The 72089-nt window shown below is 36.6% G+C and overlaps 2 protein-coding genes across 3 annotated transcripts; both read left to right on the top strand.

The window, feature by feature from the left end:
• The first annotated feature begins 30110 nt into the window (after window positions 1-30110).
• Window positions 30111-36768, top strand: LOC137725871 (upstream activation factor subunit spp27-like). Of its 2 annotated transcripts, none has more exons than XM_068464698.1 (8): window positions 30111-30514; window positions 32028-32130; window positions 32231-32405; window positions 33219-33360; window positions 33891-34011; window positions 34145-34316; window positions 34897-34950; window positions 36442-36768. In XM_068464698.1, exons 1-8 carry the CDS (start codon window positions 30189-30191, stop codon window positions 36450-36452), a joined length of 1104 nt encoding a protein of 367 aa, XP_068320799.1. In that variant the 5' UTR covers window positions 30111-30188; the 3' UTR covers window positions 36453-36768. The 2 variants fall into 2 exon arrangements, with proteins under 2 accessions (XP_068320799.1, XP_068320798.1); XM_068464697.1 differs by having other exon boundaries at window positions 30112-30514; window positions 34894-34950.
• Window positions 36769-60785: 24017 nt separating this feature from the next.
• LOC137725320 (transcription factor HHO6-like) lies at window positions 60786-64272 on the top strand. The gene is made up of 5 exons (XM_068463967.1): window positions 60786-61239; window positions 61536-61795; window positions 61891-62269; window positions 62814-62890; window positions 63099-64272. Exons 1-5 carry the CDS (start codon window positions 61026-61028, stop codon window positions 63357-63359), a joined length of 1191 nt encoding a protein of 396 aa, XP_068320068.1. The 5' UTR covers window positions 60786-61025; the 3' UTR covers window positions 63360-64272.
• Window positions 64273-72089: the final 7817 nt, after the last annotated feature.

Genomic DNA, 72089 nt, shown 5'->3' with positions numbered 1-72089 from the left:
TGGCTGGAGAAGATGTAGAAGGCATCAAAGAGGACATATTTGAAACCACAATTCCCAAGGAAGTTGGATTTTATGACACGGGACAAGTCATAACTTTCGAATGGGTGTTTATTCTGGAGTTCATTTTGGAGCACACAGGTAAGCCGTCTTCCCGAATTTCAATTTTCTTTTATACTAACATGTGGTTAATGATTCAGGCACCCAATCTGGAATTTAAACTATTACCGGATCATTTCAAGTATCACCGCCCATTCAAAGATAAATTCCATGCCGTTTGATTTTATTTATGTAAAAAAAAAAAAAAAAAGATAGTAAACATGGAGAAAGGTGGAGCTTCACAAAGGTTGTTTACGTGAAGCCCCACTACGAGGCGCAAAAGCGGAAGGCGCAGAAGCGGGAGGCATAGAAGCGGGAGGCATCGGAGCGGAAGCCATCGGAGCGGGAGGCATCGGAGCTAGAGCATTCCAGGCCTCAATACTTGGCCAAGCGCTGGATGACCCAGGAAAAAGGTGCCTCTGGAGATAAGACGCAAGCCTTTGACGGTCATTGTGAATTCGACCCTCAGATTCTTGCAGCTCATCAAGCTTCCTCTTCATGCCCGACGAATAGTTATTTGCAAGCACATGCAAACTTCTATTCTCATACTTAAGCTGCTGGATCTCCTGCTTGAGACTTTCCACCTCTGCCATCAATGATTCCACCTGACGGGAGCGGGCAAGCAGGCGTTGGCCCATGTTGGACACAGAACTCGCACACTGAACACTAAGTGCGAGGGACTCTTGAACGGCCAACTCATCGGACCGTCCTGACAGCAGCCTACTATCTTTTGGAGTGAGGAGGTTCCTAGCTACTATTGTAGCTGTTGTGGCGTCCTGCATCACGGAGTCTTCACCTGTGAGAGGACCGTTAGAAGAAAAGAAAGAAGGGCGCCATACGTTACCTTGACGCGGCGCGCCCGTATCACTGCTAAGGCTCAAATCTAAGCTAAGGTTCGATGAGTTTGCCATTTTTTTTCAAAAGTGTTCAAAGAGAAGGGGTGGATGGAGTTAAAATTTCACAAAGGGCCGGAGTCGAGTTTCAGGAATGGGAAATCTTTAGAGTGTGTGTGTTGGGGTGATTGATAGCTCTATAAAAAGCCAAGACGACGCGTCCACCAATTCAAAGAGCCGGATTTTCCGGCGTAATTTAGGCGACGCTCCCTCGGCTTTTCAGAAAACGCGTTCAACTTTGTCAAAAGATTTCTGACAAAGCTGAAAACACGTGGAGGCCATCATCGCATCTACACATCTTTAGCCGACAAGCGCAAAGTTCGGCGACGCTTTCTCTGCTTTTCAGAAAACGCGTGCAGCTTTGTCAAAAGGAGCCGCATCTGCACTACCACGTGTCGTTCAGAAAGTGAAGGGGCGTCGTTCAGAAATCGAAGGGGCGCCTGCTCAGAAATCGAAGAGGCGTATTCAAAGATCGAAGAGGCGCCACTATTTCAAAGAGCCGGATTTGCGGGATCAAAACGTTTGTCGACAAGGGTAAAAAGTACCACCACTTGATATTATCTCTATATATGTCGACCTTCGTCTTTTATGGCAGGGCAAACCTGAAGAAAATGCCCAACTCTCCCTCACCTCTGAGGGCGCACTCCCAGCAAAGCCTTTCAAAATACTCAATTCTTTCTTCTTCCCCAAAGATGATACCAGATGCCTGGAGTACATATGACCCAGGAGGAAACGGCGGATTGAAGCATGTGCTGATTCATTCACCGCTTCTTCAAAGCAAAGGTATCTCATATCATCAAGGTCAAAAGCAAAAGTATCTCATATCATGCTCTTTCCCTGTCTTTTTCTTTGTCCTTGTTCTTACTCGCATGGCAAAGTAAAAGAAGCAATCAGCCGGCACTTGGAGTCAGTCTTCCGATCTGGAGCCAACTGCCTGGAATCTATTCCTGATTGCTTACCTAGCGTTGCTCTCGAGTAGTCATCTTCAACGGTTGATACACTTCCAGAGAATGGACCACTTCTGCAAAGGGGAGCGAGTAAGGCAAGTGAAAATGATACATTGAAGCATGTGGAGACAAACTTAGGCTGAGTTATCCTCCAACCCTTTTCAATACGAATTGGAAAGATTGAACAAAGAAACAGACCAAAGGAGTAAGCTCAGACCAAAGGAGGAGACCAAAAGAACCATCCTGCTGCCCAGTTCAAGAAGTAGCACAAAGGAAAATCAACGATGGGCAGAAACCAGTTCAAGAGTAAGCCTGTGGAATCACAAAGATCAAAGCCTCAATGCAATTACCAAGGAGAAGATGGAATTTACACTCTATAACCAGATTTGCGTCTCTAAACTCTTCTCTTTGTTAATTACATTATGCCATGTTTAATATGTTTAGTTGCTTTTTGTCTGTTTACTTATGTTTTGTGTGAATCTATGCTTAAAACATTGAGGACAATGTTTGATTTAAGTGTGGGGGGGTAACTAAACTAAGTATATTTAATGCAAATTCGTGGGATTTTATCACCCATAACTTCAAATGTTGTTCCTTGCTGTTTTAAGGTGTTTTTAAGTTGTTTTAGAGTGTTTTAGTATGTTTTGTTTTTATAACTCCGAAAATCACATAAAAATTTGAAAAACATGTTTTAAAAAAAAAGCCTAAAAAGAGTGTTTTGAGTTGTTTTTGTGTGTTTGTGTCTTAGGGTACCTTCCAACACAATGATAAGGATTTGGTTTATAGTTGCATGACTGTTAAAAAGAGTTATAAACATAGATGAAAGTTTGATTTACTCTTGGTATATGCTTGGTTATGGTTATAATGTATGACTTCACATGCAATCATAAAAGAAAAATTCGTTTTTTTGTAACATGCTTGAAGGAAGGAACTCAAACAAACGCTACATCCCTGTGAGACTCGAGCCATTACCTTCTTTGGAGAGTTATTTTCTGTGATTCTTTGTTTTCTAAAATTGTTGCATGATCTCATTATTCCTTGCTTGGTTGCTACTTAGAATGCAATTGTATCATGATAGAACTAAATGCTAGAACTTATATCCGTTTCATTCAAAGCATGATATTGATTGCATAACATACAATAAGATGAAGTTGTTAGTCAAGCCAAAGCCAAAAAGCCTATCCCTTTTCACATGTATTGTAGGATTACCCCTTTTGAGCCTTTTCAAGCTTATTTTCTTTGTTAACCCCTTGTTCTTAAAGGATAGTGAAGCATGACTTAGAATGAACTCCTTTTGATCAATATACTGCAGAAAATAAGTGTGGGGGACGATAATAGGGCACGGCCAAAGAATGAAATAAAGAAAAAAAAAATTGTTGAAAAGAAAGAAAAAAAAAAAAAAAAAAAAAGAGTTGAAAAATAAGTGAGAATGATCTCACAAGCATTGGTTATTGAAGGAAGGGTCCAAAAGAGTGAATTTGACCCTAGTTGTTGCATGAATCTTCCCTTGTGTTTAAAAGTTGATTTCTGCCATTAAAAGTGAGTTTAAGTGTCAATTTCATTACTTCGCTTCCTATTACTTTAAGAACCTTTGTTTTACTTTACCTTTCTTTGTTAAACCATTACCCTTAGCCCCGTTACAACCCTCAACTTCTATCTTGATGTTATGTATTCAATATGTGGAGTTTGGAATTGATATGAGCTTATGGAATCACTGGTTCTCATTCTAAGTAGTAGCATTCCATTCATGAGATCATATTCATGTCATTATCGTAAATCCAGAAAATGCTTTCTTTATTATAACATATGTGAGTGTTAGAATTCATATTTACATCAATCTTCTCACATATAACTAGTGTAGGGTGTGTAGTCAGAAAATCTGTGTGAAAAACGAGTGCATATTTTGTAAGGATTTGAGCAAATTCTCTAAAAGCATGTTACTACTTTCGAAATGTGTTTTAAATGCTTAATTGTGAACTAGTATGTGGTGACTATGATTAAGAATGTACTTAACTGTAAAGATGGCTAAAAATCTATGGGACTAATGATTTTTAACTTGTCATGTGCATTGGAAATCTGAGACGATTGTTGGAAGGTCCAACACGTGCGACTGCGGTGGGGTCACACATTATAGTACTCACCATCGCAGTTCAGCAAGTAGACGTCGAACTTTTTGTCGCCATAGCTACACACCAATTATCGAAAAGATTGAACCAATGAGACAAAATATACCTTCTCTAGTGGAATATGTTGTTAAGTCTAACAGACCAACCGTTGTCGCCATCAAATCTATCGTCGATTGTAATTAACTATCGTTGAAGTTGTCACCAAAAATTGTTGAAAACCTAAAACGCGATCCCAAGCTCGAATTACACCCATTTCAAAGTTTTTTCAACTAAAATCAAACCAAAACCTCGTAATTAAGCTCAGGAACTCACCCAACTTCAAACTTGGATAAGTAGAGGTTAAATCCCCCTCGGACTCAATGAGAACTTACTAGTCTTCCTCGCCAGATCCTGGAAATATGAAGAACAAAACATCCAAGCTTAAAACTTGAGTTTCCAGCTTTTAGGTCGAGGGAGACTTGGGCTTTGAGAATGTCCTCTTGTCTCACTTGGTACGAATTCGTAACAATTCCTGGAATATCTCGAAAGAGTTAGTTTGTCTTAGGAAATACCCCGATAAGATCAACTGCTCGAAGATATCATGATTGATTAAGATAATGACTTGCTCAAGTGAAGCGTGGTGTGGAAGCTAGGAGATTATCGGTTTAACATGAGAGAGAAAGGATTCACATGGTATTCTTGACTAGATAATCTAGGCTTTCCCAGGGTGATAGTAAGGTTTCTAATGGTTGGACTTTTTAATGGAAGGTTGTGGAAATTACTAAGATTGCATGGGTGATGATGCTTGAGGCTTGGAGTATGTTTCTGGGCTAGGTGGAACTCTCTAGGCTTATTTATTGGGTATTTCTCTCCCCTACATTATCTCTATCTTTCTGTGTTACCTACAACCCCCTTGCTTAAATGGTTTATCCCTCCTTATGTAAGTGAAGGGTTCTTCTCTAAGCTTCAAAAGAATCTCCCTTTGTGGTTAGGTATTCCCCTTCCTTTCTCCCTAGCCCTCCTATTATTCCCTTTTTGGTGTAAGGTAGCTGTACTGTTAAAACCTGCAGTCTGCTTCTTCTCGAGGCACGGTTTTCCTAGGTTGGCCTTCTGCATGCGCTACTTCTGGTAGCACACCTCATGGCTTTCGCATGTTCAAGCTGGGAAAGGAAAGTCAACATTAAATGCCTGACTTGCTAGGCTTAGCATGCATTTAATGCAGGAATCTAGTTTAGTCCCAACTAAAAGGGTTGGCTTATTAGGGAAATGGGTAAACTAGTCTAGTTTTCTCTCAATGCTGCCTATATCAAATGCAAAGGGTATAGGCTTAGATCCTTGGGACCCTAAGAAGCCCAAAGTCTTCCATAACCTCGATTCCATGTAGGCCCAATAACCTTCTATAACCATCCACACCACAATCCACTTGACAAGCCTCGAATATGTGACTTGGGCTTAGCATGAATAGTGATTAGCATGAAAAAGCTTGGCGTGATCCATAGGCATGAGCATGGCATGATTTATGTGAATATCCGACTTAATTACCGTGGCATGGCATGTTTGTAAATATATTCTTCATCGATCCGACACTTTGGCATGTTTTTGGCTTGAATGTAGGCTTTGCATAACAATTGGGCCTTGAGACTTGGTTAGATTCGCGTGTGACATTTTTGGGTTCCAACATTTGCCCACTTGATTATTTAGGCTACAAGAAACCTTGAGTGGGTTGAATAATCAACCCCAGGCCCAAGGGATTCCTTTTTTGAACATAGGCTTCTTGATGGGACTCTTCTTCTTCCCGCATGGCAACTGATAACTCTTTGCCGTTCTACTCTCTTACTTCCCATGCACGTCCAATCATATGTAGAAACTCTAGGTATTCCCCCGCCTTCACTTGGGAACCATTACAAACTACTATTCTCCCTAGGACAAGTGTTTAATTTGTCTTTCTTTTCCTGTGCTTCTTTAATTCTCCTCCCTTCTTCAAATTTTTCATGACTACTTTTCTTTCCAAATTCCTCTCTATTTTCTGCGCTAAGTTGTGCCATCCTGTTCGTGATTCTCCGTGCTCACGACAAGGTTTTCCTTAGGTGAGGAAGTTCTTCCCTTGACCTTTTTGAATTTTCCTTCTTATTTATGCCTTCTCTATTTGCACTGGTGAAGAAATTAGCCATGCGTTTCTTCCTTTTGACTATACGTTCCAAAGATTTTGGGGTTTCAGCATGGGTGCACAAGGGGTGTGGCTCTTTCCTTCGAGAAGTCGAACTCAACTCCTAGGGTAATCCTGCTACTTTGAAATCATGCGCGTTCACCTTTTGTGATATCTTTCTTGCTTTTTCATGTGTACTGCGCAATTATCATCGAGCCTAGCTTGTTTGCATGTTGGTGTGTGCTTGAGTGGGATTAATTGGTTAATTGCATTGATATGCTTGGCATGATTAGCTTGACTGCATATAGTGTTTTTTGCTTGGATATGCATGTATCATACTTTTCCTGACTAGATCTTTTAGGGCTTTGATAGCATGGCATGTGTAAGGAAAGATTCATATGTTTTGCATGATAGCATGTAGGGAAAATAATCCTATGTTAAAGTCTTAGACTTTTGCATGAAAGATTTTTAATTTTATGAACGTACCCTTGTGCTTTCCCAGAATGCAACTACTTGCTTTTCCAAGGTAGGCCTGCTTGCTTTCCCAAGGTAGATCCCTTGTGCTTCGCTTTGTGTGCTTGTACATTTCTTCCTACATGTTGCACTAGCTTGTAGTATCTATGGTTTGATGCTTGTTTTCCATAGGTGCGTTATGGCTACAGAATCACCAAAGTGTCTAACTGTGATGGATGGGTTTGATGCGAAAATTAACTTAACGCACAAATTAACCCTCTTTTGACAATTGTAGCATATAAGTAAGTAGGGATCGTTCTTAAACCGGGGATTATGAGGGATTGCTAAACACTTTAAACTGACTCAAATAAATAAAACAAAGCTTTTAAACACTTAACTCAACTCAAAAGACTCAAAACAAGTTCACAAGACTCACAATGAGCTAAAAACACTCAAAACTGCCTAAAAAACACAAATTGGGCAGATTTGACTCTAAACACAAAATTAGACGAAATTTGGTTCTAACTTGACTCAAAACTCTTGAAAACACAATCTAAAACATATTCTAACTAGTTAGACACTCTAGAATAAATGGGGATTTGGTTTTGGACGAAAATAAAACAAACAAAGCAAGAAATTTAACTAGGCAGATTTGCACGAAATTGGTAGAATTAAGTGGATGGTAGGCTAGCTAGGAGGTCTTTCTCCACACATGGCATACTTGCATACAAAACAATCTCCAGTTGCTTATTCAATGAATCATGAACCTCAACACCCCAAGTTAATTAGGTACGCTTAAATTAACTCTCAGATTTTCCTTAGGCCATTGAATTGAATGGAATTAGCGCATTGCAATCAAATTATTCCTCAAAAGTTCTCTACATGAAAGCGCATAATGGAGAAACAATCAAAGATCATTAAATTCTATGAAAATCATAAGTGTTGACGAGGCACTCGTAACTATGACAACGCATGATACTTATGCCAAGAATTTACTTAACATGATTGGGACTAACAACCTTAACTACTCATGAATATAAGTTCCCAATGATTAGGTGAAATTTCCTTATACCCTAGCATCAGATTTATGCATGCAAATTAAGTGTGCACTCTCAATTTATATACATAAACAAGTTTTAATTCAAATAGATAAGTAAATTGAATTCACCATTCATGAAATCACAATTGGAAGTAATCAAATCATAATGCAAATATAGCCATGAGATCACTGGTTCTCGCGTTTAAGTAGTAGCATTCCATTCATGAGATCATATCTAAACATGCTTATTAACTCCAGAAATTGCTTTCTTTGTAATACATATATGTGAGTGTTCATTTTCATGTTTACATCAATCTTCTCACATATGACTAGATTAGGGTGTGTAGTTAGAAAATCTGAGTGAAAAATTGAGTGCTTATCTTGTAAGGAATTGAGCAAATTCTCTAAGGCATGTTACTACATTCAAAACATGGTTTTAAATGCTTAATTGTGAACTAGTATGTGGTGACTATGATTAAGAATGTACTTAAGTGTGAAGATGACTAAAATCTGTGGGAATGATGATTTTTAACATGTCATGTGCATTGGAAATCCCTGAGGCAAATGTTGGAAGGTGTAGGTTGTGTTTTTGTTCATTTTGTCTAGTTTCGTGTTCTTTTGTTGTTTTGTTTTGCTCGAGGACTAGCAAAAGCTAAGTGTGGGGGAATTTGATAGGAGCATATTTAGGCGACTTACTTAGCTTGTTTTCGTGCATTTATATTGTTAATTCCTAGTTGTTTTAGTAGTTTATGCCATTTTCGTGTGTTTCTAGGTTCATATGGCTAAGGAAGCAAAAAGGTGCATTTTGGAGCAAAATTGGGCTTGGAATGGATAGCTTACGTTTGGAGCAAAAGGAATGGACGAAATTGAAGAGGATTCCTAATCAAATGAGGAATCTTAGTCAAAGAAGGTTCCTACCTATTCTAGGTCACAAAACTTGCAACCTTAAGCCATGCCGTGTATCCCCTTGATGTTTCCCTTCCTTGCCGTGCAAAGGAGGGCCTTCTTTCCTATTTTAAACCATTTAAACACATTCATTCATTAAACAATCTCAGCCATTCACACTTCACACCATCACAACCCTTGTGTGCCGTGCATTCCCATTCTCTCCCCAAACACAATCTTCAAACCCGTGCATAATAATTCCAACACCAACAACAAGCTTTTGCCGTGCATTTCATACCCTTTCCAGCATTCCATTTCATTATTGCAGCCATCATTCACTCTTTAATCCACATGCATTCATCATCATTCACCCTAGCTTTAATTCACATGCTTTCACATTCATTTCCAGCACCAAACATCCCTTTGCCGTGCATAACCATTCAATTCCAGCACCTCCACACACCTTGCTGCAGCTTTCCAGCCTTCCCACTTCATCATTGCAGCCACACTCTTCCATATTCCCTCTTTAATCCACATGCATTCATCATCATTCACCCTAGCTTTAATTCACATACTTTCACATTCATTTCCAGCACCAAACATCCTAAGCCGTGCATAACCCTCAAGCTTTCCCCCTTTATAAAACAGCCAGCCACACTTCCACATGCATGCCCTCTTTAATCATTCTCTCCTAGTTGTCATATTCCCTCTTTTAATCATTCATCCACCTATAAATAAGCATCCATTGCAGCCACAAAGGGGGATTCCCATTCAGACATCAAAAACTGCCCTTTGGCCGTGAGTTCCCTACTATTCCAGCATCCACACTTCCCTTGGCCGTGGCTTCCCATCCCTCCAAAACACTATCCTACCACCCCACTCCATTCCACATACAAATACCCTCCAAAACACTATCCTTAGACCTTGTGCCACAACAAAGAGGAGGAGAAGAGGCCTAAACGTTCATACAATTCAAGTTTGAGTTGTTGGAATTTTGAGGTGTTTCCTCTCCTTGATTTCAATGGTTACTTTGTTATTATCTTCTAAGTTTGTTGTAATCATGCGTGGCTAAACCCCTAATTAGTTAGGGGAAAGTTCGAAGCCATGAACATGTTTGAAATATGAATTGATTTCTTCCAATTGTGATTTGTTAAGTTGTGATTGCAATTCAATTATCTGTTTATTAAAAACTTGTTTTTGTATGTTGATTAGGGATGCATACTTAGTCTTCATGCATAAACTCGATGCTAGTTTATAAACGAGTTTCACCTAATCGTCACAAGTTTATAAACATGAGTAGTGAAGGTTGCTAGTCACAACCGCGTTAATTGAATTCTTGGCAAGAGTTTCATGCATTCATAGTTACAATTGCCTCGTCAACATTTATAATTTTCATAGAGCATAATGATCTCTCACTGTACTTCTTCTATGCATTCATGTTGAGGACCGTTGGAGAATGATTTGAATTGTCGCATGCATCATCCAATTCACTGACATAAGGAAGATTTGAAGGTTAATTAGTGCATCACGGTTAACTTGGGGTGTTGAGCATCATAGTTAGTGAAAAGCAATTGGAGAATCGATTCATATACAAATGTCTCATGTGTGGAGAATGGACCTCTAACTAATCCATCCATTATCTTGTTTTCAAGGAATTCGTTTTATAATCTTCCTAATTTCACAACTTGTTTTGTTAATTCAATTCTCGTCAAATCAAAACCCCCCCCCCCCTTTACTTTCTTGTTCTTTAGTGCTTAGAATCTGTTCAGTTTATGTTTTAAAGTGTTTTGAATCAAGCCATAATCTTAAATTCGTCCAAAATTGGGTTTAAGGTCAGAAACTGCCTAGTTAGTGTTTTTAGGCAGTTTTGAGTCTTTTGAACTTGTTTTGAGTCCCTTGAGTCTTTGTGAACGTTTTTAACTTTGTTTTTATGTTTTTGAGTCAGTTTAGAGGTTTTAGCAAGCCCTCCTAATCCCCGGTCTAGAACGATCCCTACTTATACCTATACTACAATTGTCAGAAATAGGGTTTAATTTGTGTGCGTATAATTCTCGCATCAAATTTTGGCGCCGTTGCCGGGGATTAGCAAAGTTGCTAATCCCTTGTCTTGAGTCTTGTTTAAATTGTTTAGTTTCTGTTTTGTTTTAATTTTTGCACCGTGTGTATGTGTTTTGTTTTTGTGCCGAGTCTATTAAGTTGGTTACTTGTCTTGTTTGCTCTTGTGTGTAGATACTAGTTTATGACCCGTAGCTCACAACCTGTTCGTGAGAATATCTCCGACTTTGATGGTGATTTCGAGAGGACTTTGAGAAGGAAAAAGAAATCGCAAGCGTCTAATCCTCCTAGTCCCGAACCTGAATTAGAAGAGCAAGAAGTTGAAGTTGAGGTTGAAGAAAAGGCCACTGATTGGGTTAAAGAGGAAGTACCAACCATGGCCGTGGACAATCGAACCATCAAAGAGCTCTCTGCCTCAGGTATGGACAATGTCGTTCCTTTATGCATACAATACCCTACGGCAGTTGAAGGTAAGACAGAAGAATTTGAACTTAAGTCTAGTTTATTACATCATATTCCTAAATTCCATGGGTTGTCCATGGAAGATCCTAACAAACATCTCAAGGAATTTGAAGTAGTTTGCTTAAGTATGACACCCATCAACGTGGATGGGAGTATTTTGAAGATGAGGGCCTTTCCATTCTCACTTATGGACAAGGCCAAAGATTGGTTGTTTGAATTGTCCCATGGAACTGTCAATTCTTGGGAAAGTATGAAACGTGCATTCTTAGAGAAATTCTTTCCCACTGCAAAGATCATTCTCTTGAGGAAATGAATTAGTGGCATCCAACAAAATCAAGGTGAGTCGTTTCCATCTTATTATGAACGTTTTAAATCACTTGTTGCTTCATGTCCACAGCATCAAATGAAGGAGGAGCTGCTCATTCAATATTTCTACGAGGGACTCCTTCCCATGGAACGTCAAATGCTAGATGCTTCGGCGGGTGGTGCATTAGTGGACAAGACTCTAGTGGATGCCAAAGCTCTAATTGCCAACCGAGCACAACGCTCAACAATATGAAGGTGTTAACAAAGAGAGGGGCCACGGCAACAAAGTGTGAATGAGGTAAGTGCAATTTCTGATATTCAATCACAATTGGCTAATCTTACTTCTCTCGTGTCTCAGGTTGTCAAGGGGTCAAAACCACAAGAAAACCAAGTGTGTGGCGTGTGTTCAATGCAAGGGCATCCATCCGAGACATGCCCTCAATTAATTGAGAACGGAGGGTGGGAATCTGCCAATGCCGTGGGCTATGGGAATCAAAACCAACCAAGGGGTGATCCTTTCTCCAACACATACAATTAGGGATGGCGTGACCACCCCAATTTCAGATGGAGAGATGCACCACAATATGCCCAACAAAGTGGATTCCGACAACCCCCGGGTTTCTTTCCAAGGCCAATGGCACCACAACCACCTCCTCAAGCACAATCATCCCAAACCAACTCAGGTACGTCTATAAATGACGATAAAACATATCAGTTACTAACCACAATGGTGCAGGGAATGCAGAACCAAGCAAAGGAGGTTAATGAGCTAAAGAAGCAAATGGGCCAAATGGCCGAATTTTTGGGACAATTCCGTGAAAATGGTAAGTTACCAAGCACTACGGTGGTCAATCCCAATGGTGGTTTTGAAACCGCCAATGCAATCACCTTAAGAAATGGCACGGAAGTTGGAACCACCCCACAACCACCAAAATCAAGCCAAGAAGAGGATGAAAGGTTGTTGCAAGAGGAAGAGAGGAAGGGCAAAGCCACGGCAAGGGTAGAGCAACCTTTGCCGCAACCACTTCAAGCTCCTAGGCCGTCCAACAAATGTAAGGTAGGTCCAAACTCAATTGTTTCTAATGTGATTCCACCAAACGTGCCCTTTCCTAGCAGGTTTATGCAAGCCAAGATAGAGGAGGATGAAAAAGACATCCTGGAGACGTTTAGGAAGGTGCATGTCAATATCCCGCTCCTTGATGCAATAAAGCAAATTCCGAAGTATGCGAAGTTTTTGAAAAAGATTTGTACAACAAGGAAACGGATTCAGGAGAAAGAGGTGGTACATGTAAGTGAGAATGTCTCTGCCATATTGCAAAGAAAGCTGCCACCTAAATGCAAAGATCCAGGTAATTTCACTATCCCTTGTGTAATTGGTAATAAAAGGTTCGAACATGCTATGCTAGATTTAGGTGCATCAATTAATGTCATGCCATACTCTGTTTATGCATCTATGAATCTAGGAGAGCTTAAAAATAATGGTGTCATTATTCAATTAGCTAATCGATCTAATGCATACCTGAGAGGAGTTTTGGAAGATGTTTTGGTGCAGGTGGACCATTTGATTTTTCCTGCAGATTTCTATGTGCTTGACATGGAGGATTCAACCCACTCTCCACCATCGCCACTCTTACTTGGACGACCTTTCATGAAAACAGCCCACACCAAGATTGACGTGGCCAAAGGAGCCTTAACTATGGAGTTTGGTGGTGATATGATTAATTTTAAAGTTTCTGAATCTATTAAGAATACTAATGATGTTCATTCTTGTTTTGTTATAGATGTGCATAAGGACATAGGGCCGAAAGGATCCGCACAAATCAAGAAGGATGCATCTAGAATCACCATCGAGGAAGGAATTGGATTGGAGCACAACGAGCATGCCACTACCCTAAAAACATCCAATATGACCGTGCCTTGTGCTAAAATTGGCGAGAGGGCGGCTGCCCTTGGGGCATTGCCACAACATCCTAGTAAGTCTCCAATCCCAATTTCGATTCCCATTTCAACTAATAGGTTGTTACCTTCTTTTGTGCAGGTACCCAATCAATTTCAAGGTGATGGGATCAGTTACAGGGACTTTAGGAATCCAGACGCCAGAATCAGGGAGGATCACTATCCCCTCCCATTCAGTGAGCCGTATTATGGAAGTAAGGGCATGTTATGGAGGAGATCCCATTGCATGCCGTGGGCTCTAAGTGAGAAATGAAGGTTTCGTCCGGCTGCAAGACGATAAAGCAAGCGCTACTTGGGAGGCAACCCAATACACTGAATAAAATAAAGCTGTCCATTGATCTCCGAGAAGTTACAAAAAAAAAAAAAAAAAAATGGCAGAATGATGGAGCCTTCACAAAGGTTGTTTACGTGAAGCCCCACTACGTGGCAAAACTCTCGGAGCGGGAGGCATCGAAGATAGATCATTCGAGACCTCAATACTTGGTGGAACGCTAGATGACGCAGGAAAAAAGTGCCTCTGGAGGAAAGCCGCAAGCCTTTGACGGTCACTTTGAATTCGACCTTCAGATTCTTGCAGCTCATCAAGCTTCCTCTTCATGCCCGTCGAATAATTGTTTGCAAGCACGTGCAAACTTCTATTCTCGTGCTTAAGCTGCTTGATCTCTTGCTTAAGATTTTCCACCTCCGCCATCAATGATTCAACTTGACGGGATCGAGCAAGTAGGCGTTGGCCCATGTTGGACACAGAGCCCGCACACTGAACACTGAGAGCTAGGGACTCTTGAACGGCCAACTCATCGGACCGTCCTGAAAGCAGCCTACTATCTTTAAGAGTGAGGAGGTTCCTAGCTACTATCGTAGCTGTTGTTGCATCCGTCATCACGGAGTCTTCACCTGTAAGAGGGCCATTAGAAGAAAAGAAAGACGGGCGTCATACATTACCTTGACGCGGTACACCCGTATCACTGCTGAGACTCAAATCTAAGCAAAGGTTAAATGGGTTAGCCATTTTCAATTGTTAAAAGAGAAGGGTGGATGGAGCAAAATCTCAAAGGGCCGGAGATGATTTTCACAAATGGGCAATCTTCAAAGTGTGTATGTTGGAGGTGATCGATACCTCTATAAAAAGGAAAGGCGACACGACCACCGATTCAAAAAGCTGGATTTTCCTGCGTAAAGCCGGATTTTCCTGCGTAAAGTTCGGCAATGCTCTTCAGATACAATCTCGGCTTTTCAGATAACGTGTGCAACTTTGTCAAAAGATCTCTGACAAAGTTGAAAACGCGTGGAGGTCATCATCCCAACTACACACTTTTGCCGACAAGCGTGGGTGACAGAGCCGCATCCGCACTACTACTTGCCATTCAGAAATCAAAGAGGCGTTTGTTCAGAAATCGAAGAGGCGCTTGTTCAGAAATCGAAGAGGCGCTTGCTCAGAAATCAAAGAGACGTTTGTTCAGAAATCAAAAAGGTAACACCCTCCAAACCTCAAAAGCTGGGCCGCTTATTCAAGGATCGAAGAGTCATCACTCTTTTTCAAAAAGCCTGATTTGCTGGATCAAAACTTTTGTCAACAATGGTAAAAGAACAGTACCACCACTTGCTATTGGGAAATCCCTATATATGTCGACCTTCATCTTTCATGGCAAGGCATACATCCAAAAATGCATGACTCTTCTTCTCGGCCGAGAATGTAGCTGCAACCAAACCTCTCAACATACTCAGTTTTCTTCTTCCCTTGAGAACACCTATTCAACCATTGATGTACCCCCAAAGAAGATACCAAATGCCTGGAGAACAGATGAGGCAGGAGGAACTTCTTCAAAAGCAAAAGTATCTCATATCATCAAGGGCGAAAACAAAGGTATCTCATATCATGCTATTTCCCTATCTTTTCCTTTGTCCTTGTTCTTACTCGCATGGCAAAGTGAAAGAAGCAATTAGCCGGCACTTGGAGTCAGTCTTCCGATCTGGAACCAACTACCTAGAATCTATTCCCTGGTTGCTTACCTAGCGTTGCTCTCGAGTAGTCATCTTCAACGGTTGATACACTTCCAGAGAAGGGACCACTTCTGCAAGGGGAGCAAGTAAGGCAAGTAAAAAAGATACATTGAAGCATGTGGAGACAAGCAACAACTGCATATGCTGAGTTATCCTCTAACCCTCTTCAATACGAATTGGAGAGATTGAACAAAGAAATAGATAAAAGGAGTAAGCTCAGACCTTCGGGGGAGACCAAAAGAATCCTCCAGCCCAGTTCAAGAGTAGCCTGTGGAAAATCAACGATGGTAGGAAACCAAAAGAATCCTCCAGCCCAGTTCAAGATTAAGCCTGTGGAATCACCAAGATCAACCCATGCATTCAACAAAGGAAGACCAAGAAAGCACTCCAATTCCAGATTTGCGTTCCTAAACTCTTCTCTTTGTTGTTGAATTTGTTTCTGCCATGTTAGGATGTTAGATGTTGTTTTGTTTGTTTGTTTGTTATTTGTGTGAGTCTATGCTTGAAACATTGAGGACAATGTTTGATTTAAGTGTGGGGGGGTAACTAATGTTGTTGATGCAAATTCGTGGGATTTTATCACCCATAACTTCCAATGTTGTTCTTTGCTGTTTTTAAGTGTTTTTAAGCTAATTTAGAGTGTTTTAGTATGTGTTGTTTTTATAACTCCGAAAATCACATAAAAATTTGAAAAACATGTTTTGAAAAGCCTAAAAAGAGTGTTTTGAGTCGTTTTTTTGTGTTTGTGTCTTAGGGTACCTTCCAACACAATGATAAGGATTTGGTTTGTAATTGCATGACTGTTAAAAAGAGTTATAAACATAGAGAAAAGTTTGATTTACTTTTGGTATATGCTTGGTTATGGTTATAATGTATGACTTCACATGCAATCATAAAAGAAAAATTCGTTTTTGTAACATGCTTGAAGGAAGGAACTCAAACAAACGCTACAACCCTGTGAGACTCGAGCCATTACCTTCTTTGGAGAGTTATAATCTGTGATTCTTTGTTTTCTAAAGTTGTTGCATGATCTCATTATTCCTTGCTTGGTTGCTACTTAGAATGCAATTGTATCATGATAGAACTAAATGCTAGAACTTATATCCGTTTCATTCAAAGCATGACATTGAATTGCATAACATATATTAAGATGAAGTTGTGTAGTTGCCACCATAGCCAAATAGCCTTACTTCCCATATTTCGTATATGTTGTAAGTTTTAACCCCGTTGAGCTTTGTTTAGCCTTTATTCTTTGTTAACCCACATTATCCTCACCTAGCCTAGTTTAGGACAGTCCACACCCTTGTTCTTAAAAGATAGTGAGCATGACTTAAATGAATTCCTTTTGAGTTACATTATGCAAGAAAATGAGTGTGGGGGAAGGAATGTATGTTCTTAAGTTTATATGTATGTTTTGAGATTCAAAAAAAAAAAAAAAAAAAATTAAGTGTTGAATGTTGAAGAAGGGGTCCAAAACACCAAATCTGACCCTAAATTGTCTAAATTTTCCCTTTTTGTTCAAAAGATGAGTTTTCATTCAAAAGTGAATTCTAAGTTGATTCGAATGCTTTGCTCACTATTTCTTTAAGAACCTTTGTTTTCCATATCCCCTCTTTGTTAGCCAAACACCCCAAGCCCCATTACAACCATTGACTTCTATCTTGAGTGTTGTGCATTTCAATTTGTAGAGTTTAAATTTGGTATGAGCGTATGGTGTCACTGGTTCTCGCGTCTAAGTAGTAGCATTCCATTCATGAGATCATATCTAAACATGCTTATTAACTCCAGAAATTGCTTTCTTTGTAATACATATATGTGAGTGTTCGTTTTCATGTTTACATCAATCTTCTCACATATGACTAGATTAGGGTGTGTAGTTAGAAAATCTGAGTGAAAAATTGAGTGCATATCTTGTAAGGAATTGAGCAAATTCTCTAAGGCATGTTACTACATTCAAAACATGGTTTTAAATGCTTAATTGTGAACTAGTATGTGGTGACTATGATTAAGAATGTACTTAAGTGTGAAGATGACTAAAATCTGTGGGAATGATGATTTTTAACATGTCATGTGCATTGGAAATCCCTGAGGCAAATGTTGGAAGGTGTAGGTTGTGTTTTTGTTCGTTTTGTCTAGTTTCGTGTTCTTTTGTTGTTTTGTTTTGCTCGAGGACTAGCAAAAGCTAAGTGTGGGGGAATTTGATAGGAGCATATTTAGGCGACTTACTTAGCTTGTTTTCGTGCATTTATATTGTTAATTCCTAGTTGTTTTAGTAGTTTATGCCATTTTTGTGTGTTTCTAGGTTCATATGGCTAAGGAAGCAAAAAGGTGCATTTTGGAGCAAAATTGGGCTTGGAATGGATAGCTTACGTTTGGAGCAAAAGGAATGGACGAAATTGAAGAGGATTCCTAATCAAATGAGGAATCTTAGTCAAAGAAGGTTCCTACCTATTCTAGGTCACAAAACTTGCAACCTTAAGCCATGCCGTGTATCCCCTTGATGTTTCCCTTCCTTGCCGTGCAAAGGAGGGCCTTCTTTCCTATTTTAAACCATTTAAACACATTCATTCATCAAACCATCTCAGCCATTCACACTTCACACCATCACAATCCTTGTGTACCGTGCATTCCCATTCTCTCCTCAAAAACAATCTTCAAACCCGTGCATAATAATTCCAACACCAACAACAAGCTTTTGCCGTGCATTTCATACCCTTTCCAGCATTCCATTTCATTATTGCAGCCACCATTCACTCTTTAATCCACATGCATTCATCATCATTCACCCTAGCTTTAATTCACATGCTTTCACATTCATTTCCAGCACCAAACATCCCTTTGCCGTGCATAACCATTCAATTCCAGCACCTACACACACCTTGCTGCAGCTTTCCAGCCTTCCCACTTCATCATTGCAGCCACACTCTTCCATATTCCCTCTTTAATCCACATGCATTCATCATCATTCACCCTAGCTTTAATTCACATACTTTCACATTCATTTCCAGCACCAAACATCCTAAGCCGTGCATAACCCTCAAGCTTTCCCCCTTTATAAAACAGCCAGCCACACTTCCACATGCATGCCCTCTTTAATCATTCTCTCCTAGTTGTCATATTCCCTCTTTTAATCATTCATCCACCTATAAATAAGCATCCATTACAGCCACAAAGGGGGATTCCCATTCAGACATCAAAAACTGCCCTTTGGCCGTGAGTTCCCTACCGTTCCAGCATCCACACTTCCCTTGGCCGTGGCTTCCCATCCCTCCAAAACATTATCCTACCATCCCACTCCATTCCACATACAAATACCCTCCAAAACACTATCCTTAGACCTTGTGCCACAACAAAGAGGAGGAGAAGAGGCCTAAACGTTCATACAATTCAAGTTTGAGTTGTTGGAATTTTGAGGTGTTTCCTCTCCTTGATTTCAATGGTTACTTTGTTATTATCTTCTAAGTTTGTTGTAATCATGCGTGGCTAAACCCCTAATTAGTTAGGGGAAAGTTCGAAGCCATGAACATGTTTGAAATATGAATTGATTTCTTCCAATTGTGATTTGTTAAGTTGTGATTGCAATTCAATTATCTGTTTATTAAAAACTTGTTTTTGTATGTTGATTAGGGATGCATACTTAGTCTTCATGCATAAACTCGATGCTAGTTTATAAACGAGTTTCACCTAATCGTCACAAGTTTATAAACATGAGTGGTGAAGGTTGCTAGTCACAATCACGTTAATTGAATTCTTGGCAAGAGTTTCATGCATTCATAGTTACAATTGCCTCGTCAACATTTATAATTTTCATAGAGCATAATGATCTCTCACTGTACCTCTTCTATGCATTCATGTTGAGGACCGTTGGAGAATGATTTGAATTGTCGCATGCATCATCCAATTCATTGACATAAGGAAGATTTGAAGGTTAATTAGTGCATCACGGTTAACTTGGGGTGTTGAGCATCATAGTTAGTGAAAAGCAATTGGAGAATCGATTCATATACAAATGTGTCATGTGTGGAGAATGGACCTCTAACTAATCCATCCATTATCTTGTTTTCAAGGAATTCGTTTTATAATCTTCCTAATTTCACAACTTGTTTTGTTAATTCAATTCTCGTCAAATCAAAACCCCCCTTTACTTTCTTGTTCTTTAGTGCTTAGAATCTGTTCAGTTTATGTTTTAAAGTGTTTTGAATCAAGCCATAATCTTAAATTCGTCCAAAATTGGGTTTAAGGTCAGAAACTGCCTAGTTAGTGTTTTTAGGCAGTTTTGAGTCTTTTGAACTTGTTTTGAGTCCCTTGAGTCTTTGTGAACGTTTTTAACTTTGTTTTTATGTTTTTAAGTCAGTTTAGAGGTTTTAGCAAGCCCTCCTAATCCCCGGTCTAGAACGATCCCTACTTATACCTATACTACAATTGTCAAAAAAAGGGTTTAATTTGTGTGTGTATAATTCTCGCATCACAAACACACGAAAATGAGTTGAAATACTATATTAATTAAGAAATACTAACACAAATGCACAAGAATAAGCTAGCTAAGTCGCCTAAATATGCTCTTATTAGGGTCCTTCACTATTAAAGACTACCTTCAACGAGGCTGGCTTTCGCCTTCTCTTGGTTCTTAGAACAAGGCTTTTAAAGAAAATGAACCTTCCTTAGACTCGATTCCTCCAATTGATCCCATGCACATTTCTTGGTGCTACATCGAGAATGGGTTGTTTCCACCATACCAATCCACTTTGAGTTTTCCTGTGGTAAGCCCACTGGCTGGGTAAATTGGGTGGATACTAAACTTAGCTCTACAAACTAGTGCGCGACCTTGATAAGGACCAAGGTTTTGGACGTTGTTTTCATAACCAAGAAGTAGGTTGTTTGCCTTGAGCCCGAACTTCTTCACCACATGGTTAGGAGGTGTAGTTTAGAAACCCATACCTTTATTTGTGCCTAGGGAGAGTTTACCCCTACTCTAGAAGATGTTGCCAATATTATGCATCTTTCGATTGCTGGTAATGTAGATCCATTCTGCTGTGTTATTCCTTATGCTCTAAATTGAGTCACATTGATTTTTTTTATAGTTAAGGTAGTGTTATCTACAGATTCTTTTTTACTTTCCACACACCTCAATTTTCATCCGTCAAATTGAATAAATTGAAGAAGATCAAATGATAGAAAAGGGTAAAACTGTTCAAATACACTTCAAGGATGAAACTGTCTAAGAAAGGGCAAAGGTTTTGGTGCGAAAGTTCCAAGGCCAATTGATTGTTCTTTTTTGCAATTTATTTTCTCGTGTTCATCTTATTTGGTAGATAGGATTAGTATCACAACTATTGAAGCTTAATTCAACCCCATGTTTGGTACTCCAAAACTGAATTGAGATAACCAATCATTCCAAAAGTTGAGATAATTTATTCAACAACTTCGACCTCATACTGACCCCAGATTTCACGCTTGAAATCTAGCTTGAGAATATTAACACTCGAGACTTGGCTCAATAACCCTAGACTCTGAAACTCAATGCTTGTAACTTAGAACTCTGGCATCAGGGACTTAAACCTGGCTTGGGGACCTTCTCTAGGGCCTAGACATAGTACCCCAGAACTGGAAGCCGACGCTCGAAACCCTAGGGGTGCATCTAGTAAGGAAGTAAATTGTACACAACATTTCAAGAAAAAATTGTTAGTGTTATGCATAGTTACTAGCATGTGCTATAACACAAAATAGACGATAAGTTTGCAACATTAGGAACTTAGATTACAATATTAATAAATAAATGTATATATTATTGTCCAAATTAGGTTAGTAATGAGATTGTGTATATCCTATTGGGATTTGATTACATCTTTTAAGTAGTGTCCTGATTCAGTTGTAATACCTAAAGGGTAAGGAATTTACCTTTCTTACTACTATAAATAAAAGCACAATGGGGTGAGATAACACATACATCAGAATTCAACAAATCTCTCTATTGCTCTGTGTGTTGCATCCCTCTTTCTCATGCTCTATAATTCTTTAGTTAAATAGGCCTACAACACGTTATTAGCACACTCTTGTTGACACTCAGGAATTGATGGTTCATGGAGGAGGTTTTTCTACAAATTCAAAGGCTCATTTTTATTTTTTGCCAATCATGTTCTCCTAAAACACAGACTTGATATTTTACAAGCCCATGTTTGCATGAAAACATTCTCTGCGATGCTTAAACCCCCAATCTATTATTGCATAATTTTATTATTATTTGTATTGTACATTGCATATGAGCATGTTTATGCATACACAATTGGTATTTGTATATCTTGATGAAATTGCTTTATGGAATTTTATGGATAAAAGAAACTGAAGGAAAATACAAGCACGAACTAAGGTTCTGAAAACCAAAACCCTAAGAGCAGTTCCACTGTGGGAAAGGCCCCCTCAGGCTATTCACTATTTAGTCCACCCAGTGAATAGTAACTGCCCTTAATGAACAGTAACTGCCTTTTACATCTCCACCCCTACACTGAATAGCCCTAGCAATAAGCAATAAAATATTAGTTTTTTTTATTATAAAATAATACAAAATAATTTTATTTGTAATTTCGGATATGATTTTTAATCAGTCTCGTTGTACCACGTGTCAAGTAGTTATGCAATTTTTTTATACGTATAATTTAGTTATGCAATTTTTTTTAATAGAAGAATTTGAAAGACAGATTAATGGATGGTTATGAAATTCAATAAAGGGAAACAATATAAGAGTTGAGATTGACTTTGTACCCTAAAGGTTGAGCTTATATCACCTATCATTTTCCTTGGGTGAACTTGTTGGAAAGAAAACATACATATGTGTGTGTGTGTGTGTGTGTGTGTGTGTGTGTAGATTTCCAAGTTCCACCTGTCATACATGCAAGATGGCTATACTTGTGAATAAGCCACCTAACATGCATTGGTTCCAGGAATTCCCTCACTTCCGCAAATTTCTCTCTCTCTCTCTCTCTCTCTCTCTAGCACAGTGGCAAACTAGCCACCATCAACACCATTTCCTTGAGTAATTTAACCTCAAAACCTTATATCTCGAATCTATGGAGCATGTGGAAGGCGACTGTGGTCTTGCATGCACCTTAGGTGCACTGTGGGGGTTCCCTGCCGTGTGGGTTTTTCAGTGACAGAGGAGTCGGAGAGAAAGAAGAAGAAGACACGAGGGAGGTGGAGTGGTCGAAGTTTGGGGATCGAGTGTGGTGGGGTGGTAGTGGAGATGAAGCTGGGGAATGAAACACCCGAATTGATTTTTTATTTTATTTTATAAAATTTTTATTAGTTTTTTTTTTTCCGGATTTTTTATTAATTTTTTACATTTTTTTAATTTTTTATTAATTTTTTACTTTTTTATTAATTTTTTTACATTTTTTATTCATTTTTTACATTTTTATTATTTTTTAACATTTTTTATTAATATTTTATATTTTTATTAATTTTATATTGTGGCTGACGTCGCCCAGATGTCAATCTTGAATCACGTTGCCTTTGGGCTCTCAGGTTGGCAACTCGTGCCAAGCCTCTCCCTCAGGCCTGCTCGGGCTCCCTCGTTAGAACACGCTGGACCTGATCGTTGGGGCTGCCTGGCCCTGTTTGCACGCCTATCCATAGGGTTCTAGCACACGTTGGAGCTGCTCTAAAGTCGAGAAAAAAAAAAAGGAAACTAACAACAGTCACAGCCTGTAACCGCATAGAGCCTGAAGCTCGGGTCAGAGCGATATGATGACATTGTTTGGTGTCTAAACCCAACAACCCTCTGGTTGTTGCTGCACGCAATAACTAGACCTAATTTTGGGCTCTCTTTCTTTGCGGAAAAAGCCTGCGCGCCTGATCCTTTTGTTAGGCTTCATTTCCCCATTGCATATGCCTTGCTACAATAGCAGAGCATGTTGGGCTGCCTTTTGTAGCCTAACTGAGCCCATTGCCTGCAGCCAGCATAACATTGTTGGGCTGCCACAATTTTCTCAATCAAAAGCCATATTTCGACTCCATTGCTTCGTAGACAACCTAATTATGTTGGGTTGTGCTCTGCTAAAGCCCAAGTTAGGCAATATTTTCTTAATTGCTTCACCCAATTATTGCAGTTTATGTCGACGACATGAATCTTATTGGGATTCCTTAAGAGCTTGAAAAATTGTCACGCACTTAAATTAAGAATTTGAGATGAAAGATCTTGGAAAAACTCGATATTGTCACAGCTTAGAGATCGAGCATTGTTCGGATGGAATTTTGGTTCATCAGTCAAACTATAATATAAGGTATTGCATCATTTTAATACAAATAAACTGAAGCCTTCGACTACTCCTATGGTGACGCTAAATGCTAAACGAGATTTTTTTCCGTTCTAAAGAGGATGAGGAAGAAGTTTTGGAGCCTGAAGTTCCATACCTGATTGCAATTGGTGCTTTATTATACTTACCTCAGTGCACTAGACCAGACATCTCCTTCGTTGTTAATCTTTTGACAAGATACAACAACGTGGCTACACGTAGACACTGGATTGGGGTTAAAGACATATTTCGCTCTCTCAAAGGTAAAACGGATTTAGGCTTATTTTTCCTATATGAATCCTCCATAGAAGATGCTGCCTCCTCAGTCCACAAATTGATTCTCGCCTTGGTGGTTACGCTGATGCAGGTTAATTATCTAACTCACATAAGACATGTTCTCAAACGGATTACATCTCTACTATTTGAAACATTGCAATATCTGTGAGGTCAACCAAGCAAACCTTAGCTGCGACTTCTTAGAAACCATGCTAAGATTTTCACCCTACATGAAGCTACATGTGGATGCTTCTGGCTAAAAGCAGTAGTGGACCATATTCGAAGCACCAACGGTCTTTTTTTCAGTTGTTCACGTCCCTGTAATGATTTATGAAGATAATGCAGCATGAATAGACCAAATTAAGAAGAGATACTTCAAAAGAGACAACACTAAGTACATTACACCGAAACTATTTTTTTTTCACATCAGCAACAAGAGCATCAGAACATTAAAGTCAAGTAAATCGGTTCCTAGGACAATCTGGCCAATCTCTTCAAGAAATCATTGACAAAGTCTACTTTTTAGAAGCTCGTCCAAGGAATCAATATTATCTGATCTGAATTGCTTGTATTTCTCATTTTTTGAAGTTTTGTCAAACTGAGGGGGAATATCCAGAAATATGCTCACTTGATCTCAATGTATTCTTTTTCCCTACAATTAGGAGCATTTTTACCTTTGGGTTTTTGCTACCTAACCAAGTTTTAACGAAGCACCCATCCTAAGCTAGTCATACTCCTATGGGTTTTTCTACTTGCGTTCGCCTAATTCAATAGACGAATAGTTTTGACTTAACGCATACTTCTCACATTTCTCCTTAGTCTATGGATTTTTCTCCCCTACTAGGTTTTACCATAGTAAGGTTTATGAGTTTTACTACCAATCCATTCTTCTGTTAATTTGAGATTCACATTCGCTAATTGTGTTGCCGACTTCATTAAACTGAACTTCCTTCACCACTGAAGACAACTGATGCGATGTTTTGTTTGAGTATGCACACACTTAATTAGGAATGTTGGAGACCTAATTAGGTTAGGAATGTGATTGTGTAAATCTTATTAGGATTCTGTTTTATCTTTTAGATAGTGTACTAATTCAGCTGTGATTGTCTAAAGGGTAAGAAATTTACCTTCCATACTGCACCTTAGAATACACCAAATCTCTCTCTTTCTCTGTGTGCCACAGCCTTCTCTCCCACTCTATAATTCTTCAATTAAATAGGCCTATAACATATATATTATAATATGAGTGAATTGGTACCACTAGGTAACAATGTGACTATTACATTAAAAAGTTGCTTGCAATAATGCTTATTTCTTAATCTATCCAATCTCAATCACCAAACACGACCATTAAAATTTATTTTAAAGAGTGGTAAATCCGTTAGACCATCTCCAATCCTTGGGTTAAAAACTAAAATTTTAAATTCAGAAACAATTTTTCTCCTCCAACTCTAATGGGTTACATTTTTAGCCCAAAATTATTAAAGAATAAATTCAGGATACTTTTGTTCTTAAAGTAACTTTAAAAAAAAATTATGTAGAGTATCCGAATTTAATTTTATGAACGTTTTAACTTAAAAATATTCAAGTTCCGATAAATATTGAAATATCACTAAATCAACACTATGAAACTCGTTGAACACTATGAAAGAATATGAAACACATAAAAGAATTTATTTTTATTAATTACTTCAGCCGTTGGATTTAAATTTCAACATTTAGATCTTTTGTTTTACCGTTGGATTTGATCATAGTAAATCTTAGCCGTTGGATTCAATGAATTTATAAAATATAAAACTAAAAGAAAAAATACACATATATGGTGGCCCAACCCACTAACTTAGGGGAATCCTAGACTGAATTTGTCTCAAAAATGAGTTTTGGGTTAAAACTCATATTTGCCCCAAGGGTTTGAGCAAGTTGGGGTAGATTTAGATCCTAAAATTTGAGTTTTACTCCAAATGTTGGATTAGGTCTTAAGACCATCTCCAACCCTTTGAGTAAAACCTAAAATTTTTAGCCTCGAAAATTTAGGTTTTAACCCAGAAACAACTTTTCTGCTCCAACCCTTCAGGCCTAAAATTTTAACCCCAGATTATTAAAGAATGATTTTAGACCTTTTTTAAAAAAATTAACTTTAAAAAAAAATTATGTAGACTATCCTAAATTAAATTTTATGAACATTTTAACCTAAGAATTTTTAAATTCCGAGAAATATTGAAAAATCACTAAATCGACACATAAAACTCATGAAACACTATGGAAGAATATGAAACACATGATAGAGATGTATCAGCACTAAACACATGAAACACACAAAACACATATAAAGCACATACAAAATGCATGATAGAGATGTATAACACACCAAACACATGAAACACAAACCTACACACATACCAAATGCATACAAAACACATGAAACACAAACCTACACACATAAAATGCAAACCTTCAATCATCCTCTATATAAGCATAGATTGAATATCTAACCATCACACAACATATTCACCAATCATCCAACTTTCATAGTGTTTTTGTTTCCTCAAAATCATCAATATATCATCAATGGGTGATAGAAAAAGGTGTAGCTTAGCAATGGAGATGGCATAATACCAAGGAAGCCTTGCAACTGGGAATGCAGAAATGAAGAACGAAGAAGCCGAATTTGCAAACTCGCTTATGCAATATGAGCACCATGTCAAATCTAGCTATCAAGGTTATGTCACGGGACGTTCATTTGTGCAACGTGATATAGAAGAATGTCATGACCGGGTGATGAAAGACTATTTCATCAAACGTCTGAGATATTCTCCTCATGATTTTCGGAGGTGGTATCGGATAAGGAGAAAGCTTTTTGAAAGCATCTCTAACGTAGTTGTCCATCATGACCACTACTTTGCAAGAACATAGATGTTGTAGGTTGACAAAGTCTATCACCTCATCAGAAGCTCACATTTGCATTTTGGATGCTAGATAATGGGTGCTCTGCAAACTCAACTGACGAATATTGTCAACTTGCAGAGAGTACTGCTATTGAAAATCTCAAGCGCTTTTGTAAGGCAATTGAAGCCATATATGGAGCCACATACCTTCGAAAGCCAAATCATGAAGAATTGAAGAGGCTTCTACGCAAGGCAGAAAAAAAAAGGCTTCCCTAGCATGATTAAAATCTCAATTGTATGCATTGTGAGTGGAAGAATTGTCCTACTGCTTGGGTAGCGTCAATTCAAGAGTCGTCACAACAAGCCATCAATTATGTTTGAGGTGTGGCGTCATACGCCACTTGGATTTAGCATGCATTTTTCAGCGCTCCTAGATCAAACAATGATATCAACATTATTTGGTCTTCTCCTCTGTTCGATGATGTTGTCAATGGATGGGCGTCGAAATAAAGGTACATGGTAAATGGTAATAGGCATAAGGTAGGTTGCTACTTAACTGGTGGTATTTATCCAAGTTGGTCTACCTTTGTGAAAAAGTTATTCTCATCTCGATAGTGTGAAGATTTTCACAGAAACAAGAGTCTTACTAGAAAGATGTAGAGAAAGCGTTCGGGATCCTACAAGCTCGATGGGCCATTGTTAGAGGGCCTGCACGATTGTGGAATGTGGAAGACCTCCATTCAATCATGATAACGTCCATAATTTTGCACAATATGATTGTGGAAGATGAGTGCGTAGAAATTGAAGATTATTCTAACGAAGATGTGGATGGCGACCAACCAACATATGCAAAAGCTATGGCAAGAGACGTTGAATATCTCGATGCAACCAAATACAAGACTTGGCATGATAGGGTCCCACTGAGTGAGTATATGAGACGTTTAAATAGAATTCAAACTCCTCAAGGTTATGACACACTTCGAAAGGATTTGGTTGAGCATATATGGTGCCGAGAAGGAGAACGTTGATGATGGATAATCTTAAGTGTGTTAATGTGTTGGTGTGGTTGTTTTCTTGTGTTAAATTTAAGTGTGCTTTGTTGTAATTTTCTATAATAATTTAAAGTGTGCTGTGTTGGTATTTTCTAGTAATCAATTGAAGGGTCTGCTTGTGACAAGTCTTTTGTCTAATATGTTGTCAAAAATTAGGCATCCATTGTACATCACAATGTGTATCAATATGTACAATAATAATTGAATGCCCTTTGAATTATTGAAGGCATCTATTGTACATCACAGTGTGCAACAATATGTACAATAATTATTAAAAGCCCTTTGAATGATTGATGGCATCTATTGTTCATCAAAGTGTGCAACAAATGTACAATAATTATTGAAGGCATCAAGAATAAAAAAAAACAATAATTAATAAGCCATAAATTTAATACAAACGAAAATTAATAAGTCATAAACTTAATACAAACGATAATTAATAAACTATATAAACTTAATAATGATATCCACCACCTTGACTTGGTGGTGGACTTGGGATATAGCCTTGAGATGAATCATCATTTTGAAAGATACTCCTTGTGGCAAGCCTTCGCAAAACTTTCTTTTGCTTATCACATAAGAACTTCTTCCTATCTGGAGTGTATTTGTTGAGGTCCTCCCGAATCAAATCATATTCGAACCTTCCTTGCTCTCTTTCCCCTTCCTTCATAAAGGCTAAACGCATTCGGGCCACTTCTTCCTCTTGAGAGCTATGGCTTTCGGCCAATTTTGCAAATCCGGTAGAAATCGTTGCACTAACCGGATCTTGGAACTTCCCTTTTCTCTTTGCTTCTTTTTGCTTATCTCTTCCTGGGGGCCTTGCAAAAGAAGAAGTTGGGGTCAACGAATCGACACCTTCATTGACATCATTTGTCTTTGTGGCTTCACTACCAAATAATTTTCTCCATTGTTGGTCCACATCGGTTCTCCACCTCTAACAATCCTTAAGGATGTCCCAAGCATGATGCAATTTAAAAGTTTGATTTTTTGGTGTAGTTCTTGTCTTGTAAATTGCCATTGCTTTGTCACCTTATGCAAGAAATACATAAATACAATCAGTTGCAAAATAATATTATGTATATGACAAATAAAATATCAACAAGAAAACTCACCACTTCTACAGTGCTCCTTCCACTAGCCATGTCAACCAAGGCTCTCTCCAAGATTCCCTTTCATAAAGTGCATGCTTTGTTGATAACCTTCCACCGATCGTAAACACCACCAACTTCCCTTCAACCGGCATTGGTGTTTTCATTGAACTTATCAATCATTACTCGACAAAACCTTTTTTATTTTGATTTGTGCCAACGGCACTATCTTCGCTAATAGAAATCCATGTCAAGCATAAAGCAACATCTTCCTCAAAGGTCCAATTATGACCTGTAATATGATCTTTTGCCATCTTGAAAAATTTGGAAATGGGAACAAATGGTTTTGGAAGATGGTCGAAAAATTGGGAGATTGTAGGAGAAAAGTTAGTTTTGTGTGGATGTTTGAACAAATACATAGGTATTTATAGAGTTTTTTGGTGAATTTTGAGTTTTTTTTTATAATTATTTTAGCCGTTGGATTTAAATTTGGGTCGTAGATTTTTTTTTTACCGTTAGATTTGATTATATTCGATATCAGCCGTTGGATTCAATAAATATATAAATATAAAACTAAAATAAAAGTTTGAATGTGGACCGTTGGATCAACCAATGACCCATGTGATTGTGGATGCCGAATCAGAAAAGAGTCGTTGGGCTCATAATCCTAGCAGATAGCAAGGGAGACAACCCCACGTGGGTGGGCCAGAACGTCTGAGCTGGTCTAGCGTTTTCGGCCTGTGGTGCGTGTCTGGGCTGGCAAGTCCAATTCAATCCTCTTTATCCACTCTTACATCTAGGCTCCACCATTAATTTTGGGCTAATCTTGGCTGATATTCGAGTTTTTTTTTTAGATTCCAACACTTAACTCAACTTTAGAACAAGGGTTAAAAAGAAATTGGGGGGAATAGAAGGGAAATTTTAGGACTTACTCCAAAGATTGGAGTTGGTCTAAGGAAGTAAATTTTATATATATATATATATATTTTGTTATCTTGTTGGAGAAAATAAATTGAAATACATTTCTTTTGTCGGAAAATGAAAAACAAAAGAATTTGCGAGTACAAAATGGGGGTAACCTGAGACTCACTGCACAACCCAGTTCACTTTACCCAGCCAAGTAAAGATAAAATTTCAAATTCCAGAAATACCCTCCACTCCTCCACACGCCACAATTACCCGTTTCCTTCTTTCTCCTCTCTCTCTAAACTCCAACCCCCGCCGAAATTTCGGTTAATTTCAAAGCCCAGGAAAAATGGTATCGGACTCGGAACTCCTGACCCGGCTCACAGAAATCCTCTGCAGTTCGGACCTAGACACGGCCACCGCCGGCAGCGTCCGCCGGAAACTCGAAGCCGATTTCGGAGTTGATCTATCGGACCGGAAAAAGTTTATCCGGGACGAAATCGACATCTACCTCGAGACCCAGACCAAACCCCAAGGTGAAGAAGCAGAGGAGGAGGATGAGGTCGGTGAATCCTCGGAGAATGCAGAACAGAACGACGACGTTAAGGAAGAAGACGAAGAAGAAGAGGAGGAGGAAGAGGAAGAGAAGGAAAGCAAAAGTAAAAGGAGAAAAACGTGAGTTATTTTTTTATTATTCTCTTTTTTTACTGTGCTTTTGGATTTTCTTTAATTAGTGTTTGGTTGCTGGGAAAATTGGGTTAGTGGGTAGCAAAGAAATTTGATCGTTTTGGTCTTATGAGGATAAAATTTTCCCAATTTAGCCTTTATTCGGATTTATTGGGTCCGACCCACATTGTGAGAAATGCGCCTTTTTTTTCTTTCTGGTTTTCCATTGAAGGAAAAGCTTCATTTGTGGTTTTGGAGTAGTTGCAGGAAGTTAATTGTGTCTATATTTCTGCGTATTACCTGCGTCAAACGGTGTTTTTATTGCTTTTATCTATTCGATGGCTGAGAAATTTTTGAAAGTTGATGTCCTTTTGTTGTGTTAAACCATATCAACATTGTTTGTATTGCATTTTTTATGTTAGCTTATAGTTATTTAGTTGCAGTTGAAATGATGAGTGTTTTTTGGCGTTTCTACATGTCCATACTTGAAAGTGGTACTGTAGTGCATCGTCTAAAATCTCAATGCTCATTGAATTATCAAATACTGAGGCTTTTGGACTGGTTGCAAACTGACAGCAGTCCGTCTTTCTTTCTTGTTCTGCAACTGAAAAGGCTCCTAAGATTTTTGAGTATACCGGTTTTAAGCTGTAGTATATTTAGATATGGTTCGGAGTATATGAGATGTCAATGTATAGTGAAGTATTGTATATGCAAGTGTACTTGTTGACAGTGAATTGAAAATGCCAATGTTGTAAGTTCAGATTCTTAGCATTCCTTACTAATCAAATTGAGTTCTAACTGAATTTGTATCTAGAGATATGGCCCTTAAAGTCCACCTTAGTTATTGTAAATCCCTTTGACAATTCTATTACTTGTATGCCTAAGAATTCCGTAGTTACTTCTGTTTAGCATAAATTTTATTTATTTAGAGCATTATAACAACAGAATTGAAGCTCATGTCATGACTACACTGACAAGTGAAGGATATTGTGCTACATTGAGAAAGCTCATATACTGACTACACTTGCATAGCTAACATGCATTCTTTAGTAAGTAAAACATATATCTTGAGAGTGCTTTAAGGATTGTTAAGTTGCATTCAATTATAAGCTAATTGTTTAATATGATTGTAGAATTTCTCAGAGTAAGGCTGTTATCTATGAAAACTTCGGGGATGAGGATTTGCTTAAATTGATTCTAGAAGAATGAGTTTTCTGAGTGTTTATTGTTATGTTCCCTCTTTTTCCTACACAATACAATCAGACACAAAAGAACATAATAACCTGTAGAGTATAACGAACGACCCTTTACTATTCACAGATCTTTCTTTTCTTCTATCTTTAATATGTTGTATTTCTTACTAGTCTACATATCATTGTTACCTCTCGGACCTAATCTATATACTTTTTTCTGTGTATGGTTACTTTTACCCGCACGATAGAGTATATGATATATGTTGCTCTGGAAATATGTATTTGCGCTGGGCTCTACCTTTTCTAAGCTGTGTTATATTTCCAAATAGGGTGGATAAAGTTGTTGTCAAAAGAGGTGGCTTCAATAAAATATGTAGCTTGTCTCCACAACTTCAAGAATTTGTTGGGGTGCCCGAAATGGCAAGAACAGAGGTATAATTTGTTAAGCAATTTTTTGTTGTTTACTTGTCAATGCATCTTTCATTTGGACGGAACCAAGATGTCATGCTTATTCACCCTCTTTCATTCTTAGGTGGTCAAGAGAATTTGGGCCTATATCCGGGAAAAGGATTTGCAGGACCCAAAAAATAGAAGAAACATTAGATGCGATGAATCACTACATTCCCTGTTCCGTGTTAATTCTATTAATATGTTTCAAATGAATAAAGTCCTCTCCAAGCATATATGGCCACTTAGCAGGGAAGATGGTATGTCCAGAATTCTTTTCCTCATTTTTCTGATGACACTCATATGTGACCCAATTCTCGTGGTTCATTATTTACTTGTTTATATTATTTTCTTACCCCTTATGTTTTCATATGGATTTGTGCTCAATAATCTCTACTTTTCATTTTGTTTGTTCCTCTTTGTTTGATGAACATGGTATATGCAGCTTCATGACATGCATTTGAACTCCACTACACTTAAACGTGCACTCAATGAAAGTAAAGAACAGACATTTTTATAGCACATGCTATTTTCTACCGTAAGTCACAGAGGACAGGCTATATTACTAATCATTTGTTCATGTGATTGGTTATGATAGGATGGAAACATACGCTTACAGTGTTTGTTATGTGGAAAACATACACTTACAGTGTACTTCATTCATGTGATTGGTTTCTTCACCACGCAGAAGGCATATTCACACTAATTTCTGTTCTCTTCAGAAAGTAGAGTACTAAATATAACAAATAGCAGTTGGCTATAAAGCATAAAGAAAACCATGATTCTTTAAATTTATGATTTTTTGTTTTGAATCATGATTTCTTTTTTTCTTTTCTTCGTTATTTTGACTTTCTGTATCTCATAAGCTAATCCCTTTTTCAGTGTGTGCATTAGGATGGGATTTTTAATCTTTTACAACATCTGTCACAAAAAAGTCTTCCAATTGGGATCATTGCTGTATTTCATGCAATGGTACCCTTATAATGTTCCTTGTCATTTACCTTGACTAGTGTGAGTTGTGCATGGTATAGTATTTATTTGAGATCTTAACACCATAGCATGATGTAACTCAGAACCTGTAAAGCAAAAGAAGAAAGTGGAAGAAAGTGATCATTCTATCTCTGAAGGAGATGTAAGTAATGTAGCGGAACAGGAGGAAGAAGAGGAGGTGGAGGTTAAAAAAGTTAGTAGACGAAAAGAAAACAAGAAACGAAGGTTTGTTTTTTTAATTCATGTCTTACCCATTTTCGTGTAGGTTTTTGGTTTCGTTGGCCTTCTCATTGTTTCCACTATTTATTTAGTTTATCTATTATGCATTTTCAGAGTTTGAAAGTTTAATCTTATATCTTGAAGGTTTGTAAAGATTAAATTATGATTTATTCGTGACTTATTTACATAACCAGGCAAAATCAGAGTTCCTAGAGATCCAAAACTGTAATTTCTGAGTCCAGTCAATGAATTCATTTATCATCTTATTTACTTTCTCAGAAGATAACATCCGTACAGTTGTTACTTGTGATTCTTTGAATTTCTCCCAACTTCCCCCTCCCCGCTCTCAAAAAAAAGTAGTTGTTTACTGTTTATTGTATAATGGATATATTGGGGTCCATAGTAACCTATTTTATATTCGTATCAACATCTATGGCTGGTAGGACCATATACCTGGTTCCAAGGTGGTAGAGTTTATTTTCTTTTAAAAATGGTTCTGATGTTTATTTGTTCTAATTGAGTGTATTATCAAGTAGGTCTACTAAAGTGGATAAAGAAGTCAAGAAAAGGGGAGGTGGAGGTGGCTTTACCAAATTATGCAGCCTTTCTCCAGAACTTCAAAAGTTCACTGGAGTGTCAGCATTGGCCAGAACAGAGGTATTAATTTTAGATTTTCAAGAAACCACTTTGACCCCAAAAGAAAGAGGGAAATTTCTTTTATTTAACCAGTATTTGTTAAAGTATGCTTTCAAAACTCATTCCTCGCTCATTCTATTCTTTCATGAATTAGGTCGTGAAGAAACTTTGGATTTATATCCGGGAGAACAATTTGCAAGATCCAAAGAATAAACGAGATATAATATGTGATGAGTCATTGCGTGGCCTTTTTGATGTTGATTGTATCAATATGTTTCAAATGAATAAAGCTCTGTCCAAGCACATATTGCCCTTAAGTGAAGAAGGTATACATCTTCAATAAATAAACATTTTGCCACACACTTGTAGTTCAAGATGTTTGATTGTCATAAATCCTGCAGTTTTCAGCACAGATGAATCAAATTGCATTGTGTAGAGTGGGGAACTGTTTCTTGGATATAATTCTTTTTGCGCATTCATTTCCATTTTTCGTGCATATGGATTATGATATATAAATAGCTTGATAGGAAAGTGCCGAAGGAATGAACTACTTAATTATTGTGCTTCCTCTCCCACACATGTTGGACAGAATGGAACACGGTAAAGAGTATTCCCTACATTTCATCCAGGGCTGCACATTCATCTTCGAATGACTACTTAAACATGTTTTGAAGTGTGCCTTTATCCACATACCGCTGCTTTCTGTTTCTTTACATGTCAAGTGATTAAAGTGATCAATTTTCTCGAGAATTTTATTCATTTACCAGGTCTGGTCATCAGAAGTGTATACCATGCCATCCATGTTCTGCTGTCATAGAATACATATAGTCTTGTGTTGAAGTTTTGACAAATTTCATGGTATCTGCTTCAGTAGTTTGACAAACTGTATTACATGTAATCTAGCAGCTCCAGACAACACTTCACAAAAGGAAAAGCAGTCTGAAGAGGAGGAAGAAGAAGGTGAGATAAATAAATTCAGGTCTTCAGGTTATCAAACTTTGTTGGTTTGCAAAGTTATTGTGCATTCATACCACATCCCGCATGCTGGTACTGGATTAATCCAAATAAGATGTTAAGAAATGAACCAAGGTGCTTTCAGTTATGAACTTGTGCTAATAACATAGTCTGACCCACCACCATTTCAATATTTAGATTTAGATGGCTCTTAGAAAAACAAAAAAAACAGTGAAGAATGGTGATTCTGGTCTTCTGTCTTCCCTACCACTTTCGAATTCTGTTTTGAAATTCCTTAATAACTGGGAAAGGTTGTTATCACATGCTGGGGTAAGAGACTGCGGGAGTACTTAAAACAAAATGATCTACAGGTACTGCAATGTTCCTGTTCAAACCTATGCTCTTTCAAGAGCATAATGTTGAATAGTTTTAGTTTTGTTAATCACCCGGATATGAGCTCATATATTATTTCTGAAAATCCTGAGCAGTGAGGAAATGAATCTTTGCCCAAATGTATAAAAATGGTAATTTAAAACATTTTCATAGACATAATGCTTATTTTGCTTCCTTCAGCTCGACACTAAAAAAGCCAAGGTCAGTTTCTTGTCACTGCAAATGATTCTAGAATGCTTTTGTGATTACACACCAGACCTTGCAGCTAGAAAATGGTTGGTATTTAATGACGAGTTCACTTAGTGGGTTTTCGTGTGTCGTATGTACTCTAGCTTATCCCTCTTACCTATGCTAATATTTCTAGCATTTATCTTGCAATTTTGTTCATGAAACATAGTTCATTGTCATTGAGGTTGGTACAGAGGCATTGTCATTTCATAATTAATACCAAGATATGCAAAGGCCAAGTATAATGCACGGCTACTGTGATCTGGTGAATGAAAGTTATGAATGTCGAGTTAGGCTGAGGCGTGAGGATGAAATATCTATTTAGAAGTCATTCTTCAGCTTAATGAGTCATGTAACCCTCGACTCTTGTCCCATTGTCAGCTTTTAAACTCCCTAAAGGTCAAACCTCAAAACACAAGTATCCATTTGTTGGCGTTGTCAATTATCTTTATCCGTCCCATTTTTTTCTTGTTCTGATAGTTGTAATACTATTTATTAGTACCCTTGCACAAGAGTATCATCACATCACAGTTCTCTATTTGGTCAAATATCAGTATCGTGTTCCTCCAGGTTTTAGAATCCAAAATCGATGTCATGCCTAGTAGTTTTGGATCTGTCATCTAATCGTTGTGGGTCCAACACTTTCAGATCATGATAGAGCTCGTTAACTTTTTTGCCTATCGCTATTTCACCTTTTTTCCAGTTCCTTGAAGTTCAATGGGGTAGAAATATCTAGAGGACTTATTAAATCTTGTTAATGGAGACACTTTAGTGACTCTTATCTATTATATTGCCTTTGCTTTAGAGTCCCACTATATCTTGGTGCTGACTTTTTATCTCACGCCTGCTTTTTTGGCTGTTTTTCTTGCCTTCAAGGATCTGACTGATAAGCGGAGAACCGTTTGTGATGATAAGCTAAAAGAACTTTTCGAGGTCGACTCTTTCAATGGCTTTCTCAGTCTCAGATGTTCTGACTACTCATTTTCATCAAGATTGACGCCGAAGTGTAAATGCTTTGAGCCCAATTGAAAGAGGGCAGTTTTGGACTAGTTGTTATCCTTTCTGTAGATTTGTAGTTTTCATGCTCCTAACATCTTCAAGCAATGGAAATACAAATTTTGTTAAAACTTGTTCTTGCTTACAATGCTGCCCCTCACAGGTTCTTTTCATATGTTTGCACCCCAAACTTTTCGGTTATTTCGCCCTTTTTAAAGTGTTCCTGCTTATGTGTGCATAGCAGATTTCCGATTTAGCTAATATTTTGCAATGATAATCTAAGAGGTGCAACTTGAAAAAAAGACGATTCGGATAGTAGAAGTTTGATGTGGTGTGAATTTCACAACTAATTCTCATTTTGAAAAAAGGGGAATCCCTTCTCTTAAAAGCCTTCTACATCAACTAGCTTTTAGTTTAGTGGTAGTTATCATCACTTGGTAGGAAGAAGTATCATGTTCGATAACCCGCGTATCCTAACATTTGTCAAAAAAAGAAAGATAGCATATACATTAGGGAAATAATAAACACATATTTTTAGCTTCTCACACATCCTTGTTAATTAATGTCCGTTGATTGATTTTATTTTTAATTATACCTAGACATTTTGTGATAAAACTCTCAAACTTATGATTTGCAAGTGAGTAGATGCGAGTGGAGAGACAATATGAGTGCGGTTAGTAATCGCACTCCAAATCCAAGGCATTAATTTTATTTTGAATCAATCTCCAAAGCATTGACTTTTGGGTCTCTTGAATGGAAACCAATATGGGCCTGTCCACTATTGCGTGCATTATCTAGTTCACTTTCATCATCAAATCTCCCCACTTAGACGGCTCAACCCTTGTTATAACATTCATACGTAGCAGGGCTTTTAGCTAGGTAAAATTGTGCCAGTTCATAAGATTTGTGCCTAAATTACACGAGTCATTAAAGCCATGTTAATGAGTCACAAAGATTTTAATTTGCAAAATTTATAATGATCTATCCAATATAATGCAGTAAATGAGCTATAGACACTTATTTTATAGAGTGATGTTACACATATTAAATTCTTTCACCAAATGGTGTGTTAGTATGCCGTTTATTCAAATACGTATGCATACAAACACATCATTCGATGATAAACTTAGCAGAATATTCTATTCTTAGAAAAAAGAAAGAGGACTAGCAAAGAACAAATAAGCCACAGAGTAAATTGTAGCTATGATCCCCTAACTTTAACTCAATTGGAGCAATGGTCCCTCAACTAAAAATCCATTAGCATTGGTCCCTCAACTCATCAAAACGTGCAGCTATGGTTCCTCAACTAAAAATCCATTACCATAGGTCCCTCAACTTTAATTCAACTGGAGAAGTGGTCCCTTAACTTTAACCCAATTGTAACAATGGTCCTTCCAACATAACTCTTTTTGACAAAATTTTTGATGTAGTTGACAAAAATGACCATAATTACACACTTTGATTAGTTGAGGGACCCTTATTATGTAAATGGTTATTCCAACATAACTTATTTTGACAAAATTTTGATGAAATTGATGAAAATGACTATAGTTACACATTTTGATAAGTTGAGGGACCATTGCTCCAATTTGATTAAAGTTGAGGAACCATTGCTACAATTTACTCTAAGCCACAAGGGAACCGAGCATCACTTTTTAAAATCAAATTGCAAACCAAATTATGCCTCACCAGTAAGAAACAAATACATTAATTAACACTTAATTAATAATTCAATCATCTATAATCACATCATTTGATTTACAAATTTAATTTTAAAAAATTAACCTCTATAGCATTAGCGGATATTTTTTAGAGTGAAGACTGGGGAGTTGTGAAAGGCTAGGAAGAACAGGGTTGAAAGAAATAACACTATGTTTGGGTGAAGAAATTTAAGATTACTAAGGAATTTAAAAATGACGGAAATTGAAATGACGAGATTTTATTTTCTATAATTTGTAAATTTTCTTGTTTGGTTAACTTAAAAGAATAATGGAATTGAATACATAATTTGTTATTTTTAAACTCTCAATCATAGAAATTGAGAAATAACACCTATTTACATGGAATTTGAACTTGGGATTTGGATGTCCCAAATTCCAAGTTTTTTTTCCATGCGGAAATTCTCAATTTCTATGCTTATAAATCCAAACAAGAGAATTGATGCTTGTTAATTTATAAATTCTGACTTTTACCAAAATTCCATGTTTATTTCCCTCATCCAAACATAGTGTAAAAGAAAAATGAAAAGAAATTGGAATTAAAGGAAGAAGACAAGGGAGGGAATCTGATGGTGAGAAAGGGGCCCATCATTATTCCTAAATGTTAAAAGCACCGCCGCTCGTATGCCGCGATCCGGATTCCCACCATCCCATCATTTCGCCACTTCATATGCCCTCATCCCCTCTCCCGACAGTAGCCACGTTTTTTCACCGTACTGCGTACCACTCCCACCGTCCACTATACTCTACGGATTCCAACCCACCACTAGTTTTCAATTTCTTTAAGGGTTTTTTATTAGAATAAAAGCATCTCATCCTAATATGCAATGATAGTTTCAATCTCATAAGGTTTGAAAAAAAGTTCCAAATGACTCATAAATCCTAATAAACAAGTTCAATCTTTTATAAACTCTTGTAATGTTTCTCTTTTCACTAATATGAGATACTCTTTTATTTTCACATTCACAATCGCCTTCTCATGTGTGGCGAATTTTCAAGTCAAACACATAGACAACATGAACTGAGTGATGTGGAGCACGCGTAGGCTTTGGGTTTCACACGTGAGCCAACCTACTCTGATACCATGAAGAAATTAGAATTCTACCACAAAACCAATTGGCAATATTAGAAGTAGCCCAACCTCTTAAAAGTTCTTATCTTCACAAGATTGAAAAATATATATTTTGGACAAATGGAACATGAAATCGATGTCTTCATGAGGTTTTCAAAAAAAAAAAAAAAAAAAAAAATCATCAATTATGAATTCTCAAATCTAAATCTTCGTTCTTTGAAAGGGAGGAGAAACAACATAGATGTAACATCTCACATCACCCAGGGAAGTGGATCATGTAAGCCTTATATATATATTCTCATCTCTACCTAGCATGAGGCCTTTTGGGAGCTCACTGGTTTCAGATTTTGTAGAAACTCCGAAGTTAAACGAGTTCGGGCGAGAGCATTCCCATGATGGGTGACCCACTGGGAAGTTCTCGTGTGAGTTCCCAAAAACAAAACCGTGAGGGCGTGGTCGGGGCCTAAAGCAGACAATATCGTGTTACGGTGGAGTCGAGCCCGGGATGTGGTGGGGATCCGAGCCGGGATGTGACAATAGAAGCCATCTTATAATTCAAAGATGTGAAGTGTGTCGGGCGTAAAAATAAAAATATAAAATATGTATTTGCACTTAAGAATTGAAGAGTGTAGCATGTACATAGAAAATGTGGGGTGTATGTTAAGAGTGGGTCTGAGGGTATATGGGAATCTATATGGGTTGATTAAGAAAAATTCTAATTGAAAAAGCAAATGTGACGTGTAATAAGTATGTGTTGGGAAATTTGGAAAATTAACTAAAATTTAAACCCCATATAGAACTATAACCACTCTTTTAAGTTTATGATAATTATAACAAAAAAATTATATGAAAATACTAATATACCCTTAAAATAGAAATTGAGAGATAAAGAGAGAGTTTGAAAACAAATTCAAAAAACCCAAATCAAATCTGAGATTTTCCCAATGTATTACCGGGTTCTTTTTTTGGGTTCCAAAGAAAAAAAAAATAGACCGTGTGAACAGAAGGGTTTTCTCGGTTTGATTTGTGTGTGATAAGAAAAATTTATTTATTGTTGTTCAAAAATGGTTTGTAATGTTGTTCAATCCAGTCCCGAAGAGCATGGTCTGGGAAGCCATGAACACTCATGGCTAAGACCACTTGGAGAACATGTCAATATATAGAGTAATGATATTCATACCATATTTTTGTACCATATTTTTATACCATCTTAGGTGACATTTGATGTAGACAGCCACATCATTTGAATTAATTAGATTTTAAATTTAGTTCATCATTTAATAAACTAATAATTAAGAAAAATTAGTTAATTAAATGATGATTGTGGTATATGAGAAATTTTTCTTCTTCATTTCCTTGGGTTTTGCAAATTTTTCAAATGATGTGCAAAATTTTCAAATGATTAATCAAATTTTTCTAAAGTGGTATAGAAATATGATATAAAAACATGGTATGAATAACATTACTCTATATATGTTTACTGTCCCACATAGGGGTGGTTCGGTATGGGATACCATACCGAAACTAGTATCCCGAATCCCAAACCGAAATTTTTCGGGACGGGAATTTGAAGACCAATCCCAAACCAAATTTTCGGGAATCCCAAATTTCGGGAATCCCGAAATATTTTCGGGATTTTGGGACAAATCGGGAATCCCAAATTGAAATATGAAATTATGAATTGTTCTTCAAATATATAATTCAAGAACACATTCATGAACTAGGAATTTCATTTCATTCACACTACCATTTAATTGAACACTGGCATGCTTGACTCTTTTTATCATAGTCAAAATTCAAATTAATTAAACTTTTTTTGCAATCTGTTGAGAGACAAAAAAATCAAGCCTTCTGAAATCATCAGTCATGGCAGCAGCAATAATAAAATCCACATGAATATCAAACAGAACATGGAAAATATGCAAGGTGTAAGGCATTCTAGGTTGCTAAGCATGAATTAGAAACTACTAGCATCAATTATAAAAGAATAATATATCTATATGTATAAATATATATATATAATAATTAATATTATATATTTTCGGTTTGGTATGGGATTCCCGAAATATAGAGAAGCCAATCCCGAATCCCATACCGAAATTTTGGGATTGGTTCGGGATAGCATCCCGAAAATTTCGGGAATTTCGGTTTGAGAAATTTTTGGTTTGGGATCGGGATTTTTTCGGTTCGGTTCGGGATTTTCGGGAATTTTTTCCACCCCTAGTCCCACACCACACACATTGATTCGTTTACATTTAGCATTTTTTTTTTTTTTACAAGTTTGGGGCTCCTAGCAAGCATGAAAAAGAAGATCATTGCCTATTAGCTGCTTTTTGTCCATTGCAAATTTTGTATCATTTTTCATTTGGCATTTCTCTTCTGCATTATTTGATTTCGATATGTTTTTTGTCTCTAAACTTGTAGTAGAAGGGGATTTAATTGTCTATTTTTTGAGTTTTTATTTTGATAAAAAATTATAAAGGTGTATCAAAGGGTATATTAGTTGTGACATCCCACATCGGCCAGAGAAGTGGATCCTCTAAGCCTTATATGCATATTCTCATCTTTACCTAGCATGAGGCATTTTGGAAGCTCACTAGCTTTGGATTCCGTAGGAACTCCGAAGTTAAGCAAGTTCGCGCGAGAGCAATCCTAAGATGGGTGATCCACTGGGAAGTTCTCGTGTGAGTTCCCAAAAACAAAACCGTGAGGATGTGGTCGGCTATGGTGGAGTCGAGCCCGGGATGTGGTGGGAGCCAAGGTGGGGATGTGAAATTAGTACTTTTATATTAATTTTGGGTATTATCATAAATCTAAAAGGATGGCTATAATTCTATATGAGGTCCAAATTTTGGTTATTTTTCCAAATTTCCTGTATGTGTTATTTATTCAATAATATGCGGAGTGTTAATAAAATAAGTAGTTCTTAATTTCTTTTAGAAAAAATGTAGAAAACATTTGATACACGATAGTTCAAAAGTATTTTACAATAAATTCATCTAAATTACGAGAAACAGAATTCACACTTAAGTGCAGAGCAATGAGCACACTACTCTAACCAAACTTGGCTAAGCACAAACCTATGCTACGTTTAAATATTGTTTTTTATTGAGATAATAAATTCAAATATTGTTACACGAGCAAAAATACCAAAGCTTATTTGCTGTGGTTCATAGATAACTATAGATATCAAACAAACAAAGAAGTATTTGAGTGTTTTTTTTTTTTTTTTTTTGATAGAAAAAACAGTACATTAAAGGGAGAACCCCCTATAACACCCTAAGCTCACAGGATCAAATAACAAGGCTCTATTTGCAGCGGGCGGTAAAGATCTATCCCAAATATGAAGGTTTCCATATTGGAAGCCCACATCCGTAACAACATCAGCCACAAAGTTTGCTTCTCTATACATATGGTTCCAAGAGATAAGATCGAAGGACCCCGCAATAAGTTTAATGCCTTCAATGATACTCTTCACTCTACAAGGAACACAACTAGTACCTTAGACTGCCTCAATAATAAGTTTTGAATCCCCTTCCACCATGATCTTCTGGAGCCCCCTACATCTTGCCATCCAGAGCGCGTCCCTTAGTGCCAAACATTCCGCAACATTGATTGAAACCTCCCCCAAGTTTCTTTTCCCAGCTAGCGCTGGATCACCACAGTCGTTCCGAATGACAAAGCCCCCAGCCGCTCCATTATTCTTGACTGAACCTTCAAAGTTTAATTCGAAAACATCATCCGCTGGAGGGATCCATCTGATTAGCCTCGCCTGATTTTTCCTAGGAACCACCCATCTTTTATTAACATTACAAAAATCATGTGCCATATTAAAGGCTAAAGACGCCAATTTAACAGGGTGGGTGTTAGCTTTATTAAAAACAACAGTACTCCTCATTTTCCAGATCTGCCAACACATAATAAGAGCAAAACTAAGACTCGAGAGGTTTTCATCATCATTAGCATCCAACGAGCCAAGCCACTCAAACAAAGTACACCTACTTTGATTAGTGGGAGGTTTAATCTTCAGACTATAAGACCAAACTTGCTTGGCAAACTCACAATGAACAAAAAAAGGTGGTCTTGATCTTCTGCATCTCCATTACATAGCAAACAAGTCTCACTAATCGTGTTAATAAATTTATGAATTTTACTTCTAGTCTGAAGCTTATGAAGAATTAATAACCAATCGAAGATTTTGACCTTATTTGGAATATTGAGTTTCCACATTCTATTTAGCAATTTATTCTTCGAGTCGTCACTTATCATGGTATTTTGAACTCAGGTTGCAGATTTAACGCTAAACCTTTCATTAGCATTTAATCCCTAGCACAAGTAGTCATTCTATCATAAATAGGCAATGGAATACTACAAATCTTTCTAATAACTTCCTCATCCACATACTCACCTAGCAAATCTTTATTCCAAGTCCCATCAATAATGAAGTAGTTAACCTTAAGGTCTAAATCAATATGACTTAAGGTTAACTATTGCGCACAATCCATTGTGCACCTTTTTCAATCACAGTCCTAGCATTAAGGATACCTTTTCAGGCTACCAAGTGATGTTGCCTCGCTCTTGTATCCATAAAATTTTCTTTACGAAGATACTTTTGTTTAACTAATTGAACCCACCAGTTCTGATCATGAGTTAGGATCTTTCATCCCAGTTTAGCTAGGCAAGCATTGTTAAAACAGTTACTCTTTATAATACCCAAACCTCCATTACCTTTTGGTTGACAAACTTTATCCCAAGCAACAGGGTTCATCTTACCTTCTTTTCCCCAAAGAAAATTCCTGTTAGCTTTATCCAACATCCTTGTGAACTTATCAAGGCATTTGAAACAAGACATCATATGATCAGGCATACCACAAAGATTAGCCTTAATTAAAGTGATTATGCCCGCTCTCGAGAGCGTATTGGCTTTCCATCCTGCTAATTTGTTCTTAATCTTTAGCTCAACATTCTTTGTATTTATTGAATCTCGCTAGCAGATAATATTATTGATACCCAGATACTTACCAATAGTGGTCTTGTGTTGGATTTGGATAATATTAGCAACCTCCACGCGAACACTATTAACAGTATTCCCCAAAAAATAGATGGATGACTTATGGAAATTTATCTTTTGCCCGAGGTAAAAGCAAATATGTTCAAAGTATTCAAGATATTTTTATCAACTCCTTTCGAGGCTTTAGCAAAGATGAGGCAGTCATCCGTAAACATTAAATTGGAAACCTTAAAACCCATGGGAGAACTGACATTGGTTTTAGGAATTAAAGCTAACTTATTGAAGTGTCTAATTAACGGCTCCATGCAAAGAATGAAAATGTAGGGCGATAAAGGATCTCCTTGTCTAATTCCTCTGGAAGGTTTGAAATATCCATGAGCTTTACCATTAATCATGATTGACATAGAAGTAGACGCAATACATTCCATAATTAGATTTATCCAGTGGGTATTCATCCCAAGCTTAGTTAAAACCAACCAAATATAATCCCAACTCAACATATCATAGGCCTTCTCCAATTCTAGCCTAACGGCCATAGCACCCATACCCCCTTTTTTCGTTTAAAAGAAGACAAGATCTCATGGGCAATGAGAATACTATCGTCGATAGATCTCTTCGGAGCGAAAGTACCCTGGTTATTCGAAATACACTTTTTTAGAATAGGTTTAAGCCTGTTAACCATCACCTTAGATATGATTTATACGATACATTGTATAAACTAATAGGTCTAAAATTAGCCACAATTTCAGGATTATTCACCTTGGGGATAAGCGCAATATTTGTATGAATAATTAAACTTAAGCTGGACCCATTCAAAAAGAAGTCTTTTACTAGATTAATGACTGAAGGTCCAACAACATCCCAACATTTTTTTGTAGAAAACCGCATGAAAACCATCCGGGCATGGAGCCTTTAATGCTCCAATACCATTAACAACCTCAAAAATTTCATCATCACAAATTGGCCTAAAGCAAAGCCAAATTTTGGCTTTCAATTATGCAAGCCTCAATTATATCAATAAAAGTTCATAGCGCAACATTACTTGGAGTAGTATGGCCAGTAAAACGCAGTTTGAAGTCCTGCACATAAACTTTTTCCATGCCCTCCCCTTTTATCCACCAAAAACCCCCAGAGTCCTTAATTTAAAGGATCTCATTCCGTTTCCGTCTAATATTAGTTACTGTTTGAAAAAACTTTGTGTTTTTATCCCCTAGTTGGAGCCAGTTAGCTCTCGCAGTTTGAGCCCACAAGAGTTCCTCATCATTGAGTGTTCTATTCAGCTCATTCCGAACACTTAATTCTTCATTTAGCAATTGAACATTATCTGGATCATCCATACTTTAAGATTGAACGTTATTCATTTTCTCAAAAAGATCTCTTACAAACATGAACATTACCAAAAACCTCCTTGTTCCAACCTTTAATCAAACATCTCAAGGTACCAAGACGCCCCCCAAGATTGTCATTAGGGTTGCCTTCCAACTCTAAGCTCCACACTTTTCTAACAATGTTAGAAATATCTAGATGATTAAGCCACATAGCAATAAACTTGAATTCACTTCTACCAATTATGCCATAACTAATATTAGGGTAACAGTCTAATAGTATAGGACTATGATCTGAACCAAAAATTGGATAATTATGAAGGTTAGCATTCGGGAATAAGTTTAACCAAGCTGTATTAACCACTGCTTTATCTAGTCTTTCAAAGATCAGGCTATTATCCTTATGTCCGTTAGACCATGAGAATGTTACCCCGGAGGCAAGAATTGAAACAAGACCTCCCCTCATCAAGAAATAAGCAAACTTTACCATATGAATACTTGTATTCTTAACACCCCCACCTTTTTGTGATGGCTCAGAATATTGTTAATGTCTCCCATTAAAAGCCACAGCTGAGAGTTGATGTTTATATCATATAAATTCAATAACTCCTCCCAAAGTTGTAATTGCAAATACTTTTGAGGATAAGCATAAATGAAAGTGCATAGAAATTTAACACCCGTATTACTAATATGGAAACATCAATGGATAAATCTTGAAGAATAAGACAGTACATCAATAGTAACATGTTGGTTCCCCCCTACCTACGCTTGCCCTTCCCTTTCAGCAAAAACATAGAATTAAACCACTTGCAAAAAAACATTCCTAAACAACTTTCCTTGACCAGGCCTAGGTTCCAAAACGCAAAAAACATCTAAATTAACTAAACTAGATAGAAATTTAAATTGCAGGGCAAAGTCAGGTCTACCCCATCCGGTGCAGTTCCAAACTAAGCACTTCATCAATCAACATCTTCCACCTCATACCAGACCCATCCTCATTACCACTGTTTCTCACCCTCTTACTGCTTACGCCAAACTGCACTTGCTCCACGTTCTACTCCTTAGCCTCCATAAATTCTTCCTCTTCCTCAAGAAATTTTTTTCCTTTAACAGCACTAGCTTCACCAAATCGATTACCTCCCACTAACTCACCCTCAACCAAGGCACAATCAGGCCTTCACTTAGAAACCAAATCAGCTTTGGACAACCAGGTTTTGTTGCCTCTAAGAACATCTCATATGACCGACCGTTCCTCTTAGCCCCACTTCTACCTCTGCCCACATACCTACTTTTCCTTGAAGCCACAGTAGTCCACCCATCACTAGCATTGTCCTCACGAGCCCTGACTTGCTCTTTTGTCTCCAACTCTTCTTTATCCTTAGAGAGAGCCTCTTCCCCCAATAGTGGTTGTGGGAACACCAGCATAACTCCCCTATGTAAACCTTGTCTAATCTCCTAAGAGATTTCAACTCCCGTCGGCATCACCAACGGTTCATCCTCAAAAACATGGTCAACCAATAGCCAACCATCCTTATCCTCAAGAGCCAGACACTTATGACCCTCTACTTTCCTTCAACCACAGTAAAAACACACTTCAAAAAGCTTCTTATAGCTAAGCAACACCAGACAGTCCTCCTGGTCATTAATGACCATCACCCTTTTTAGAGGTAGCCTCAAATCCACCTACATAAGAAGTCGCACAAATAAACCATTTAAACTCGTCAAAGGGTTTTCATCAGCTCTGATGAAAGTACCCACCAGTTGCAAAATGACTTCCAAAATCTCTGCATCACGGTACTCCACTAGGAACCTAGGAATAGAACCTAAACTCTTAAGCTAGAAATGATCTCCACATCACAAAAAAAAAGTTGTCCATTTTTCTAGATGAAAAATCTGACCCCTGACCAGGGTCTATTATCCAATACATACTCCATCTCCTCTTGCTCCATGAATTCCACAACATACCAATGGTGACCAAAGTGATTAAGGTAAAAAGGATTTTTCACCCCCAAACCCCAGGTAAGACCCAACTTCCACTTAATTGTCCTAGCTTCAATATGTTTCCCCACAAGCTTCCCTATAAGTACCCTGTTCTCCATATGCTCCACATTCAAATTCAAAAACAAAGATGTCGACACCCTAGTAACATCACTATCAAGGGTAAAAGTTCCCCTCGCATCCTCCACAACCACCGGCGGTTGACCAGGTTGAGGAGAGTCAAACCTACTCACCCACGAAGGCAACAAAGGGCTGGAGGGATCCTAGAATGCCTAGAGGACGAGGCTTCGAGTTAGGAGATAAAAGTCATTTTGAAGAATAAGTCTGAAGGATTAGAAAACAGGAGAAACACACCAGAAAACAAGCAAAACACCTACAGTATAAATAGACACAGCAGCACAAAAGAAATACAAGCAAACCAACCCTCGGGAAAATTAAACGACACCCAACACAAACAAAAGCAAGCAACACCACCTGCGAAAAAATACTAACCAGCACAAGAAAGTAGCAATACTAATTATAAACTAGGCCATCCGACCCTCACTATAAGATTTAGAATCCCATAACAATTAGGGTTAAGATACAAAAGGACAGAACTAAGACAATAATTACCCTAAAAAATCACAACCCAGCTGAGCTCACTCCATCGATTCATCTTCCCCAAGTAAAGAGATAGGATATTAAAATTGCCTCTACAGCCCTTTCGCTTCAAATCAAGACCATCATTACTCCACCTCCCTCTTATTACTATATGATCACCTGACAAGCAAGACCAATCCCAACAAGCGCATGCCAATAGGATAGGGCCGTAGCCAAAGTGAATACACCACCCTCCAAAAAATCATAGCCACCAAGGAAGTAGAAACGATTACCATTTACCCTGAAAAACCCCAATCCCATCAATAATACACTGTACTACACACTTTTTAGAAACCCAGAACTCTCCTGATGAGGAAATCCTTCTTTTCTTTGCCCCCAAATAGCGCTTAATCATTATCCTATGCCTTATGAACCAACTAATTAGCCAACTGGATAGCCTAGGGGAGGCCAATGACACGAGATTGAAAACCCCTAAGCGAAACCCTAGTTCTAAACCTAAGCGCCCTCTCTTTCCCCTTTCGACTCTCATCCTCTTCAATTGAGTTTTTTTATTTTTTTTCTTTTTTATTACAAGCAGTTGTTAGTGTCAAATACAAATACAAACTAGGGTTAGAGTTCTTTTAGTTAACTACTTTTTTTCTTCTTTTTCTTTTTTGAGAAAGTGCGGCAGATTAAAAACAAATTTTCCCCAGCAAGCTTTGAACTTGGTATGAATTTATTCCTTTAGTTATACGAAAATTGAAATTCGGTAATATTTCTTTATGTCTAAAAGGGTTCATGCATTAAATATAATTTCAGTTGAGTTTTAGTGTCATGCCCTAATTTCGAAATACATCTAAGATTAACACGTAATGTCAGACTGTATCAGAACAACCATATACAATCTAGATAGAATTAGTACTTTAGTAACAAACATACAGAAAACAACTAAAACAAAGCCAGTATCTCTTAAAGAGAAGTACTGAAAACCAACAATTAATTCAACAGCGTAGTATCTTACCACATTATTTTATTGTTGCAGCTAACCTTGGAGTTAGATTGTCTACGTACTTTGTGAAAGGATTAAGCCAATTGTAGTTCACCATTTTTGTTAAGCACCCAAAAATCTTGTATGTACAATGACTTCCAAATTCCTCATGGTATTAACTAGCAATAACACAAAGAGTTTTAGAACCACTTAATAGAACTTGATGAGTATGATTCAGTAAACTCTAGACTACTCAACGAAACCATTTAACAACTAGGATTCCAGACCAACTCAATAAAACCCAAGAATATAGGGTTTCGTGCAAACTCATCGGAGTCGAATTGAAAATAAGATTTCAGACAAACTCACTGATATCTAGGATGTAGGATTCCAAACCAATTCAACGGAACTGAATCGAAAGTTAGATTCTGGACCAACTCAACGGAATCCCTAGAATACGTATGGTTCCTCAATTCGGATTAATCAAGCAAAACCCTAGGCATACGGATAATAGTGTGGTCCCCCAATGCGGCTTAAATAGGCAGAACCACTTCTAATCAAGGTTCTAAAAGATAGTAGGCGCTAGTCAGGCAACGTACTGGGCCTAGCGCCTAGGCGAGGTCTAGGTGGCCTAGGCGAATCTAAGTAAATTTATTATATATTATATAATTTGATTTAATTTACTATATAATATATAAATAAACATAGACCAATATGTTATTTTTAAATAGAAGAATATATGTGTATGGTGAGAGTTTTAAATATATAATTATATGGTGTGGTCTAAAAAAAGAAGATTCACTTGGAAGTGAGTGGTCTTAGGTTCGAATCTTGTAGATGGCGAATTTGATACCAAATTAGGCTGCCCATTGTGTGGCTTAGCTGAACTCCCCCTCCCCTTCATGTAAAAATATCGATGTGCTCAAAAAAAAAATATTACGTAAAAAACAATTAAAAAATAAAGCAGTAGAAGATGATTCGTTTAGGTGAAAAAAGAGTTAGAGAGAAGATATAAGGTTTGAAAAAAGAAAAGAAAATAATGAATAGAGAAAATAGTGGGACCACAATAGAGAAAAAGTTGGAAAAACGTGGGTTAGTGAAAGAGGAAAAAAAGGCGTCATCATCTTCTTCCTGCAACGCCGAACTTAGAACCCAGCCTCTGCAACAAGTTTTTTTTTAATTTTATTTTATTTTATTTTTTTTTTTTTATTCCAGATTTCGGCGTCCTCCACCTATTCCCACCTAGCCCCGCCTAGTCCTGCCTAATCCCGTTTAGGCGTCCGCCTAATACACTTCTGATTTTGTGATTGATTAGGAGCAAATCAGGTTAGTATCTTATTGTTCAGCGCCTAGCGGCTGCCTAGGCCAATTTTTAGAACAGTGCTCCTAATAACACTATAATCTATGTAAATTAAGGTACGGTACCACTTACATGTAAACCGAAGTGCACATTACCCAAGGTGGCACGCTGACCAAGGTAGGCCCACTAGGCTAACAGATATTTAGTAATGCTAAGTTCAATATTCAGAACATTTGACCAAAAGTTAACCCTCAATCAAATTAGTCCCCGTTAGGGTCAACAAATTTAATTAATCCAATTTGGAAGATCCATAAATCAGATTCCCGATCTGTAAGTTCCTAAGGTCATCACATTACTTCCACAACAACATACTACAAATTCATTACGATATAATGGTCAGGTCATCATTTACTAAAAAATTCCAATGGCGGTCCTTTTTGAAACTAAGTTCAATTGGTCAAATCTTGTTAAACAGATATGAAAATTGAGCTCAAGGCATCGAAATTAGCTTAGGAAAACAAAGTCAGGTCATAGGGTCAAGCGTGGCTGCATGCAGCGGCCGGCGGCCACGACATGCTGAACTTCGACCAATAGCAAACTCAACCCATAATATTACAAAATAAAGCTCATGAAGAGTACAACAATATTTGTACCTTCGTCAGAAAGCGAAACTGGCTGAAGGATGTTGGAATTTGTCGTTAAAGTCATGGGCCACAGAAAAAGAGGGCACCCTTAACGCGTCATCGTCAAAATTTTAATGCCTAACAAAGGGGTGGTTTGTGATCGTGGTGAGACGAGGGTTCGTTTCTAGGTGGTGGCGACAGTCGAAACCATCGGAGAACTCTGAAAATGGCGTTAAAAAATTCTCTAGTAAACCGGATTGAGTCGCCTTACAGGTCGAGTAAACAGTCAATATGCGCGACCAGTTTCCAAACGGGGAAAGGCCCCAACTTTCTCGGGCCTTCCCTAAATAGAATTTGCTAAAAGACAAAAATGCCCCAACTTTGCTTGTTAATTTCTCCTTCGATATAATTTTCAATTCGCAAACAGTTTTCGCCTACACATTCGTGACATCAAGCTCTACCCGAAAAACTAAGATTGACCCCGAAAGGTCAATGAATTTTAATGACTAATGACGAAAAATCAAACTTTATAACTAACTAAACTCTAAAATAACGAAATTAAATAAATTCGCGTAATTACGAAATGCGAAAATGTGAAGAGTAAGTTCGAGGCACATTAGGGCTTTTCAAATCCGTAAGTGAATATGATTCTTCGGGCAAGATGCCTATAAAAGCTCGAGGCCCATGCGCATGCTCCTACACATCACAACCTTAAGAACTCCCCATCAGTTCGTTGTACAAGGAGCAGTTGTGCGTAGAAGTTCTTCAAGCTATCCCGTCCTCTAGTTTGTCCACTCATCTATATATCATGTCATCTACTTATGTTGCAACAACTCATTGCTGCTAGAGCTTTTTCCGCACTGCATAGGCTATGCAATTCATCTTTTTCCTAGTCATGTCTTTAGGCTAACCCAGGTTAGTTTTGATTCGTGCTTTAATTGCCATGAAACTGATAAATACTTAAAACAATACTCTAAACTAGACGAAAAAAATTAAAGAGCATTTGAACTTAAGACACAATGAATTGAAGAATGAAACAATTATCTACAAGAAGAATTCACCACTTGAAAAGATATTTGAGTTTGGAAGCAATCAAGTTAAAATAATTTTTAACATTAACCGTAAAACAAGGTAAATATTTAAAAACAATTTTCATAATGCCTCCAAAGTATCTCTTTGTGGTCCAAACCCATGTAATGTGACCATGAACACCATGAATTAACCGCTTTGACAAAGTGGTTCAATTGCATCATGCGCAAGAAGAGAGGAGGCCAAGCCGACAAATCATCATAATTATTTACAGCTCATTTTGTGTTAAATTTAGAAATTGTGGGAATCATTTAGAGATTAGGGTTAATTAATGAATACAATAAAAACAGTTGTGACTTCAATGATACATAGCACTTCATATGATATATGATGTTCACAAAACACATACCAAAGAATAACAAGTCGGAATTTGATTTGTTAGTTCTTCAAATACGCCTAAAACGTATCATACGAGTACAATATTCATGTCCCTTGATTTCTTAAAAGGTAAGATCCATTGATGGGAAACATGGATCGATGGGAAAAAGGGGAGGGGGAAAAATGATGTAGTTGGAGAGAGGACGAGTGAAGAGGGCCCAATAAGTGGAATCCTTGCAAGGATCAAACAAGAAGAACAATAATGCCATTCAACAACTCCTTAAAGTAGACAAAGACACCAAAACCCTAGATGACAAAAGCAGCCTCACATAGTTGTGAAAAACTGTAAGTATGCAAATCTGCATTATTTAAAAAGATTCCTTCGTCCCTTCTTCTCGACATGCAAAGAGGAGGGGACCCATTTGGCCATTTTCTCAAAAGAACAGAAAAAATTATGGGAAGGGGGGAATGACTAATGAGATGAAAACCAAAAGATACCGTAATGAGGAGGGTCTCGGTCTCACCTCACAGAAATTGCCATGAATCGAGCATGAGATTGTCATCACGTGAAAGATGCTTTAATTTTAGGGTTTGATAAGGAGTGTGCGTCTTCTTTCGAAAGCATTTCAAATAAGATACCTTATGTAGAATTATCAAAGAGACCATTTTCAACAACATTGATAAATTTGATATCGTTCCTAACTTGATAATTACCACCTGCACAATCTATCAAGTGTGAAGGTTTCATCACAAAATGTCTCAATATTAGTTGAAGTGGGATTAAGATATTTAAATTCTTATTTTCTCATAAATACGATCGATGTGGAATATTTCAACATCTTATTATCTTATTCTGTGTGATTTGACTCATCCAAGTTGCTTTGTAAGTATGCGTCTCTTGAAAGTGAGAGGGTATTGGCTTATTCACCGAACCTTGCGGAAAATTTGAGACACACTTTGTAAGTGCAAGGTTTTTTCTCTGTATCTTACTGAACGAATGCATATATTGTTGTTATTTTCGAAAAGAGAGAAATTATCATATGTCGCGGTTGTATATAACTTGTATTATTATAATTATATGCAACTGCGCATGTTTTAGTGTTTGACAATCTTATAAAATTAAGAGGTTTACAGCTCAAACAAAGTCATTATATATCACTTAATTTCTTCTAGTGCACATGCATGCATGACTATGAAGCTGTGTCATGCATGCATGTGTGTGTAGCAATACCCTAAACCCTAAAATCCGCGGAAGCCATTTTGGAACTTAGTAACGATCTTATAAATGGTTTCGTGGGTTTTATAGAATTGAAAACCCTTAAGTGTATATTTGAGCACGTCGAATTTCTTTTTCTCGAGAAAACAGTTTTCTATAGTAGTGAATACATATAATTGGCATAAGATGAGTGTATTTGTTTTTCTATCAATAGGGCCCGATTGTTCATGTCTCATTGCCAATAACCCTTTGATTGGATTGCACATGTGTACAATGTACATCCATCAATTTCATTAGTACAATTTTTCCTGGAATCTAGCAGATGCATATATGGCCGCTCATCAAGAATAATCTCTATTATCTAGCAGGTGTGTGAAAAAATAGTTTTCATGTTGGGTGGATTATTGCTCGAGCATCACCACTCTATTAGTTGTTGTCGTTAAATAAGTGTGATTGAATTTATCTGTTCTTCATTTTTTTTTTAATTTATACTTATTTAACAACAATCAACACGGTAGTGATGCTTACCATCGCTTAAGGGTGGTGCATAAAATATTTTCTTGATTGTGTTGTCTTTCCTCTTTTGTGTGCTTAAGTTTAATAATGTTGATGATGATGAGTCAAAGGGGAATAAGATTCTATCAATCCCTGCTTCTAATGAAAGCAAATGATGGCATGGAATTGAAGCCAGATGTTTTGATCAACTCAAGAAAAATAATATATCAAAAGGGAAGGCATGTAATTTACTCTATACAGACTTTACAATAATGTGTGTGTAGAGAGAGAGAGAGAGAGAGAGAGAGAGAGAGAGAGAGAGAGGTGGCTTGGCTTGACCGCATCGCATGAAAGGCAACCAACTTGTGTTTCGAGTGCCAAAGCAAAGCATCTCATTGAATAGTAAGAAACTTTAGTACTTTTTGGAATCCAAGAAATGGTATCATCTCTACCATCCAACTGTTTGGTACCTATCTACCACATAGAATATTTTCCTAGTTGATATTCACACATTCTTAGTTGTTATCTACACTACTAGGAGGATGAGAGAGAACACGAGACACGGTCGGTTGAAAAGAAAGACTCTAACCAATAGAACAACCCACCACTTTGTTCGAAAAGATTTCTGTATGTTGTGATTCTAGAAAGAGGCATGCACTGCTGAATGTCTTTGTTGACAAATTTAATTAACAAAATGAAATTGTCGGTAGAGATTAAAAATATTAAGCATTTTAATCATAAGGATTTTATATAAAATATAGGTAGATAGATCATCACCTACTCTATTCTCTAATTAAAAACATACATAGTTAATAACCATAAATAAATTGTAGAACAAAACATACATAGTTATTCAAGAAAACAATCCAAACCATAAATACCGTATCCATCAACGCAATTCACCACTTAATATGACAATTCAAATTAAACAAAAAGCAAGGTTTTTTTTTTTTTTTTTTTTTTTTAACATACGATCTTATCTATACTAAGGGGAATGAGGGTGGACTTAGCCTCACAATAGGTTAGCAATAATGTGGCTCAAATTCGTATTTAGTAAGAATCAAACCTAACACTTCTCATTTATAAGTAAAGAATAATACCGTTAAACCGTAGTACTAAATGGTAAGAAATGTTGTTTTTAGGTAAAAAGAAAAACAAGAAAGGAATTCTATCAAAGGAAGTGTATTCAATTGAGAATTTGAAAGACTTTAATGGATTTATAAATCCATGAATTTTTATGGAGTTTAATTGATTTGTAGAAGATTAATGCTCGTTAAAAGAGATCCGACAGAACGAAAAGTCTTAAAATGCTATGCGGTTTTTGTTACTTAGTATTATTGTTTAATGATATTTATCTTCATTTGTAAGTAAGAAGTTTTAGGTTCAATTTTTACAAAAGTGAATTTGAACTACGTTATTACTAATCCATTGTAAGGATAAACGCATCCTTCTTTTCTTAGTGTAAATATTATTGTTTGTTAAAAATAAATAAATAAATTAGAGAATAGAGATAGATTATTGAGACTATATATAAGAGAAAATGAGAATCTCACGGAGCCATGGCTGTGAAAAAAAAAAATGTAGGGGATAGAGATAGATTCTTGTATTCTGTGGACTATGTATATAAGAGAAAATGAGAATCTCATAGAGTCATGGCTGTAAAAGTCTGTCCTTGTGTGCTTGAAAAGGGCATCTTCTTCTCTCTTGCTCTTTCTCTCTCCCAATATATATATTTTGTTCCAACTCAAAATCTCAGCCAATATCCAAATTGGCCCCATCGATTTTCCCAAGATTCCTTATCTCTAAGTTTTTAGCCATCTTTCATGAAATTGATGGGTCCATAAACATCACCCAATCACATGTTGTATAGTCAAGAATCAATAATAATTGCTCTCTATTCTTTTGTTTAATTTTTAAAAAGTGTGGTTAATCAATTTATGCAAATCACAATTATTTGGATATATTTTAATTTTTGGTGGTCCGTGAAATTTGGAATCATGACGTCTTTTATAATAAAGTCGAAAATAAGATAATCTCCAACGTTATTTAAGATGTAAAAGCTACATTTGCATTTTATTTTACATTTTCAAGAGATATAAATATCAGTTATGAAGAAAATACAAATTTGGGATTTCAATCTCTTTAAATGGCCAGCTCACCTTCTAAAGATATAAAAAGAAAGTTAATTTACATTTTATGTTCAAGATGAGTCTTACATCTCAAAAACTTTCCGGCCAACACGAATTATTTTTGGATGCTATTTGTGTCTCTCATTATATATGCTCTAAGTACTACCAGATCAAATGAGAAACCTAAACTATGCTGATGAGTTTATGGTAAATTTTTAATCGCTAGAGTTATAAGCTATGCATGAGTTCAAGTAGTCTTGCATTTTTTTTTTTTTGGGAAAAGGAATTAGTCTTGCATATTGAAAGTCTAAATGACTTTTTCTTTGGATACAAGTAATATTCAGCGAGGAGAAAATTGAGGTTACAACTTCAGTTGCAAGGCTGAATACTCCTTACAACCGAACTACAAGTCATTTACAAAAGAATGATAATACGATATATCAAGGTGTTGCTAAATTGTCCTAGTAGTTAAAATCTTCTTCTCAACTTTCTGCTCGATATATGTATTAGATTACCACTATTGTTTTTAGAGAAATGCTAAAGAAACTCTTTCAAAAGTCTCTCCATAGACTTTTTGTCATCTTGTGTTTTTGGCACAATATTTTATAATGTTAGCACGAGAATTAACGTTAAATTATGAATTGACCATGATGAGTCCATGAAGAGTCCTACTTTGAGATAGTCTCCTTAGCATTTCTATTGTTTGTAAAATAAAATAATATTAGAGAGATTAAAATTTTAAACCGAACTGTGTATACCAAATGATGTTGTTTTTTATGATTAAATTATTAACTAAGTATTGATTAACGTGTTTAAATTCAAAAATTTAGTATTCCAAATGTTATTAAAAAAAAAAAAAAAAAAAAAAAAAAAACAAGTGTCGGTAAGAAACGTTTTCCTAGTTCCAATACGTAGGGATTCATCCTACTTGAACACGCCAAATAGCCAGTGACTTTGAGGACCTTTCAACAACTTCGTGTTTTGGAATCCCCAAAAAAAAAAAAAGAGAAACAACAAATTTGGTGATCCACCAAGCCAAAAGCCTTTAGTGGGAAAAGAGCTAGCACTACCAAGAACATAGAAAGCTCCGCCAACGGTAAGGAAATAACTATAATTCTATTACTTTTTACTAATGTTTTGTTTCCGGAACTTTTAATTATTAAATAAGAGAAGTGTTATTAGTATTTCAAAATTTTTATTCTATATTGCTTATAAGTATATATTTTTTTCCAAATATAGCAAGTTTGAAGTGTAGAATAAGATTTTCAGAATGCTAATAACAATTCCTTTAAGTAAACACATGAATAAAAAAAACAAAAAGAAAACTACACATATTTTTTTTCTTTCTATGCATATTCTTATTTATTTGTGACTTTTAGATCGAAAAAATAAAATAAAATGTAAGAACATAAGTGTGCAGAACGACAAAAAGTAGTCGAAAAATATTATCAAACAATTAACAGTGAAGGACTGTAAGTCATAAAATATCTGTACATCCATAGAAATCTCAATAAACATCGACGTTTTTTTTTTTTGGTCAAAACAATAAACATAGATTGGTTGTAACATGAAAATTCCACTTTGGTGGCCCTCCTGTCCCCAATCCTCTTTCTCTCGTTTATTTATTTATTTATTTTCATTTTATTTAAAATACACTGCATGGTAGAGATTAGGAGGGGTTATGAACTTAACATCCATGTTCAAATCTAACAACAATATTAAAATTATAAAAGATAATAAAATCCATTTCTTTAATTATGGGTATGGTGCACATCTATAATATTACTTTTGAAAAGAAACTTTTAGGTAAAGAAGATTGACCATTTTAAAAAGAGCATTTTGTATGACACAAGTATATCTTTACAGTAACGTCTTGTGTTATTAGGGGGTCACCGCTCACATGTCAACTGTGGCCAACTCAAGTAGCATGGGGATGTGACCAAAATGAACAACAATTACCTTGTTGTAGCATATCATTTTTGTAATAGGTTGTTCACTTTTATGTTCTTAATTAGATAATAAAAACACTCCAATCATGATATCGTATGAAGGGTAATGTTAGGTAGACCAAAATTTTAAATTAATTTTGCAAATAAAATGACGTGTCATCAATAAAAAAAAATAAGCACGCTAATCAATGCTTAAGTAATAATTTGATCATCAACAGCCACATCATTTTGTGACATCCCACATCAACCAGGGGAGTGATCCTTAAATGTATATTCCCATCCCTACCTAGCACGAGGCTTTTTGGGAGCTCACTGGCTTAGGGTTCCATAGGAACTCCGAAGTTAAGCGAGAAGGGGCTAGAGCAATCCCATGATGGGTGATCCATTGGGAAGTTGCTCGTGAGTTCCCAAAAACAAAACCGTGAGGGAATGGTAAGTCCAAAGCGGACAATATCGTGCTACGGTGGTGGAGCGGGCCTGAGAAGTAGGCCTGAGAAGTGATCCCGACCCCAAATTGTCACATCCCGGCCCTGGGGGGACCACTTCCCAGGCCCGCTCCACCACCATAGCACGATATTATTCGCTTTGGACCCCGATCACGCCCTCACGGTTTTGTTTTTGGGAACTCACGAGCAACTTCCCAGTGGGTCACCCATCACGGGATTGCTCTAGCCCCCTTCTCGCTTAACTTCGGAGTTCCTACGGAACCCGAAGCTAGTGAGCTCCCAAAAGGCCTCGTGCTAGGTAGGGATGAGAATATACATTTAAGGATCACTCCCCTGGGTGATGTGGGATGTCACAATTTGGTTTGTAAATTTGGTTTTAAAAAATTTGATCTTCCTAGCATTATCCTTTTCACTTTTTGCATACTATTTTTCACCAGTTACACTCTTTGAGAAATTAAATTGAACAAATCAAAGGTGAATCATTGGTCATGGTTAAGAGGCGGTGTGCAAAAAATGTGCAAACAAGTGTGTGAAATCACTTTCCTTCAATTGGACATTATGGGTCGGGCATGCCCTTTAGGAGGAAAAATTCAGGTTGTTGTTCAAGTTAGTGAAGTTATTTCATTGTAATTAGACCTAACAAGAATAGAATAATGCTCTGTGAGATTTGAACCTATGACATTGCACAAGAAGAATGACTTTAAGAATGCTGGGAATCTCTTGATTGCTTAGGAATAAAACACGTCCAACATCTACCGAGATTAAGTCATTAGCCGATATCATGTGATATAGAAATGTGCGAAAAAAATGTGACATCTCTAGTATACTATTTCATCTTTTTGGGTTATGTCTAATTATATAAAGAAAAATGAAATGAAGATAAATGAGTGGTTGTATGCACTAAAAAAAAGTCATATTCACTCTTCCTTAGTGAAAGTGATAAAAAATGAAGTAATGCATAATGATTATTTAGAATTGCAAATAACAGTTCCATTTCCATTTAAAAAACCACAAAAAAGTTTACATGAATGAGTTTAATGTACAATTGTGCATTTTAATCTTGTAAACACTAATCCACACCTGGAAAAGCACACCATTTGCACCTATACAATTTAATGAAACAATCAGAACAAATCCAACATCCAATACTCATTTACAATTTGATCATTTTAAAGTAAAGACAATTCCTTAATCTGCAAGTTACTAGAACCTTGTTTGTCGATAAAAAACCAATAAAATTACTATCACACTCTTTTATATATAACTGAAAGAAAATATTAAAAAAAAAAAAACAAAAAAGTGAGCATTAAATTAATTTGGCACAAACAAGTTTTTGCCTTTTGCTAACCTCGTAGACATGTCACCCTATCAATACTCTAAACTCAATCCCTCTTTTTTTTCTCTCTCATTTGCACCCATTTCTATTTTTTTTTTCTTTTAGTTTTTCGAACTTTCCCGATCCAATAATTTTTTTACCTGAATTGACATAATTAAATTTAGTTTTTTATAACCACTTAGCACTACAATTTAATGATATTTCTCTTTGCTTGTAGGGTGAGAGGTTTCAATTCTCATCAAAGATAAATTTGAATTACATTATTGTTAACTCACTGTGAGGCTTAGCCCACTTCTTAATCTCGTTTGTTAAATTTTTTTTTTAAATTATAAAATTTAAGTCATACACATAGTATGTGTATTGGTAGTATTGCATTTAGTTTAAAATTAAAACAACACATTATTATGCATCTACCACAATCCACTATCTAACCATTTAAAAAAATAATTTATAGTTTTTCAATGACCGAGTGAACTCACTTAAAAGGAAAGTAAGATGCCCGAGTTAACTCAGGAGCCACGGACCGGTAGATAAAATATGCGACGCCACGAAAGAGACTTTTTAAAACCCCTCAATCCTGGCCGATGCTTTCTCTCCCTCAATAGAATCTTCTCTTCTTCTTCCTCGCACCTTCAAATTTTCCGTTTTCCATTTTTCATTTTTCATTTTTCTCATCAATCACTATCTTATTATATATATATATATGTATATACGCGTATATATATATTAACATCATCTCCTATATATATAGATCCTCACTATTTCCGATTCCTTGTTTTCACCTCTCTGGTTAATCCACACAAAAGATAGAGAGATTACGACAGAAACCAATTATCTGCAAAAAGAAAGGATCTAAATCTCCAAATATTGAAATGGGTTCGGTTCCTCCAGAACTGAGCTTGGATTTTAAACCCACTTTTGTGCCCAAAACGATCAGTGATTTCCTCAAGGAGGTTTCAATGATCGGAAATGTGTCCGAAAAGCTGTCCAAGCTTGACGATTTTGTTAAGAGATTGGAGGACGAGATGAGGAAGATCGATGCCTTCAAGCGCGAGCTTCCTCTCTGCATGTTCCTATTGAATGATGGTTCGTTTTTGTTTCCCCTGAAAAAAAAAAAAAAAATTCAAGCTTTGATTTCAAGTATATATTTTCCTGGCTTTTCACAGCTTTTTAAAATATTTCGGGATATGGGTTTTGGATTTCAGATGATTTCGATTAATGGGTATCCAGAGATTATTTAATTTAATTCGATTTCAGAAATGGGTTTTTGGTTTCGGTTGGTTTTGGATGATGGGTTTTTAGTTTTGAAGATATTGGTTGATGGGTTTTTGTTTCCTAACTTTTGTTTTTTCTGGGTTTGTTTTTGTTCATATTGTTTGCAGCGATTCGAGCTCTGAAGGAAGATGCAATGCAATGTGCGGCGCCAAAAGTTCAACCAGTGCTGGAAGAATTCATACCAATGAAGAAAGATTGTGATAAAAACAAGGGAGGAAGTGGCAATAACAATAAGAAGGAAAAGGACTCTAGGGATAAGAAGAATTGGATGAGCTCTGTTCAGCTTTGGAACACTGATAATTATCACCAACATCCTTCTGGTGATTCGCCATATGATAGAAAGCGAGTTTCTGAAATTGATTCTAAGGTAAACGAATGAAACATCGAAAAATTTGAGAACAAAACTACATAAAATCATTGAAATTTATCTTCTAACTGAGATAATCTGATAAATTATGGCAGAGAAATGAAGCAGAAAATGGGGTAGCAAATGAGGATCCTTTCCAGACATGTAGAAATAGGACTGGAGGACGAGCATTTATGCCATTTAAGGGGTACCCTGCTTTTTCTGTGACGCCGTTGAGGCTGGAAGAGAAAGAGGAATTGCCAGTTCATGGGCTGTCTCTGCTCACTCCGGGGATTAAGAATCCGAAGGAGGAATCGACTTCCAGTGGTTCAAGATCCACTTGTGGCAGGTCAGTCTCCTTCTCTACTGCCAATACTCAATCCAATATGCGTACTCCGCCGCAGCAGCCAACTAGCCGGAAGCAGAGAAGGTGCTGGTCGCCGGAGTTGCATCGCAGATTTGTCAATGCCTTGCAGCAACTTGGAGGTTCACAAGGTTAGATATTGAAACTTTTGTTTTCTTCAACAGTTAGATATGGAATCTGAAAATGCAGGTGCTAATGTACACTAAGATGTGTGCCTTACTTTTGCTATTGTGTGAGTTTGGATTCTAAGTACTTAATTTGGAGTTAGTTCCCAATTTCATTTTATTTGCATATTTGTTTAGTTTCCGTGGATTCGATGGGATTCATTAGATTTCACATTGGAACTGTGGATTGTTGAATGTTTGAGCTTCGAATGTGCAAAAGATTGTCATTTCCTTCTATGGCTACTGTACTTTTTGATAGGTTGAACTTAAGAGTCTTTTGCCAGAAATGTTTATGTGCTATTAATCAATGTGTGTGATCATGTGCAAGGATATTATCATGAATCTGTTGAGAGACCGAATATCTGTTGCGTAACTGATATTCATGGATTTGGTATCCCGAAAGATGAATTGATTGTTTCTCTGCATACTGCATAAATTGTTCTGGTGGATTACTACACTCTATTTTCCCCCACCATAGCAGTGTCTTACTTGAGATTTTATGATATTGCAGTGGCCACACCAAAGCAAATTAGGGAACTTATGCAGGTTGATGGCTTGACGAATGACGAAGTGAAGAGTCATTTACAGGTAAGTTTTGAATTTCCCGTCCTTGCTTCTGTTTGATTGTGTAGAATATTTTCAAATTTACATAAGGAGAAGGCCTTGGCTTCTTGAGGAAACCCCTCAAGAAATGTTCCATCCATTGAAAGAATAAAATGGCAGGTCAAGGACTTTTATTACTTTTGACACTGAATGTTGATGCTGAAATTTGAGCAATTTTTTCTTGTCAATGCAGAAATACCGACTTCACACAAGAAGAGTTCCAGGTGCCGCAGCAGCTGGCTCGGAAAAGCAATCTGTTGGTTTGGGGGCGTTGTGGATGTCCCAAGATCAATACGTAGACTCTTCAAAGGCTAGTAGTTCCCAATCTGGCTCACCCCAAGGTCCCCTCCAATTAACCGGAACCGGTGGAGATGACGAAGATGATGAAGACGCAAAATCCGAAAGTTATAGCTGGAAAGGTTACATTCACAAACCCGGAAAAGATGATGTATAGAGTTTTATCCACCATCAATTTTGCAGATATATATACACACGGGAGGAGCTAATGAATATAAATATGAAAAATATTTACATTATCCATAAAAGGCGAAGGATCTTGAGAGAGAGAGAAACATCGAGAGCGGCTATGAATTTTGCAGGTTTAGTTTCCTTTCTTCCTTTCTTGAATATGAATTTCATTTCTCGAAATCGGTATGATAATTTTTCTGGTCAGATCCTCATGTCCCTGCAAGAGACAATGCCATTTTTCCATGGAAGTATCATTGTTTAAGGTTTCAAGTGTTTTGGATGGGATTTTTGAGCAGTTCAGGTGGAAAAATTCGATCATGATCTCATCTCAAATGGACACTGAGAGTGATCTGTTTTTGTTTCAATCTTATTGAAAACTAACCCTGCAGAGCTTGATCATTTTTTTATCTTTTTGACTTTCGAAGGTTCCATTGTTTAATTTTCCTTCTAAGGAATAATGAAAAGGGTGTTGTTATTGGCCTTCTAAAAATGTCATTCAGCGTTGCTCCTTTATATAAATTTTCCTCATTCTGCGTTCCTCTTTAGGTAAATTTTCCTCGCGTTTTATAAATTTGGAGTGCATGGCAATACTTTTTAAATGAGTAACAATTCCGACGATGAAAATATTGGCTGAATTCTGAAGAGAAAAAACACACTTGATCCCCCCAGGTGATTCCCGGATGCAGATAAGAGGAACAAAATGTTGAAATGCATCAGCTTAATTCAGCATTTGAACAAAAAACTATGACAATAATGTCGAGGATGAAAATACTGCTAACAGCTTATTTGTAATGGAAAGTTGCTTATTTGTGATCAAAAGATCACGGGTTCGATATGTGGAAATGACCTCTTTGTAAAAACAATCGTATCATATATCTCACATGAAATTTTTTATTGGGAAATTCAGTTGACCATCTGTTTTTTATTGGGAAATTCGGTTGACCATGTGACATCGAAGTTGTGTCAAGATAAAGTTTGTGCAGAGACTGGTGTGTGCTCTTTCTTTTCTTCTTCACAATCTCCTATCAGCCAGCTTTTCTCATCAGAAGAATAATAATGTGTATGTAGGTGCGCTTGCTTTCCCAGGTAGATGACAACTTTGGTATTTTCAATCTCTCATTTTTTTGGTCTATACAACTTTATAGAAGTTCTTAGTTTGATAGGTGTGAATAAATTTTAACTTTTGTGATTTTCATGTGTTAGTTTTTCTTGTGTCAGAATGTCGTTTACCTAAGTTTTGGATCCTCTCCTGAGCTAATGGAGAGGATCCGCATGATCAATTATTACGGACCGTTGAATTTTTATCTAACGGCTACAAACAGGGAGGTTCTTTTAAAGTTATAATGATTGTAACCATTGGATAAAAATCTAACGGTTCATGATGATTAGTCAGGAGAATCCTCTCCATTAGCTTAGGAAAGGATCCAATCCCCTAACAACGACATATTGATTAAAGAAATGCATATTATTTTAATAATATTTGGTTGCATAAATGATTATTTTTAAACAACGACGACGTATTAATCATACAACAAGACTTAATGATAGCATAACGACCACACAATAAAATTTGCACCCAAATATCAAAAAAAGACAATTCTTGTTAATTTTGTAGCCAAATATAAAAAAAAATAATTGCATGTACCACAGCTAAGTTCCAAACGAAACGTCATTTGAACATGATTTTTAGAATACATGATTTTGTGAACTATTCTCACACAAAACCATCATTCCAACTACTAAGTGGCCCTCTACCACAATGTAGAAAGAAATGTTGTCCTTGTATCATGGTGTGAATTCAAACTATGCCAACTTTTTAATCTCAAATCTAATCTAACAAATCTATCATGTGAAAAAAAAAAAAAAAAAAAATACTAGGATGGAGAAATTTGCTAGAAAGAGCAATGATTAATTTTTAATGTTTTGGCCAACAATTAAAATCTAAATTTCAAATGTTGAGATTGGTTGGATGGCCAGATTGGCAGGGTATTAGCTGTATTGTACACGAAAGGACAAGAGATCCGAACTTATCTTATAGACAATAAAATAGCATTAATTTGTTTTCCCTTACCTTCTTGTCCTCATCTTCCAATTTTTTAGACTGATGGGTTTCCTTTTCTAATGAAAAAGTAGACAAGGAGTAGTTGACATTATTTATATTCCCAACTCAACTAAAATTTTCATTTAGTAATACTATTTAATAATATTTTTATTCATTTATAAGAAAAAAAATTTAAATTTAATTTTTGCCATCATATTATTGTTAACCCATTTTTTCAATTTTTTAATATAGTTAATATCGTTTGTTTAATAAAAAAATTCAACCAAACCTAAGGACTCAGTTAGGATGCTAGTTATCCTTTACCACATTGGTGAAAAGATGTCGAGCCTTTGCATGATGGAACAAGTTCGAATCTCATCGATAGCTAATTTAATATCTAATCTAAAAAAAAATTTATTTTTTGAACAAAAAAAATAAATGGACCTAGTTAGGGTTGTTAATTAATTAGTGATGTTTTACTGTTTATAGGGCAAAGCAAAAGTGAAGCTAAAACAGAATAGGACATTTTTCCTAACAACTGACCCTTAAATGGAAAATTCGGAAATGATGAAGGCCTCAAATGCGCAATGACATATCATGAGCCTTTCCTTTTTCCGCATTTCTGTTTCAGCTACTCAAACACCATAGATCTCTATGTTTTCCTTTTCTCGTTGGAATGATGATAGGGGCTAAGGATCTTCACTATTTTTTCTTTCTTATTTGATTTGAGAACTGTCATAATTAAACAGTGAAATTTGTTTTTAGTTCAGGACATAAAAAACGTGAATATTATTTAGTCTATCGATATGTATTCTTTTGTTTATTTTCTAAATTCAAATTTCAAGAGTGACAGTTGAGACAAAATTATATAAAAGTTCAGAATATATGATCATCACCATGTCAAATTTGATGGATGTGGTGATTAAACAACCTCTTTAGTTAGTAGAATTATTCCAAATTATGTTGATTTTATCTTTTAACCTAAACCAGTCATATCACCACTTAAAAAAAACACACAATGAATTGGTATGTTTATGTAGCAGGACAAAACAGTCACTCTCACAAGAAAAATAATAGAGAGAATCTCAGAGACAAGATATAATGAAGGGAGCCCATACTGATGCCAGGAAGATCTTCGTCGGATCCTCTTTGTGAGAATCATAACTTTTAATCATATTCGTTCATTGTACATCGTACGGTCAGAAATCATTATAATTTTTTTTTTTAAAATTGAATATAAACAATACCTAACAAAAACTGACCGTACGATGCACAATGAACGGATGTAATTGAAGAATCTTCGAGATCTTCACAAAGAAGATCCGGCGAGAATCCTCTCTCATATTGATGGCCCCATTTTTATGGATGGTATATAAATTATTTGTATGGTGACACAAGTGAATGAAAATGATGCAACTTCTCATTAACTTCTCTTGCTAAAAGTAGGGTTTATAATACTCTTTTGGTTTTGAGTAAGCTTGTCAAATTTGACGAATTTTCTACGATGCTTTGAATTATGTATTTCAAAATTTTTAACTGTTAGATGATTTTGAGCACTACAAAAATTTTGCAAAATTGAAATCTATAGTGTTTTTCTTTTACATAATGCAAGTGACCCTTTACTATAGTGGTAGGAGTAGTGTTGTTCTTGCACTACGATGTGAGTTCGAATTTCGTCGGCTCTCTAATCTAACATCTAATCTAACAAATCTATCGTTTGACATAAAAAAAAAAAAAAAAAAGGTGAGATATCCACACAACCATTTTTTACTTCTCACATACTCTTCTAATTTTCGGTCGTCGGATTAGATGAATTGAAAAAGATAAAAAATAAAAAAAAAATTAACAAGAAGGGTAAGTAAAAAGAAAAAAAAAATCTAATTAAGTAAAGATAAATATTACTATATAAGCGTTAGATTTGAAATCCAATTATTGGTGGGATAGAGATTAGAATAAGCATAAGCAGCTAAGCACTTTTGAGAAAAGGTCACATGGGAGGAGAAGTAAGAAATAAGCACTTGGCCCGCACACCCAACATTATTCCTACTAAAGATTCCTAGCCTAATGATTCCTTCTGATAGGGATGATATAATTTGGAAATTGAAAATGCAAAACACATTCAATTGGGTAACTTATATTGGAAATTTGGTATTAAGTCTATAGAACATAGACCAAATCTTCTGCTCGCAGTATTGGTGTGGCTTCTTTGTGGCGTTAATAAGTAATTGATAGATATTTATTATTTTAATTTTTTTTAATTTTATTATCATAAATTTAATATGTGATATATTTATTGGAGCTATACAGAAATTTCACTTATTTTAAGTGCAGAAAATTTGATTCTCAAAAGAACAACAAACTATTCCCAAGACGGTTTTTGGGTCCAAAATTCTATCTGATATTCCCATGTGTTGCAAACACCAATAATAAACTGCATTTGATAATTCTTGCTGACAATATGTGTGTTGCCATGCTATTTTTGGTATATTTGTCAACTTGAGAGGTGGACCCCCGATTTGCCAGTTTTCCCATGATTCATGCTTTTCCTTTTTTTTCTTTGATCCATGATTCATGCTTTTCAAAAACCAAATTTACACGTCTCTTTAATTATATTCATTCTATTCATTTAAGCTGGTGGTCATAAATCACTTCATATTACAATTTGGTAATACTTTTCTTTATTTTTAAATAAGAGATTTTATGTCATATCCCAGACCGGATCAGTCGTAATACGATATTATCCGTTTTGAGCTTACCATTCCCTCACGGTTTTGTTTCTGGCAACTCACAAGCAACTTTCCAGTGGATCACCCATCATGGGATTGCTCTAGCTCAAACTTGCTTAACTTCGGAGTTCCGATAGAGTCCGAAGCTAGTGAGTTCCCAAAAGGCCTCGTGCTATATGAAGCATGTACATATAAGGCACATCACCCCCTTTCCGTTGATCGATGTGAGATGTTACATTTTAGGTTTGATTTAAGCAAAAGCGAATTTAAATCACATTATTGCTAGTCTATTGTGACTAAGCTCACATCTCTCCTTCTTAGTTTAAATATTATTGTTTGTTAAAAAAATCTGATAATTATAAAAAAATAAAATATGAACGTGTAAGTTAATTATAAAATTTAAAGGCATGGTTGATTGGTTTATGCCTAATTGGAAGAATGTTCTTGTGGTGATAAGACAGTTGGAAGATAGACCTCGTAGTAAAATAATTAGGATTTAAACCTTGTAATGAAGTCTATTAAGAATTAGACTCAAAATTGAAAGTTTCGTACCCTCCGTTAATCGTCTGCACATGAGTCTCACAGGAAAAAGGTAAGTTGTCTTTTTATTTCTTTTAACCTAGTGTTCATACCAAAGTTGGCTGCAAATTCTAACATATTTCCGCAAATCTTGAGATCTTTAGCCGGGTTCTGCTTGAAGAGAACCCTTCCATGGCATAAGAAAGGCATATAAAGACCAAATAACAATTAAAATGTAATAACCAAAATTTAAGTAAAAGCTTACAATCTCATCAAAATCAACATCAACAAAAAAATCAAAACGAATATTTCATATTTATAAACCCTTTTCAATATTTCAGTGCGCATAAAAAATTTCAGTGCTTCACTCAAACCCAATTCGTTTTTTCATGGTCGACCCTAACGCCCAGTTGATTCCGATAGACGATTTCAGTTCGATTCCAGTTCAACTGGGATGAACACTGTATGATTTTTTTCTTTGTTTTTTTTCTCCCTCTTTTGGAACAAGTTAAAATGAATAAAATGACAAATTTAACCTCATATGTGAGGCTCACGTACTAATAATTAATGAAGAGTTGACATAACTCTCAATTTTGGGCCTAATTCCTAAGGGAGTTCACCATAGGAGTTTAAATCCTAATTTTTTTTTTTTTTTTTTTACTATGAAGTCCATCTTCCAACTACCTTATTGAAATTGATACCAAACGGAATATCTTGTGTTTGAAATTCAATATATGCTTGGCTAACTAGTTAGCGTCACTAGCCAACTAAGATCCAATTTGTTAATTTACCAAAAGCAAGAATAAACAATTATACCTGGTTAACGAGGTCTTAGTTAACTAAGGTTCAGTTCAATACATATTTAAACTTTGATAAGCTTAGTTATAGGCACATATCTATTTGCATACCCTAGAGACTATATATATCACAAGCAAATGAACAACATATGTAAACAAGAGAAACAATAAGCAACACAAGGAGTTTTGATCAGAAAAATCCACCTTTGGGTTAAAAAAATATGGGACTCTCCACTAAGTCCAATCCACTAGTGCAAATACATTGAATCATGTGAATTGGATGAACTAAAGATTTGATGTGGTGGATAGCCAGGATTGAAGAAACCATGAAACCAACTATTATAAATGAACAAGAAAAACCGAATGAAGGAGTCATCTATGTTTACCTTAAATTTGAGATATTCGATGAATTGACTATGGGTAAGAATTTTATGCCACTCAAAATCAGTTGTTATGAAAATAATGATTTTAAAATAATGATGCAGATATAATTTTGAAAATAAGTTTTATTGCAAAACTTACATTGGGACTTACAATTAACTTATTGATGATTAAGTCAGCAAATAAGAAATTGATTGATGAAAAGGATATTGGTGCACGCAGGCATCATTGACATTTGAGAATTTAAATTGTTTACAATTTGGTTTTCTTTGAATACAGTGTGAACCCAAAGAAATTTTGACTGAGAAAAGATGTAGAAATTAACTTGATGTCTCCTTCATTTGAGTCCTCTTCATGTAGACTTGGAAAAGAGATTTGGATGAATGATTGCTTTACTGTTGAAGTACGGGATGGAAGATGACTTGCTTTTACTGTTGATAAATAGTGAACTTGTTGGAATAATTGCTGCTTTTACAGTGGAATGTGCATATGACTGAAAGATTCCATGCTTTGTCGGAATTATTGATGCGAATATTGTTTGAATGCTTCACATGGTGACTTGGAAAGAAGGTTGAATTTTCACATGGCAATTGTCATAGTGTTCACATGATGTTTGAATTTTCACATGGTAATTAACTCTGTTCACATGACTTTATGCAAAAGGGTCTTGCAAATCCTGGTGGTTGACCCATTTGGCTAACTGTGTTTTTTGACTTATCAGATTGGCTGGTTGCTATGAGGATGCATCTGAAGATTTGGAGTCTAAAGCTTCTTCTTCTTATCCAGTGTGGAGCATCGCTGCTTTTGCAAGTAATTGTTGTGCTAAATCTTAAAGTTGAGTGACTTTATTTTTCTTTAAGCTTGACGATTTGGGAGAGTTGGCTGTTCCTTTAAAGGATGAGGATGGACTAATGTCCGATAATGATTGAGCTGGATTAGCTAGCATTACTGGCTACGCTGGGGTGACTGAAGGAGGAGTAATGGGAAATTCAGAGAGAACCAGACTGATGACCTTCTGATGGTTGAATTTATCCCGCCACTTGACTAATCTGACTCTGTTGACTTCACCGATTTCAACTTCATAATTACACTTCGAGATCCATGGAACTTTGTATTTGGCCATGCATAATGGGAGGAGTGTAATTCTGTATTTGAACCTACTTTTGTTAAATTTTTGTTGAAAACTGGCTAATAGAACCTGCATAAGCTCATCTGGCAGTAGGCTGGCTGTTGGCCTATGAATTGACCACCGTTTTGGGAACCATGCTGGAAAATTTAATTTGAAACTTTTGTCAAAATTGATGAACCATGAATGACTAAAATCTTCTGTCTGATGGAGAAAGATGTTAGTCCAAGCATCGATGTAATCAAATAATTATAATGGTTATTGGGTATTTGGACATATTGAGTGTGAAGAGGTTTGCTTTTGTAAAGGGGGATTCCCCAATCTGCTTCGGTTAAGAATTGGCCAATGTAAAGAGAATGGTAAAGAATTTTGTTTTCATGGGTCTTACTATAAAGTGGTTTGATAGAGATGGACTCTGTTTCGCTGAGAATGGCTTGGTAATATTTCAATGTTTTGTGCGATGCTGTAGGGTGATATTGGAAATTAGGTGGAAAGATGGTTTTGGCTAATTTTTCTGGTGCTTGTTGCTGATTGAGATTGAAAGGGATGCTAAAAAGATATTCACTGAGATTTTTCTTGATATACGGTGATGTTTTAGTATAATTGACTGGTTGGGATGATGATGATTGGTATGCAAGGGTTGAATAAGGATCATATTGACAGACTAATATCATTTGGTGATTGGGATGTGGTGACTGGTAATTTGGCCTAAGGTTTCCTATTGTGGAACCTAAGGGAGTGAAACGGTTGGTAATGGCTAAGGCCGATGAAGAATCTGGGCTTAATTCTTGTGTTTACTGGTGGTGGTGGTAGAGTGGCTAGAAGCCTGCTCTGATTAGGTCTTCTTACTGTCATTCTTCCCTTGCAGAAATTCTTTAGTTAGGAAATCAGGGATGCAATTTTGACTACCTTTGATGTATTTGATTTCAAAAAAAAAAAAAAAAAAAACTTAATATAGCTTGCCATCGTGCAAAAATCTGTTTTGATGTAATGTTTTGAACATCTTATTGTAAAACATGTTTTGCAGATTTGCAATTGACTCTCAGCAAAAACTTTTGATTTAATAAATCATCTTGAAATTTACTAGTACATAATACTATAGATAATATTTATTTCTTAATAGTAT

Source organism: Pyrus communis, chromosome 2, assembly GCF_963583255.1.
Source record: "Pyrus communis chromosome 2, drPyrComm1.1, whole genome shotgun sequence".
NCBI lineage: Eukaryota > Viridiplantae > Streptophyta > Magnoliopsida > Rosales > Rosaceae > Pyrus > Pyrus communis.
This window is presented reverse-complemented; position numbering and strand designations above follow the sequence as displayed.

Excerpts from the sequence above, each read along its gene's own strand:
- LOC137725871 (XM_068464697.1), top strand. The coding sequence starts at position 30,189 with ATGGTATCGGACTCGGAACTCCTGACCCGGCTCACAGAAATCCTCTGC. Across the intron at positions 30,515-32,027 it reads AAAAGTAAAAGGAGAAAAAC|GGTGGATAAAGTTGTTGTCA; the intron begins GTGAGTTATTTT and ends ATTTCCAAATAG. Across the intron at positions 32,131-32,230 it reads CCGAAATGGCAAGAACAGAG|GTGGTCAAGAGAATTTGGGC; the intron begins GTATAATTTGTT and ends TTTCATTCTTAG.
- LOC137725320 (XM_068463967.1), top strand. The coding sequence starts at position 61,026 with ATGGGTTCGGTTCCTCCAGAACTGAGCTTGGATTTTAAACCCACTTTT. Across the intron at positions 61,240-61,535 it reads CATGTTCCTATTGAATGATG|CGATTCGAGCTCTGAAGGAA; the intron begins GTTCGTTTTTGT and ends TATTGTTTGCAG. Across the intron at positions 62,891-63,098 it reads AAGTGAAGAGTCATTTACAG|AAATACCGACTTCACACAAG; the intron begins GTAAGTTTTGAA and ends TTGTCAATGCAG.